At 54.5% G+C, this 70,430-nt stretch overlaps 2 protein-coding genes across 3 annotated transcripts; one reads left to right on the top strand and one right to left on the bottom strand.

The window, feature by feature from the left end:
- Positions 1 to 15,596: 15,596 nt before the first annotated feature.
- Positions 15,597 to 34,288, bottom strand: LOC144488974 (ceramide kinase-like). The gene is made up of 8 exons (XM_078206932.1): positions 34,180 to 34,288; positions 22,408 to 22,530; positions 21,591 to 21,719; positions 20,560 to 20,623; positions 19,828 to 19,973; positions 16,042 to 16,116; positions 15,774 to 15,926; positions 15,597 to 15,628 (listed from the first exon to the last, which is right to left on the bottom strand). Exons 1-8 carry the CDS (start codon positions 34,286 to 34,288, stop codon positions 15,597 to 15,599), a joined length of 831 nt encoding a protein of 276 aa, XP_078063058.1.
- A 6,754-nt stretch (positions 34,289 to 41,042) lies between these two features.
- Positions 41,043 to 68,326, top strand: LOC144488973 (ATP-binding cassette sub-family D member 1-like). 2 transcript variants are annotated; one of them, XM_078206929.1, is made up of 9 exons: positions 41,043 to 43,243; positions 47,724 to 47,904; positions 53,883 to 54,025; positions 55,180 to 55,348; positions 57,090 to 57,184; positions 58,515 to 58,660; positions 60,488 to 60,633; positions 63,054 to 63,138; positions 68,095 to 68,326. In XM_078206929.1, exons 1-9 carry the CDS (start codon positions 42,338 to 42,340, stop codon positions 68,222 to 68,224), a joined length of 2,001 nt encoding a protein of 666 aa, XP_078063055.1. In that variant the 5' UTR covers positions 41,043 to 42,337; the 3' UTR covers positions 68,225 to 68,326. The 2 variants fall into 2 exon arrangements, with proteins under 2 accessions (XP_078063055.1, XP_078063056.1); XM_078206930.1 differs by lacking the exon at positions 58,515 to 58,660 and having other exon boundaries at positions 57,090 to 57,192.
- The last annotated feature ends 2,104 nt before the right edge of the window (positions 68,327 to 70,430 follow it).

The raw sequence follows: 70,430 nt of genomic DNA, 5'->3' as shown, positions 1-70,430 counted from the left end.
CCTGGGTTAGAGAGAGAGAGGGGGGAATCAGCCAGGGTTCCTGCTCCTGATCCCTGTCCAGTGATCCCTGGGTTAGAGAGAGAGGGGAAATCAGCCAGGGTTCCTGCTCCTGATCCCTGTCCAGTGATCCCTGGGTTAGAGAGAGAGAGAGGGGAAATCAGCCAGGGTCCCTGATAGGTCTGTGCTGTGATGCAGATCCAAGTTGAATTCCATGGGGTGGGGTCATTGGGAAGGGGGGGTGATTGGATGCCTGTGGACCCTGTGTTCTGCTGGCCTCGCGGGGGGGTGGTGGGGGGTGGTGAGGGGGGGGGGGTGGGGGGGTGGTGAGGGGGGGAAGGTGCCGTTGGGTTGATGTCTACAGCGCGGAGTGGCGTCAGGGTGGGTAAACGGGGAGGTGGGCGAGCGGGAGGGGTTACTAACTCTGCTCTGAGGTTACTAACGGTCAGTATCTCTGTGTCTCTCTCCCCCCCCCCCCCTCCCGCCCACAGCCGCGGCCCCTCCCAGGCGGACGATCTGCTGAAGAAGGTGGGATTCCGTTACGAGGGGACCTACAAGTGGGTTAATCCCCACAAGCTCTGACGGGGGACTTCGAGGATGCTGGGGGAGGAGAGGGGGGGTTGGCGGAGACATGGAGGGGTAGGTGGGGGGCGGTGCTGGTGGAGCCTCGCACACCGCACCCCCCTCCCTCCCTATCTCCCCCACCAACACTCCGGAATGACAGAAGCCCCCCCCTCTCCCGGGGACGCCTCCAGTGCACTGGAACCTTCTGTTACACCCACGCTGTCTGCTTCGCTCGCTCGCTCAGCTAACTCGGACTGACTGGGAGGAGGAGGAGTGGGGGGGGTGGGGGGAGGCCCTTGGCACGGACCTCTCCCCCAGGCTCGCTGTGTTCCCCACGTTGGCCATCGTGATCCCCCAGCCGGCTTCCTCCGCCCGGGATCACGGTTCTTTCATTAGGATTGCTCAACAAGGAATGGAAAAAAATCCAGATCAAACATTGGCAAAGTTTTATTGACTTTATTGCAGGATATTCCTCCCGGGGGGGGTGGGGGTCAAGCACCGACCTCTGGCCTGTCGCAAAACCCGGACAAAATAAAATCATTTCAATCCCTCACACACCTCACAGAACGGACCCGAATCTGGGCGGCACAGTAGCACAGTGGTTAGCACTGCTGCTTCACAGCTCCAGGGTCCCAGGTTCGATTCCCGGCTCGGGTCACTGTCTGTGTGGAGTTTGCACATTCTCCTCGTGTCTGCGTGGGTTTCCTCCGGGTGCTCCGGTTTCCTCCCACAGTCCAAAGATGTGCGGGTTAGGTTGATTGGCCAGGTTAAAAATTGCCCCTTGGAGTCCTGGGATGCGTAGGTTAGAGGGATTAGCGGGTAAATATGTGGGGGTAGGGCCTGGGTGGGATTGTGGTCGGTGCAGACTCGATGGGCCGAATGGCCTCCTTCTGCACTGTAGGGTTTCTATGATTCTATGTACCTGTCCTGGGAGTGTTTGATGGGAACAGTGTAGAGGGAGCTTTACTCTGTATCTAACCCCGTGCTGTACCTGTCCTGGGAGTGTTTGATGGGGTCAGTGTGGAGGGAGCTTTACTCTGTATCTAACCCCGTGCTGTACCTGTGCTGGGAGTGTTTGATGGGGGACAGTGTAGAGGGAGCTTTACTCTGTATCTAACCCCGTGCTGTACCTGTCCTGGGAGTGTTTGATGGGGACAGTGTAGAGGGAGCTTTACTCTGTATCTAACCCCGTGCTGTCCCTGTCCTGGGAGTGTTTGATGGGGGACAGTGTAGAGGGAGCTTTACTCTGTATCTAACCCCGTGCTGTACCTGTCCTGGGAGTGTTTGATGGGGACAGTTTAGAGGGAGCTTTACTCTGTATCTAACCCCGTGCTGTACCTGTCCTGGGAGTGTTTGATGGGGACAGTGTAGAGGGAGTTTTTGCCTCTGAAACCCTGGGATGTGTCTCACTGTGAAATGTAGCAGCTGCTTTGCACTGTGTGTGTGTTTTGGTTAAAGGGACCTGTCTATCGGCTGATATAGGAGGTGCGCTGCCCATATCCTTCCCCGTGTGCGCTCCTCATGTTATCCCCAATCTCGGTGCCTGCTCTGTGTGGGACTGAGCCTCAGTTCCCGAGAGTTGGCCCCTCTTGCTGCAGCCCCATTACCTGCCCTTCCCCAGGTCTGTTCCCATATCCTGGAAGATGATTAGACAGTGAATTGCCCAGAAACAGATGTCTAATGGTCACTTTTTTTACACTGTTTTCCCCCACTCCTCCCCAGGGAAGCGAGGGGGGGGTGTGGGTGCGGGGGGGGTGTGTGGGTGCGGGGGCGGGGGGTGGGGGGGCGGGGTGCAGCTACACCCTCCCGGAACTCTCAGACACTCCAGCAACCCTCCTGAACAATTTGGACACTCCTGCTGTCACCTTCCCCTCCGCCACCACCCTCCGTTTCTCAACTCTCACTGTCTCGGAGGTCACAGGTCGGATCAGGTTGGGGGGGTGGGGGAGGGTAGGGGGGTGGGGGCGGCGCACTTGCCTCTCAGCCGAAAGTCTTAGTTTTTTTTGTACCTGTACTAGTTTCGCGAGAATGTAATGCAATAAAATCTATCACAATCGTAGACTTGTGTGTGAGAACGATCGCTGCGTGATCCATCGTGATACCTGGGATCCGCCGTCCTGTCACCGTGTGGGGGGGAATCACAGACCCCCGTCCCGTCACCGTGTGGGGGAATCACAGACCCCCGTCACTGTGTGGGGGAATCACAGACTGACACATGGACTGTAATGAATCCATCTCTAAATTCAAACAGGTTGTGCATGTTTATTTGCAGTGATAACAACAGACAGATATCTAACTAACACCTCTCGTCTGGGATGTGGATGCCTGACCGAGTCCCACATTCTCCCCCACTCCCCGTGGGAGCGAGTCCCACATTCTCCCCCACTCCCCGTGGGAGCAAGTCCCACATTCTCCCCCACTCCCCGTGGGAGCGAGTCCCACATTCTCCCCCACTCCCCGTGGGAGCGAGTCCCACATTCTCCCCCACTCCCCGTGTGAGCGGGTCCCACATTCTCCCCCACTCCCCGTGGGAGCGAGTCCCACATTCTCCCCCACTCCCCGTGGGAGCGAGTCCCACATTCTCCCCCACTCCCCGTGGGAGCGAGTCCCACATTCTCCCACACTCTCTGAATAAACATGTTTCTCCTGAATTCCCCCTGATTGGACTGATGAGTGACTGACTTATACTGACGGCCCCCCGAGTTCTGGCCCCTCCATACAAAGAACAAAGAACAGTACAGCACAGGAAACAGGCCCTTCGGCCCTCCAAGCCTGTGCCGCTCCTTGGTCCAACTAGACCAATCGTTTGTATCCCTCCATTCCCAGGCTGCTCATGTGACTATCCAGGTAAGTCTTAAACGATGTCAGCGTGCCTGCCTCCACCACCCTACTTGGCAGCGCATTCCAGGCCCCCACCACCCTCTGTGTAAAAAACGTCCCTCTGATATCTGAGTTATACTTCGCCCCTCTCACCTTGAGCCCGTGACCCCTCATGATCGTCACCTCCGACCTGAGAAAAAGCTTCCCACTGTTCACCCTATCTATACCCTTCATAATCTTGTACACCTCTATTAGATCTCTCCTCATTCTCCGACTTTCCAGTGAGAACAACCCCAGTTTACCCAATCTCTCCTCATAGCTAAGACCCTCCATACCAGGCAACATCTTGGTAAACCTTCTCTGCACTCTCTCTAATGCCTCCACGTCCTTCTGGTAGTGCGGCGACCAGAACTGGACGCAGTGTTCCAAATGGGGCCCTACAAGTGGAAGCAAAGGATATAGGGTCAGAATTAGGCTATTTGGCCCATCCAGTGTACTCCATTCTATCACAGCTAATATGTGTCTCAACCCCATTCTCTCCCCTTTTCCCCGTAACCTTTGATCCCCTTACCGATCAAGAACCTATCTATCTCTGTCTTAAACACACTCAATGGCCCGACCTCCTCTGTGGCAATGAATTCCACAGATTCATCAACCTCTGGCTGAAGAAATTCCTCCTCATCTCGGTTCTAAAGGGTCGTCCCTTTAGCCTGAGGTTGTGCCCTCTGGTTCTAGTTTTTCCTACTAGTGGAAACATCCTCTCCACGTCCACTCTATCCAGGCCTCGCAGTATCCTGTAAGTTTCAATAAGGTCCCCCCCTCATCCTTCTAAACTCCAACAAGTACAGACCCAGAGTCCTCAACCGTTCCTCATACGACAAGCTCTTCATTCCAGGGATCATTCTTGTGAACCTCCTCTGGACCCTTTCCAAGGCCGGCACATCCTTCCTCAGATACGGGGCCCAAAACTGCTCTCAATACTCCAAATGGGGTCTGACCAGAGCCTTATACAGCCTCAGAAGTACATCCCTGCTCTTGTATTCTCGCCCTCTCGACATGAATGCTAACATTGCATTTGCCTTCCTAACTGCCAACTGAACCTGCACGTTAACCTGAAGAGAATCTTGAACAATGACTCCCAAGTCCCTTTGTGTTTCTGATTTCCTCAGCATTTTCCCCATTTGGAAAATAGTCTATGGTGGAAGCAGACACATTAGCAACATTTAAGAGGCATCTGGATGGGGAATTAATTCCTCCTTCCAAAGTGCATAACCTCACACTTTCCCACATTGTATTCCATCTGCCATTTCACTGCCCGCTCTCCGAACCTGTCCTGTCCACCAGCCCCCCTGCTTCCTCAATACTACCCGTCCCTCTACATATCATTGTATCATCTGCAAACTGAGCCACAGTGCCCTCATCTTCTCTACCCAACCGAAACCCGTCCATCATTTTAAAGACCTCGATCAGGTCACCCCTAAGCTTTCTCTTTTGCAAGAGAAAAGACCCCCCCTCCCGCCGCCTTCCTCCTTCCCCCCCCCCCCCCCCCCCGCCCGCCTCCCCCACCCTGTTCAAGATTTCCTGAGAGTTAGAACCTCTCAGTTCTGGGAATGTCTTCGCATCTTCTCCCATGTCTCGATATCCTTCGAGGGATATGGAGACTGGAACTGTGCACAGTGCTCCCAGTGTGAGTCTAACCGAGGGATATGGAGACTGGAACTGTGCACGGTGCTCCCAGTGTGGGTCTAACCGAGGGATATGGAGACTGGAACTGTGCACAGTGCTCCCAGTGTGGGTCTAACCGAGGGATATGGAGACTGGAACTGTGCACAGTGCTCCCAGTGTGGGTCTAACCGAGGGATATGGAGACTGGAACTGTGCACAGTGCTCCCAGTGTGGGTCTAACCGAGGGATATGGAGACTGGAACTGTGCACAGTGCTCCCAGTGTGGGTCTAACCGAGGGATAGGGAGACTGGGACTGTGCACAGTGCTCCCAGTGTGGGTCTAACCGAGGGATAGGGAGACTGGGACTGTGCACAGTGCTCCCAGTGTGGGTCTAACCGAGGGATATGGAGACTGGAACTGTGCACAGTGCTCCAAGTATGGGTCTAACTGAAGGTCAACAGCAGCAGAAAGAAAAGCCAGCATTCTCTATCCGAGTGCGTTCAATTCCACGGGCGAACAGGTGGATGAATTGACAGTGGACCCTGTGGGAGAAAGAAGATTTTGGGTGAGTGCAGGTGTGAAAGCGGGAAGCAGGATTCCTGCAGGATCAGATTCTGCTAGGATGCCCCCCCCCTGACCCGCATCAGCGGAGCTGGGGGAGGGTCCGGAAAGGGGCAGCAGACTGTGGAAGCTCTCCTCCATTCCCAGAGCTCTGTTACAGGGTAGGGTCGGAGAGAGCTAATAGGGAGGGTGGCTGTGTCAATAGATACGGGAACAGGAGGAGGCCATTCAGCCCCTCTCTTTTGAGCCTGTTACACAGGAACAGGAGGAGGCCATTCAGCCCCTCCCGATCCTGTTACACAGGAACAGGAGGAGGCCATTCAGCCCCTCTCTCTCGATCCTGTTACACAGGAACAGGAGGAGGCCATTCAGCCCCTCTCTCTCTCTCGATCCTGTTACACAGGAACAGGAGGAGGCCATTCAGCCCCTCTCGAGCCTATTACACAGGAACAGGAGGAGGCCATTCAGCCCCTCTAGTCTGTTCCAGGATTCAAACTGATCACTTGTGATCAGAGAGCTTTGCAACTGAAAATCCCGACAGTGCAGAAGGCGGCCATTCTGCCCATCGATTCTAGAACAGAGCATTCCACCCAGGACCTATCCCCATAAGCCCACGCATTGGTCAATTGCCCTAACCTGCACACCTTCGGACACGAAGGGAGAATTTAGCATGGCCAATGCATCCTGACCTGCACGTCTTTCGGACTGTGGGAGGAAACCGGAGCACCCGGAGGAAACCCACGCAGACACGGGGAGAACGTGCAGACTCCACACAGACAGTGACCCGAGCCGGGAATCGAACCCAGGACCCTGGCGCTGTGAGGCAGCAGTGCTAACCACTGTGCCACCGTGCCATCTGGTCCCCTCAGTCACTCACTTACCTGATGTAGAGAGGAGTGTTCTCCACCACTTCTCCATCACAGTTCCAGACTCCACGAGGCTGTGCACCCATCAGCTTCTTGCTCTCATTGATGGGATCTTCCTCTGCACCTTCAGGTGTGAATCTCATTGCTGTGATGCGGTGGACATGGACGGATGGCAGAGCGAACTGGTGAGAGAGCGAGGAAAGCAGGAGTGTGTTAAACACACACCAGAACCTTCAAAACATTACCACACACTGACTGCTGTCTCTCAGTCCCCTCTCGCTCTCAGGGAGATATCTGTACACTGACTGCTGTCTCTCAGTCCCCTCTCTCTCTCTCTCTCTCTCTGAGGGAGATATCTGTACACTGACTGCTGTCTCTCAGTCCCCTCTCGCTCTCTCTCAGGGAGATATCTGTACACTGACTGCTGTCTCTCAGTCCCCTCTCTCTCTCTCTCTGAGGGAGATATCTGTACACTGACTGGTGTCTCTCAGTCCCCTCTCTCTCTCTCTCTCTCAGGGTGATATCTGGACACTGACTGGTGTCCCTCAGTCCCCTCTCTCTCTCTCTCTCTCTCTCAGGGAGATATCTGTACACTGACTGGTGTCTCTCAGTCCCCTCTCTCTCTCTCTCTCTCTCAGGGAGATATCTGTACACTGACTGGTGTCTCTCAGTCCCCTCTCTCTCTCTCCGAGGGAGATATCTGTACACTGACTGGTGTCTCTCAGTCCCCTCTCTCTCTCTCTCTCTCTCTCTCTCAGGGAGATATCTGTACACTGACTGGTGTCTCTCAGTCCCCTCTCTCTCTCTCTCTCTCTCTCAGGGGGATATCTGTACATTGACTGGTGTCTCTCAGTCCCCTCTCTCTCTCTCTCAGGGAGATATCTGTACACTGACTGGTGTCTCTCAGTCCCCTCTCTCTCTCTCAGGGTGAAATCTGTACACTGACTGGTCTCTCTCAGTCCCCTCTCTCTCTCTCTCTCTCAGGGTGATATCTGTACACTGACTGGTCTCTCTCAGTCCCCTCTCTCTCTCTCTGAGGGAGATATCTGTACACTGACTGGTGTCTCTCAGTCCCCTCTCTCTCTCTCTCAGGGAGATATCTGTACACTGACTGGTGTCTCTCAGTCCCCTCTCTCTCTCTCAGGGTGATATCTGTACACTGACTGGTCTCTCTCAGTCCCCTCTCTCTCTCTCTGAGGGAGATATCTGTACACTGACTGCTGTCTCTCAGTCCTCTTTCTCTCAGGGAGATATCTGTGCACTGACTGATGTCTCTCAGTCCTCTCGCTCTCTCTCTCTCAGAGAGATATCTGTACACTGACTGGTGTCTCTCAGTCCCCCCTCTCTCTCAGGGAGATATCTGTACACTGACTGGTGTCTCTCAGTCCCCTCTCTCTCTCTCAGGGAGATATCTGTACACTGACTAGTGTCTCTCAGTCCTCTTTCTCTCAGGGAGATATCTGTACACTGACTGGTGTCTCTCAGTCCCCCCCCTCTCTCTCTAACCCAGGAGTCACTGGACAGTGATCAGGAGCAGGAACCCTGGCTGATCCTGGACAGGACTGGCAACTGAATATTCCGGGGTACAAGTGTTTTCGGCGAGACAGAGGAGGGGCAAAAGAGGTGGGGGAGCAGCAGTATTAGTTGGAGAGCATATTACAGCGGTGCAGAGGGAGGACAATTCAGAGGGGTCGTGTAACGAGTCACTGTGGGTGGAGCTCAGAAACAGGAAGGGTGCAGTCACTATGTGGGGGGTATACTACAGGCCACCCAACAGCCCAAGGGAAGTGGAAGAACGGATATGTCAGGAGATACTGGATAGGTGCAGGAAAAATAGGGTTGTGGTAGTGGGAGACTTCAATTTCCCTGGTATAGACTGGAAATCGCTGAGAGCTGGGACTCTGAATGGGGAGGAATTTGTAAAATGCGTACAGGAAGGTTCTTTGGAACAATATGTAGACAGCCTGACTAGAGAGGGGGCTATACTGGACCTCGTACTGGGGAATGAGCCCGGTCAGGTCTTCAAAGTTTCGGTAGGGGAGCATGTGGCAAATAGTGACCACAATTCTGTTAGCTTTAGGATAGTGATGGAAAAGGATGAGTTGTGTCCCAAGGGTAAGGTGTTGGATTGGGGGAAGGCTAACTTTATTGGGATTAGGCAGAAATTGGCAGCTGTTGATTGGGAGAGGCTGTTTGAGGGTAAATCCACATCTGGCATGTGGGAGTCTTTTAAGGAACGGTTGTTAGGGCTGCAGGATAGGCATGTGCCTGTAAAAAAGAAGGATAGGAAGGGTAGGATTTGAGAACCGTGGATAACCAGGGAAATTGAGGGACTGGTCAAAAAGAAAAGAGAGGTGTATGTTAGGTCCAGGCAGCTAAAAACGGAGGGAGCTCTGGAGGAGTACAAAGAAAGTAGGAAAGAACTCAAACGGGGAATTAGAAGGGCAAAAAGGGGTCACGAAATGTCCTTGGCAGACAGGATTAAGGCATTTTATTCATACGTTAGGAACAAAAGGATTGTCAGGGAAAAAATCGGACCTCTCAGGGACAAAAGTGGGGAATTATGCTTGGAGCTCAAAGAAGTAGGGGAGATCCTAAATGAATACTTTGCGTCGGTATTCACAAAGGAGAGGGATGTGTTGACTGGGAGTGTCTCGGAGGGGAGTGTTGACCCGTTAGCAAAAATCTCCATTACAAGGGAGGAAGTGTTAGGTTTTTTAGGGAATATAAAGACTGACAATTCCCCAGGGCCTGATGGAATCTATCCCAGGCTGCTCAGGGAGACGAGAGATGAAATCGCTGGGCCTCTGACGCAAATCTTTATCTCGTCGCTGGACACAGGTGAGGTCCCAGAGGATTGGAGGATAGCTAATGTGGTCCTGTTATTTAAGAAGGGTAGGAAGGATAACCCGGGAAATTATAGGCCGGTGAGCTTGACGTCCGTGGTAGGGAAGTTGTTAGAGAGGATTCTTAGAGATAGAATGTATGCACGTTTAGAAAGGAATAAACTCATTAACGATAGTCAGCATGGTTTTGTGAGAAGGAGGTCATGCCTCACTAACCTGGTGGAGTTTTTTGAAGAAGTGACTAGAATGGTTGACGAGGGAAGGGCCGTGGATGTCGTCTATATGGACTTTAGTAAAGCGTTTGACAAAGTCCCTCATGGTAGGTTGGTGCAAAAGGTTGGATCTCATGGGATAAAGGGGGAGGTGGCTAGATGGGTGGAGAACTGGCTTGGTCACAGAAGACAGAGGGTGGTAGTGGAAGGGTCTTTTTCCGGCTGGAGGCCTGTGACTAGTGGTGTTCCGCAGGGCTCTGTATTGGGATCTCTGCTGTTTGTGATTTATATAAACGATCTGGAAGAAGGTGTAACTGGGGTGATCAGTAAGTTTGCGGACGACGCGAAAATGGCTGGACTTGCAGATAGTGAGGAACATTGTCAGAGGCTACAGAAGGATATAGATAGGCTGGAAATTTGGGCAAAGAAATGGCAGATGGAGTTCAATCCAGATAAATGCGAAGTGATGCATTTTGGTAGAACTAACGTAGGGGGGAGCTATACGATAAATGGCAGAACCATAAAGGGTGTAGATACGCAGAGGGACCTGGGTGTGCAAGTCCACAGATCCTTGAAGGTGACGTCACAGGTGGAGAAGGTAGTGAATATGGCATGCTTGCCTTTATAGGACGGGGCATAGAGTATAAAAGTTGGGGTCTGATGTTGCAGTTGTATAGAACGTTGGTTCGGCCGCATTTGGAATACTGCGCCCAGTTCTGGTCGCCACACTACCAGAAGGACGTGGAGGCTTTAGAGAGAGTGCAGAGGATGTTTACCAGGGATGTTGCCTGGTATGGAAGGACTTAGTTATGAGGAGAGATTGGGTAAACTGGGGTTGTTCTCACTGGAAAGACGGAGGATGAGGGGTGACCTAATAGAGGTGTATAAAATTAGGAAAGGCATAGATAGGGTGAACTGTGGGAAGCTTTTTCCCAGGTCGGTGGTGACGTTCACGAGGGGTCATAGGTTCAAGGTGAAGGGGGGGAGGTTTAACACGGATATCAGAAGGACGTATTTTACACAGAGGGTGGTGGGGGCCTGGAATGCGCTGCCGGGCAAAGTGGTGGAGGCGGACACACTGGGAACGTTTAAGACTTATCTAGACAGCCACATGAACGGAGTGGGAATGGAGGGATACAAAAGAATGGTCTAGTTTGGACCAGGGAGCGGCGCGGACTTGGAGGGGCCGAAGGGCCTGTTCCTGTGCTGTATTGTTCTTTGTTCTTTGATTTCCCCCCCCACTCTCTCTCTCTCTCTCTCTCCCAGGCCCCTCACCTGGTCCTGTTGGTTGGTGTGACGAACCAGGAATCTAAGGAACTCAAACCGTGAGCATTTCTTGACTAGAATCAGATCAGCTGTTCCATCAGCGAGATGTGCGCTGGGGGATAGACCCCGGGGACTGCGAGCGTTCGAGCTGGAGATACAGGTCACGTTGATACTGAGGAACTTTCCAGAAACCTTCCTCCACTGCACAGTCCCTACGACACATCAAATCAAAAAATTTTAAATCATCTCCCTTCACACTGTCCCCCAGGACAGGTACCGCACGGGGTTAGATACAGAGTAAAGCTCCCTCTACACTGTCCCCATCAAACACTCCCAGGACAGGTACAGCACGGGGTTCGATACAGAGTAAAGCTCCCTCTACACTGTCCCCGTCAAACACTCCCAGGACAGGTACAGCACGGGGTTAGATACAGAGTAAAGCTCCCTCTACACTGTCCCCATCAAACACTCCCAGGACAGGTACAGCACGGGGTTAGATACAGAGTAAAGCTCCCTCTACACTGTCCCCCATCAAACACTCCCAGGACAGGTACAGCATGGGGTAAGATACAGAGTAAAGCTCCCTCTACACTGTCCCCATCAAACACTCCCAGGACAGGTACAGCACGGGGTTAGATACAGAGTAAAGCTCCCTCTACACTGTCCCCCATCAAACACTCCCAGGACAGGTACAGCACGGGGTTAGATACAGAGTAAAGCTCCTTCTACACTGTCCCCCATCAAACACTCCCAGGACAGGTACAGCACGGGGTTAGATACAGAGTAAAGCTCCCTCTACACTGTTCCCATCAAACACTCCCAGGACAGGTACAGCACGGGGTTAGGTACAGAGTAAAGCTCCCTCTACACTGTTCCCATCAAACACTCCCAGGACAGGTACAGCACGGGGTTAGATACAGAGTAAAGCTCCTTCTACACTGTCCCCCATCAAACACTCCCAGGACAGGTACAGCACGGGGTTAGATACAGAGTAAAGCTCCCTCTACACTGTTCCCATCAAACACTCCCAGGACAGGTACAGCACGGGGTTAGATACAGAGTAAAGCTCCCTCTACACTGTTCCCATCAAACACTCCCAGGACAGGTACAGCACGGGGTTAGATACAGAGTAAAGCTCCCTCTACACTGTTCCCATCAAACACTCCCAGGACAGGCACAGCACGGGGTTAGATACAGAGTAAAGCTCCCTCTCCATTGTCCCCATCAAACACTCCCAGGACAGGTACAGCACGGGGTTAGATACAGAGTAAAGCTCCCTCTACACTGTCCCCATCAAACACTCCCAGGACAGGTACAGCACGGGGTTAGATACAGAGTAAAGCTCCCTCTACACTGTCCCCATCAAACACTCCCAGGACAGGTACAGCACGGGGTTAGATACAGAGTAAAGCTCCCTCTACACTGTCCCCATCAAACACTCCCAGGACAGGTACAGCACGGGGTTAGATACAGAGTAAAGCTCCCTCTCCATTGTCCCCATCAAACATAGAACATAGAACATAGAACATTACAGCGCAGAACAGGCCCTTCGGCCCACGATGTTGCACCGACCAGTTAAAAAAAAAACTGTGACCCTCCAACCTAAACCAATTTCTTTTCGTCCATGAACCTATCTACGGATCTCTTAAACGCCCCCAAACTAGGCGCATTTACTACTGATGCTGGCAGGGCATTCCAATCCCTCACCACCCTCTGGGTAAAGAACCTACCCCTGACATCGGTTCTATAACTACCCCCCCTCAATTTAAAGCCATGCCCCCTCGTGCTGGATTTCTCCATCAGAGGAAAAAGGCTATCACTATCCACCCTATCTAAACCTCTAATCATCTTATATGTTTCAATAAGATCCCCTCTTAGCCGCCGCCTTTCCAGCGAAAACAATCCCAAATCCCTCAGCCTCTCCTCATAGGATCTCCCCTCCATACCAGGCAACATCCTGGTAAACCTCCTCTGCACCCTCTCCAAAGCCTCCACATCCTTCCTGTAATGTGGGGACCAGAACTGCACACAGTACTCCAAGTGCGGCCGCACCAGAGTTGTGTACAGTTGCAACATAACGCTACGACTCCTAAATTCAATCCCCCTACCAATAAACGCCAAGACACCATATGCCTTCTTAACAACCTTATCTACTTGATTCCCAACTTTCAGGGATCTATGCACACATATACCTAGATCCCTCTGCTCCTCCACACTATTCAAAGTCCTCCCGTTAGCCCTATACTCAACACATCTGTTATTCCTACCAAAGTGAATTACCTCACACTTCTCCGCATTAAACTCCATCCGCCACCTCTCGGCCCAACTTTGCAACCTGTCTAAGTCTTCCTGCAAACTACGACACCCTTCCTCACTGTCTACCACACCACCGACTTTGGTGTCATCAGCAAATTTGCTAATCCACCCAACTATACCCTCATCCAGATCATTAATAAATATTACAAACAGCAGTGGCCCCAAAACAGATCCCTGAGGTACACCACTTGTAACCGCACTCCATGATGAATATTTACTATCAACCACCACCCTCTGTTTCCTATCCGCTAGCCAATTCCTGATCCAATTTCCTAGATCACCCCCAATCCCATACATCTGCATTTTCTGCAGGACAGGTACAGCACGGGGTTAGATACAGAGTAAAGCTCCCTCTACACTGTCCCCATCAAACACTCCCAGGACAGGTACAGCACGGGGTTAGATACAGAGTAAAGCTCCCTCTACACTGTCCCCATCAAACACTCCCAGGACAGGTACAGCACGGGGTTAGATACAGAGTAAAGCTCCCTCTACACTGTCCCCATCAAACACTCCCAGGACAGGGTGCTGTGTATATTGGACTGTGGTGTGCCTCACAGTGGAATCTCAGATGAATGTGTGGTTACCCTCTCTCTGCCCAGAGTCTCTGTGCGTTGCTGGATTGTGTTTGGGATTCTCTTGTCTCACGGTGACCCGTGCTGATTTTGGGAAATGTCTGCGCTTTCTTACCCTCTTTTGGACGCCTGTTTGGCAGCACGGGGGACGTCCCACTCTGTCTCGCCTGTTTCACCTGCTCCGAGACCTTCGAACATACCGAGCACCTGTTGGAGGATCACCCTTAGTGAGTCTCATGGAAGATTCTAGAATTCCAGGTCAAGTTTCTTGGCCGTCTTCCCGGTGTTTGGGCTTGGATCACACTCTGTCTCCTTGTCTCCCTCCCTCTTTCTCTCTCTGTCCGTCTCTGTGTCTCTGTGTGTCTCTCTCTCTCTCTGTCTCTCTCTCCCTCTGTCTCTCTCTCCCTCTGTCTCTCTCTCCCTCTGTCTCTCTCTCCCTCTGTCTCTCTCTCCCTCTGTCTCTCTCTCCCTCTGTCTCTCTCTCCCTCTGTCTCTCTCTCTCTCTCTGTCTCTCTCTCTGTCTGTCTCTCTCTCTGTCTCTCTCTGTGTCTCTCTCTGTCTCTTTCTGTGTCTCTCTCCCTCTGTCTCTGTCTGTCTCTGTCTGTCTCTGTCTGTCTCTGTCTCTCTCTCTCCGTCTCTCTCTCTCCGTCTCTCTCTCTCCGTCTCTCTCTCTCCGTCTCTCTCTCTCCGTCTCTCTCTCTCCGTCTCTCTCTCTCCGTCTCTCTCTCTCCGTCTCTCTCTCTCCGTCTCTCTCTCTCCGTCTCTCTCTCTCCGTCTCTCTCTCTCCGTCTCTCTCTCTCCGTCTCTCTCTCTCCGTCTCTCTCTCTCCGTCTCTCTCTCTCCGTCTCTCTCTCTCCGTCTCTCTCTCTCCGTCTCTCTCTCTCCGTCTCTCTCTCTCTGTCTCTCTCTCTCTGTCTGTCTCTGTCTCTCTCTCTGTCTGTCTCTGTCTCTGTCTCTCTCTCTCTGTCTCTCTCTCTCTGTCTCTCTGTCTCTCTCTCTCTCTCTCTCTCTGTCTCTCTCTCTCTCTGTCTCTCTGTCTCTCTCTCTCTCTGTCTCTCTCTCTCTGTCTCTCTCTCTGTCACTGATAGGGTTTGGGAGGTGGTTTGTGAGTTGTGTTACTGTGGGCTTTGTTCTCTCTCTCACCCTGTGTGGCACCGTTGCTGCCCCCGGGGATTGCCCAGGGGGGGTTCAGCTGGCAGGAACTCCACTCTGGCCCCGTAGCTCCGATTCTTCAGAACCGCCTTGAACCCTGGGCAGGAAGGTGTGTGAGTCAGAGCGAGTTACACCCCTCCCCCATTTCCCCCCTCAACCTCGCCCTTCCCCCGTCACCCTCCACCCTCACCCTGCCCCCTCTCCCCCTGCCCCCACCCTCCCCACCCTCACCTTCACCCTCCCCCTCCCCATTCTCCCCTCCCACCTCCCCATTCCCCCTCATCCCTTCCACTCTCCCTCCTTCACTCTCTCTCCCTCCCTCTCTCTCCCACTCTCCCATTCTCCCCCTCTTTCTCTCCCTCTCTCCCACGCTTTCTCCCTCCCTTCCCTCCTTCTCTTTCTCCCTCTCTCCTTCTGCTTCGGTCTCTCTCCCCTCCCTCCCTCCCTCCCTCCCTCCCTCCCTCTCTCTCTAGTTTTAAGTCACCCCCCTGCACCCACTGCTAAACACGCACACGTGTGTGAACAAACACGCAATGCATATGCCAAACAGGCACTGGTGTGTGAACACGTCCACGCCAAACATACATTCCCAGTGAACATGCTAATGCCAAACACACATGTGCACACGTGAAGGCATGAGTGCCAAACATGTCAAACATGCACATTCTAACACACACACGCCAAACATGCCCACTCATATGAACTCCTTTGAATTCCACATACAAGCCAAACATATGTGCACGAACACATACATGTCAAACATACATGTGGATATGAACACAAATGCCTACCACACAAACATGTATGAACACATGCACAGAACCGAACAAGGCGGCATGTGCATGAAAACACACATGCCGAAGATGCACACGCGTGTCAGCATATGCCCACTGAACTCGCCCACACGTGTGTGAACCGTGTGCCTCGCTCACCTGAGTACTCGTAACGCCGGGGTCCCATCCACCTCCGCCCACTGCTGTCGGCAAGGACGTCGCCATAGAAACCGTGGCCCAGGAGCGAGACGGCGTAGCGGGCGGGGCTGTCTGGCCGGTGAATGGAGCAGACGTCTAGCGGCTGGGAGTCACCTGGAGGTGTGAGGGGGAGGGCAGCAAGAGGGCGATTCGATTGGAGGCGTCTATCTAACCTTTGACCCCGGCCCACCCACCAACAAAGCTTCCGGCGGGGGGGGGGTCTACTCACCAATTATAATGTGCAGAGCCGAGGTCACTGGGTCGCAAACTCCCACAGTCGAATAGCAGACACAGTCCGTCGAACCTGCGGCAGGAAGGTGATGTCTCCCTTCAGGCTTTGAGTTCCTCTCATTCCCCCCCCCGACCCTCCACCTCCCCCTTTACCCCCCCCCCCCCCCCCCCCGACCCCCACCCCATGCAACACCCGGCGGGAATCCTTATCACCTCATCCCGGCATTGCTCCTGGGATGGAGGGCGTGGTGCCATTCGGCTGCCAAGGCGGGGCTCACGGCGCACTGGGGTCCCTCCGGCCTCGAAGGTTCTACATGCGCGGGAGGGGTGGAGGGAGGGGGCTGGCGGCCTATGTGTGGTCCACAAGGTCACCTAGAGTCCAATTGCAAAAGTTGGGTTTCCCTTCGGGGGGACGGATGCTGGAAAATCCGCCCCGGAGCGAGAGGCGGGGGCGCTGCGTCATTTCCCTGAGGTGTGATGCTGAGATAAGTCACACACCACCAGTGGGTGGGGGAGATTGTGGGGTGGGGGAGATTGTGGGGACACAATGAAGGGGGTTGGGGCTGGGTGGGTGATGGGCTGTTCCGTTACGACAGGGCCGTTATAGCAACAACACAATGGACATAGCACATTGAACAGTACAGTACAGGAACCGGCCCTTCGGCCCATCGAGCACAGGAATAGGCCCTTCGGCCCATCGAGCACAGGAACAGGCCCTTCAGCCCATCGAGCACAGGAACAGGCCCTTCGGCCCACTGTGTTGTGCTGAACATGAGGCGAAATTAAACTAATCCCTGTTCCCTGCCCTTGCTCCCTATCCCTCTGTTCCTTGCATATTCCTGTGCTTATCTAAAAGCCCGTTAATCGCCCCGATCGTATCTGCCTCCACCACCACCCCAGGCAGCGCGTTCCTGACACCCACCACCCTCTGTGTAAAAAACTTACCCCTCACATCTCCTCTGAACTTCCCCCCTCTCACCCTGGTGCCCCCGAGTATTAGACATTTCAACTCTGGGAAAAAGATTCTGACTGTCAACCCTATCGATGCCTCTCATCATTTTATATTCTTCTATCAGGTCTCCCCTCAGCCTCCACCGCTCCAGAGAAAACAACCCCAGTTTGTCCAGCCTCTCCTTATAACTCCTACCCTCTAATCCCGGCAGCGTCCTGGTAAACCTCTTCTGCACCCTCTCCAAAGCCTCCACATCCTCCCTGTAATGCGGCGACCAGAATTGAACGCAATACTCTAAGCGCGGCCTCACCAAAGTTTTATAAAGCTGCAACGTGACATCCTGACTCTTGTACTCAATGCCCCGACCAATAAAGGCAAGCGTGTCGTACGCCTTCTTTCCCACCCTATCTACTTGTGTGGCCACTTTCAGGGAGCTATGGACCTGAACCCCAAGATCCCTCTGTACACCAGTGCTGTCCAGGGTCCTGCCATTGACTGTATACGTACCCTTAACACTTGATCCCCCAAAGAGCAGCACCTCACACTTCCCCGGATTAAACTCCATCTGCCATTTCTCCACCCATATCTGCAGCTGATCGATATCCCGCTGTATCCTCCGACAACCTTCCACGCTCTCCACAACTCACCTTGCCAGGGTGGCACAGTGGGTTAGCACTGCTGCCTCACAGCGCCAGGGGCCCGGGTTCAATTCCCGGCTTGGGTCACTGTCTGTGCAGAGTCTGCACATTCTCCCCGTGTCTGCCTGGGTTTCCTCCGGGAACTCCGGTTTCCTCCCACACTCCAAAGATGTGCTGGTTAGGGTGCATTGGCCATGCTAAATTGTCACTTGGTGTCAGGAGGACTAGCTAGGGTAAATGCATGGGGTTACAGGGGATAGGTGGGATTGTGGTCGGTGCAGACTTGATGGATCGAATGGCCTCCATCTTCACTGGAGAGATTCTAAAAAAAAGACTCAAGAACAGCTTCTTCCCTGCTGCCGTCAGACTTTTGACTGAACCTACCTTATATTAAGTTGATCTTTCTCTGCACCCGAGCTGTGACTAGCACTAAAGTTAAAGTTAAAAGTTAAAGCTTATTTATTATTCACAAGCAGGCAGACATTAACACTGCAATGAAGTTACTGTGAAAATCCCCTCGTCTCCACACTCCTGTTGGGGTACACGGAGGGAGAATTTAGCACGGCCAATGCACCCTAACCAGCACGTCTTTCGGACTGTGGGAGGAAACCGGAGCACCCGGAGGAAACCCAGGCAGACACGGGGAGAATGTGCAGACTCCGCACAGACAGTGACCCAAGCCGGGAATCGAACCCGGGTCCCTGGCGCTGTGAGGCAGCAGTGCGAACCCACTGTGCCACCGTGCCCCTACATTCTGCACTCTCTCCTTTCCTTCTCTATGAACGGTATGCTTTGTCTGTATAGCGCGCAAGAAACAATACTTTTCACTGTATACTAATACATGTGACAATAATAAATCAAATCAAATCCCTGCTTTTGTATTCTAGTCCTCTCGAAATGAATGCTAACATTGCATTTGCCTTCCTCGCTACCAACTTGTCCATAGAACATAGAACATTACAGCGCAGTACAGGCCCTTCGGCCCTCGATGTTGCGCCGACCAGTGAAACCAATCTAAAGCCCCTCTAATCTACACTATTCCAATATCATCCATATGTTTATCCAATAACCATTTAAATACTCTTAATGTTGACGAGTTCACTACTGCTGCAGGCAGGGCATTCCACCCCCTTACTACTCTCTGAGTAAAGAACCTACCTCTAACATCTGTCCTATATCTCTCACCCCTCAATTTAAAGCTATGTCCCCTCGTGCTAGCCATCACCATCCGAGGAAAAAGGCTCTCACTATCCACCCTATCTAATCCTCTGATCATCTTGTATGCCTCTATTAAGTCACCTCTTAACCTTCTTCTCTCTAACGAAAACAACCTCAAGCCCCTCAACATTTCCTCATACGATTTTCCCACCATACCAGGCAACATCCTGGTAAATCTCCTCTGCACCCTTTCCAACACTTCCACATCTTTCCTATAATGCGGCGACCAGAACTGTACGCAATACTCCAAGTGCGGCCGCACCAGAGTTTTGTACAGTTGCAACATGACCTCCTGGCTCCGAAACTCAATCCCTCTACCAATAAAAGCTAACACACCGTACGCCTTCTTAACAACCCTATCAACCTGGATGCCAACTTTCAGGGATCTATGCACATGGACATCCAGATCCCTCTGTTCATCCACACTACCAAGTATCTTACCATTAGCCCAGTACTCTGTATTCCTGTTACTCCTTCCAAAGTGAATCACCTCACACTTTTCTGCATTAAACTCCGTTTGCCACCTCTCAGCCCAGCTCTGCAGCTTATCTATGTCCCTCTGTAACCTGCCACTTCCCTCCGCACTGTCTACAACTTAACCTGCAAGTTTAATCTTACCAGAATCCTGAACGAGGACTCCCTTTGCAATATCGATTTCTGAATTCTCTCCCCACTTGGAAAATGATGTCCCTTATATTGTCAAGTCAGGGTTGTCAGTTAACAGCGAGAGGGGGTGGCGGGGGCGTGGAGGGGTGGCGGGGGCGTGGGGGGGTGGCGGTGATAACGTTAACCCTCGCTGGTCCCTGGGGGATGTTACCGGATCCTTCACTCCCGGATTAACAGAAACAGCGGATCGCCCCGACTTTCTGAGACTCCGTACCGACAGACTCCCAGCAATCCGCCCGCTTCCCGCGGGCCAGTGAAGCGAGATTGGGTCGGGAGGTTACCGGGAGAAAAGCGGGGAGTGTTTCCTTACCCGCTGGGATGATCCCTATCCGCAGGGAGGGGGGGACAAGATCCGCCCCTGGGTCGCGCTCCGACATCCCGGCGTCCAGCTGGGCTCGATCAATCAGACCCTGCATCACTTCATTGAAGGTCCCGTCCCCACCAACACACACAACCCTGCAAAGGCAAGAGACAAGATACCCACAGAGAGACAGCACGTCAACAGGGGGCACTGGACAGTGATCAGGAGCAGGAACCCTGGCTGATTTCCCCTCTCTCTCTAACCCAGGGATCACTGGACAGTGATCAGGAGCAGGAACCCTGGCTGATTTCCCCTCTCTCTCTAACCCAGGGATCACTGGACAGGGATCAGGAGCAGGGACCCTGGCTGATTTCCCCTCTCTCTCTAACCCAGGGATCACTGGACAGTGATCAGGAGCAGGGACCCTGGCTGATTTCCCCTCTCTCTCTAACCCAGGGATCACTGGACAGTGATCAGGAGCAGGAACCCTGGTTGATTTCCCCTCTCTCTCTAACCCAGGGATCACTGGACAGGGATCAGGAGCAGGAACCCTGGCTGATTTCCCCTCTCTCTAACTCTCTCTCTAACCCAGGGATCACTGGACAGGGATCAGGAGCAGGAACCCTGGCTGATTTCCCCTCTCTCTCTAACCCAGGGATCACTGGACAGGGATTTCCCCTCTCTCTCTCTCTCCTCCCGCCTGGTCTCTGCAGGAGTTGACGGTGTGTTTTGAGGTCTCACCCATCGCAGTGCCCAAGATCTGCCGTCAGCATCCAATCCCTCAGCTGTCCCGCTCGCTGGGAGACTGAGAACAGGAAGGAGAAATCAGGGAGAGAGGGAAGGAGAGAGAGAGAGGAAGAGGGCAGGAGGGAGAGAGGAAGAGGGCGGGAGGGAGAGAGGGAGGGAGGGGGAGAGAGAGGGAGGGAGAGAGAGAGGGAGGGTTATTTGGAGGGAGCGAGAGGGAGGGATGGAGAAGAGGGAGGGAGGGAGGTCGGGAGAAGAGGGAGGGAGAGAGGGAGGGGGAGAGAGAGAGAGAGGGAGAGGGAGGGAGGGTGAGAGGGAGAGAGAGAGGGAGGGAGAGAGAGGGAGGGTTATTTGGAGTGAGGGAGGGAGGGAGGAGAGGGAGTGAGAGAGGGAGGGAGAGAGGGAGGGAGAAAGAGGGAGGGTTATTTGGAGTGAGTGAGGGAGGGAGGGAGGCAGGTAGGCAGGAGAGGGAGCGAGAGAGGGAGGGAGAGAGGGAGAGAGAGGGAGGGAGAGAGAGAGGGAGATTAGTTTGTAATTGGTAATTCTCTCTATCGCAGCGACAATCGATGTTCAACAGTTAATTTTAATTTATTGAGGGATACAAGGTGAGTTAGTCACAAATCAGCTATGGCCTCCTGTTCCTGTGTAACAGGCTGGAGAGAGAGGGGCTGAATGGCCTCCTCCTGTTCCAGTGTAACAGGCTGGAGAGAGAGGGGCTGAATGGCCTCCTCCTGTTCCTGTGTAACAGGCTCGAGAGAGAAGGGCTGAATGGCCTCCTCCTGTTCCTGTGTAACAGGCTCGAGAGAGAAGGGCTGAATGGCCTCCTCCTGTTCCTGTGTAACAGGCTGGAGAGGGGCTGAATGTCCACATTTTTGGGTTGACCTGGGAGCCCAGCTTGTGGAGCTGGTTTTTGTTCAATTGTGATGCTGCATGTAGTTGAATATCCACCCTGCCGCGGGGTGGGGTTTACACAGTGATAGGGCGACAGTGGATGGGGGTCTTGGGTAAGGGGGAGGTAACTCACTCACCGAGTACCCGGGTAGTGATGCCAGCTTCCCGGAAGAGAGGGGCCACTGAGTCCTCGTAGACCCCCCGGCCTCGCTGCTGCCCCCCGCAGGGGTTTATAATAATCACAAGCTGCACCGGCCGCTTCCCCTCTGGAAGAGACACAGCAACTCCACGTCAGCGCTAATCGCAACCAGCGTCTAGCCAACTGTCTGGGCAGGGTGTCTGGTGTCTGGGTCACTGTCTGGGTCAGAGTCTGGTGTCTGGGTCAGTGTCTGGGTCACTGTCTGGGACACTGTTTGGAATCCAAGTCAATGTCTGGGCCACTGTCGGAGTCAATGTCTGGCATCTGGGTCACTGTCTGGTGTCTGGGTCACTGTTGGGTCAGTGTCTGGTGTCTGGGTCAGTGTCTGGTGTCTGGGACACTGTCTGAAGTCCAGGTCAGTGTCTGGATCACTATCTGTGACAGTGTCTGGTGTCTGGGGCACTGTCTGGAGTCCAGGTCAGTGTCTGGATCACTATCTGGGACAGTGTCTGGTGTCTGGGACACTGTCTGGAGTCCAGGTCAGTGTCTGGATCACTGTCTGGTATCTGGGTCACTGTCTGGAGTCTGGGTCAGTGTCTGAGTCACACTCTGGTGTCTGGGTCAGTGTCTGGGACAGTGTCTGGAGTTTGGTCAGTGTCTGAGACACAATCTGGTGTCTGGGTCAGTGTCTGGGACAGTGTCTGGAGTTTGGTCAGTGTCTGGCAAACTGCTCTGGTCCATGTAGAGTCTGGGAAGGTTGGCTGATGGGTTTGGGGGTCAGAGGTCAGGGGTCAGGTTGTTGAGGTCACACTGACCGTATGGTTGGAGCTGTTTCCCCAGAATGTGGATCCAGTAATCCCTGAACCACAGGCTGGGAGCGGTGAACAAGGATCTCTCTGCAGCCCAAAGGCAGCCGGACTCCCGGACAATGTGGAAAACTGCGAGGGGAGAAACAGAGCGTTCAAATCAGGGCCCAAATTAACCCCCCCCCCCCACACACCCCCACCCGCAACCCCACACACCCCCACACACACCCCCACCCGCAACCCCACACACACTCCCCCACACACACCCCCACCCGCAACCCCACACACACTCCCACACACACCCCCACCCGCAACCCCACACACACTCCCCCACACACCCCCCCACACACACACACCCATCCCCACAGATACCCCCACACACACACACACCCAATACACACACACACACTCCCCACACACACATACACACACACACACACCCCACACACACACCCACAGATACACCCCACACACACACACCCCCGATACACACACCCACACACCCCCACACACACACCCCCCACTACACACACACACACCCACACAGAGCCCCCCCACACACACCCTCACCCGCAACCCCACACACTCTCCCACACACCCCCCCCCCACACACACACACCCCACCCCCACACACACCCCCACCCTCAACCCCACACACACTCCCCCACACACCCCCACCCACAACCCCACATACACTCCCACTCACACCCCCACCCACAACCCCACACACACTACCCCATACATCCCCACCCACAACCCCACATACACTCCCACACACACCCCCACCCGCAACCCCACATACACTTCCACACACACCCCCAAACGTAACCCCACACACACTCCCCCACACACCCCCACCCGCAACCCCACACACTCCCACACACACCCTCACCCGCAACCGAACATACACTCCCACACACACCCTCAACCGCAACCCCACACACACTCCCACACACACCCCTCCCACACACCCACACCCACCCCCACACACACAACCCCCCACACACTCTCCCACACACACCCCCACACACACATACAAACACACCCCCGCCACACACAAACACACACACACACCTCCACCATCCCCCACACACATACCACCTCAGACATACCCACACACACACCTCCACAGACACAACCCCACACATACACTCACACACACACTGAGACTGCACAAAGTGAAATCGTTTCATACACAGAAAATACCTCAGATATTGAACTATTGAATAAAATATATCCCATTGACAAATGGTAGAGCACGGGGTTAGATACAGAGTAAAGCTCCCTCTGCACTGTCCCCATCAAACACTCCCAGGACAGGTACAGCACGGGGTTGGATACAGCGTAAAGCTCCCTCTGCACTGTCCCCCATCAAACACTCCCAGGACAGGTACAGCACGGGGTTAGATACAGAGTAAAGCTCCCTCTACACTGTCCCCCCATCAAACACTCCCAGGACAGGTACAGCACGGGGTTGGATACAGAGTAAAGCTCCCTCTACACTGTCCCCATCAAACACTCCCAGGACAGGTACAGCACGGGGTTGGATACAGAGTAAAGCTCCCTCTACACTGTCCCCCATCAAACACTCCCAGGACAGGTACAGCACGGGGTTAGATACAGAGTAAAGCTCCCTCTACACTGTCCCCCATCAAACACTCCCAGGACAGGTACAGCACGGGGTTAGATACAGAGTAAAGCTCCCTCTACACTGTCCCCATCAAACGCTCCCAGGACAGATACAGCACGGGGTTAGATACAGAGTAAAGCTCCCTCTACACTGTCCCCCATCAAACACTCCCAGGACAGGTACAGCACGGGGTTAGATACAGAGTAAAGCTCCCTCTACACTGTCCCCCATCAAACACTCCCAGGACAGGTACAGCACGGGGTTAGATACAGAGTAAAGCTCCCTCTACACTGTCCCCCATCAAACACTCCCAGGACAGGTACAGCACGGGGTTAGATACAGAGTAAAGCTCCCTCTACACTGTCCCCCATCAAACACTCCCAGGACAGGTACAGCACGGGGTTAGATACAGAGTAAAGCTCCCTCTACACTGTCCCCATCAAACACTCCCAGGACAGGGACAGCACGGGGTTAGATACAGAGTAAAGCTCCCTCTACACTGTCCCCCATCAAACACTCCCAGGACAGGTACAGCACGGGGTTCGATACAGAGTAAAGCTCCCTCTACACTGTCCCCCATCAAACACTCCCAGGACAGGTACAGCACGGGGTTAGATACAGAGTAAAGCTCCCTCTACACTGTCCCCCATCAAACACTCCCAGCACAGGTACAGCACGGGGTTAGATACAGAGTAAAGCTCCCTCTACACTGTCCCCCCATCAAACACTCCCAGGACAGGTACAGCACGGGGTTAGATACAGAGTAAAGCTCCCTCTACACTTTCCCCCATCAAACACTCCCAGGACAGGGACAGCACGGGGTTAGATACAGAGTAAAGCTCCCTCTACACTGTCCCCCATCAAACACTCCCAGGACAGGTACAGCACGGGGTTAGATACAGAGTAAAGCTCCCTCTACACTGTCCCCCATCAAACACTCCCAGGACAGGTACAGCACGGGGTTAGATACAGAGTAAAGCTCCCTCTACACTGTCCCCCATCAAACACTCCCAGGACAGGTACAGCACGGGGTTAGATACAGAGTAAAGCTCCCTCTACACTGTCCCCCATCAAACACTCCCAGGACAGGTACAGCACGGGGTTAGATACAGAGTAAAGCTCCCTCTACACTGTCCCCCCATCAAACACTCCCAGGACAGGTACAGCACGGGGTTAGATACAGAGTAAAGCTCCCTCTACACTGTCCCCCATCAAACACTCCCAGGACAGGGACAGCACGGGGTTAGATACAGAGTAAAGCTCCCTCTACACTGTCCCCATCAAACACTCCCAGGACAGGTACAGCACGGGGTTAGATACAGAGTAAAGCGGCCTCTACACTGCCCCCATCAAACACTCCCAGGACAGGTACAGCATGGGGTTAGATACAGAGTAAAGCTCCCTCTACACTGTCCCCATCAAACACTCCCAGGACAGGTACAGCACGGGGTTAGATACAGAGTAAAGCTCCCTCTACACTGTCCCCTATCAAACACTCCCAGGACAGGTACAGCACGGCGTTAGATACAGAGTAAAGCTCCCTCGACACTGTCCCCCATCAAACACTCCCAGGACAGTTACAGCATGGGGTTAGATACAGAATAAAAGTCCCTCTCTCCCAGCCAATTCCCGTTTAACCTGTGAAATCCCGACTGGGGTCTTGGCTGCAGTTCTTCCCGATGTTCCGGAGGTTTCCTGCTTTGACCCAGATTATCGCGGAAAAGGGGAGTGTGAACTGATGATCTGTGGAGAGAGAGAGAGGGAGGAAGTGTCTATCACTCTGAGTGTTGTTTACATGTGGCTTGGAATGTTAAAGGTTAAAGTTTATTTATTAGTGTCACAAGTAGGCAATGAAATCACTGCGAGAGTCTCCTAGTGGCCACACTCCGGGGCCTGTTTGGGTCACACTGAGGGAGAATTTAGCACGGCCAATGCACCCTAACCAGCACGTCCTTTGGACTGTGGGAGGAAACCGGAGCACCCGGAGGAAACCCACGCAGAGATGGGGAGAACGTGCAAACTCCACACAGACAGTGACTCAAGCTGGGAATCGAACCCGGGTCCCTGGGACTGTGAGGCAGCAGTGCTAACCCACTGTGTCACCGTGCCATTCAGGGGATTGGCTGCAACAGGGCGATACCCACAGTGAGAGGCTTCGCCCTGGCACCCAGAGATGCTGCGGGGGTGAATATGAACACTGAGCTGGAACACAATTGTTCCGACGTAGAGGTTAATCCCCTTTCCCTCGCTGCGTAAGCTGTTCAAAGTGTTTGGGAAGGTGTGATCTGTCCTTCAGTAACGTTTAGAGGTTCAGGAACCGAAATACCTGACACTCACTTCAAGTGAATCATTAACAAGTTATTTTAATTAACCGACCGGGAACTTTAACTGAACAAGTAACATTTTAATGAAAGGATGGTTCTACTTTGAAATGCTGTTCAAATAAAGACAAGCAGCATTCAGTACCAAAACAGTAAAAACAGAATCTTAGTCCCTCTCAAAAAACCTATATACAACCAGGTCTGCTGGCTTGGAAGCTTTGGAGTTGTTTTTTCCTGATGATTTCTCTGTAAGGTCTTTCTATGGATTCTGATTTGATATCCTGTTGTTAGAGAGATGGAGAATTCTCTTCAGAAGACAGTTCTTTAGTTGGCAGGGTGGAGAACCGCTCTAGAGATGGCCTTCTGTTCTGGCTGGCTCTCAGTTTAACTGAACTGAACTGCAGTCAGGCAGTTGGGTTCCTGTTTATACTCCTGATAACCGATCCATTCCCTGCACCCGGATTGGCTGGAGGTTGACAACAACAGCAAATTCAAATTTGATAGGTTCTTGTTAGCTGAATGTCTTCTTTAAACTCATAGGCTGTCAGGGTGCAAATACCTGCAGAGCCTGTAACCAAGGCAACACCGATGTTTTGGTCTCTGCAACAAATGTTGCCCTCTGTGTACTCTGTATGCCTCTGCATTTTCAACATCGCAGCATTGAACCCAAAGCCAGCTTTTAAAGGGACCACGCGCTGTTGTTCCCCACAACAGTTCTCACAATTCTTTAACATTTTTACCAATTCAACGTCAAAAAAGAATGGAATTTCGACTGCCCATTGACTTAGAAATGTTCATCCTTCTGCTCAGTGACCCGTTAGCTAGAACTGCAGGCAAACGGGGAAAAGGTGGGAGCGCCGCACTGTGGGAGGGTCAGTGCCAAGAGAGCCCCGCACTGTGGGAGGGTCAGTGCTGAGGGAGCTCCACACTGTGGGAGGGTCAGTGCTGAGGGAGGGCCGCACTGTGGGAGGGTCAGTGCTGAGGGAGCGCCACACTGTGGGAGGGTCAGTGCTGAGGGAGCGCCGCACTGTGGGAGGGTCAGTGCTGAGGGAGCTCTGGACTGTGTGAGGGTCAGTGCTGAGGGAGCACCGCACTGTGTGAGTGACAGTGCTGAGGGAGCGCCGCACTGTGGGAGGGTCGGTGCTGAGGGAGCGCTGCACTGTGGGAGGGTCAGTGCTGAGGGAGTACTGCACTGTGTGAGGGTCAGTGCTGAGGGAGCGCCGCACTGTGGGAGGGTCAGTGCTGAGGGAGCGCCGCACTGTGGGAGGGTCAGTGCTGAGGGAGCTCTGGACTGTGTGAGGGTCAGTGCTGAGGGAGCACCGCACTGTGTGAGTGACAGTGCTGAGGGAGCGCCGCACTGTGGGAGGGTCAGTGCTGAGGGAGTGCCGTAATGTGGGAGGGTCAGTGCTGAGGGAGCGCCGCACTGTGGGAGGGTCAGTGCTGAGGGAGCGCCGCACTGTGAGAGGGTCAGTGCTGAGGGAGCACCATAATGTGGGAGGGTCAGTGCTGAGGGAGTGCCGCACTGTGGGAGGGTCAGTGCTGAGGGAGTGCCGCACTGTGGGAGGGTCAGTGCTGAGGGAGCGCCGCACTGTGGGAGGGTCAGTGCTGAAGGAGCGCCGCACTGTGGGAGGGTCAGTGCTGAGGGAGCGCCGCACTGTGGGAGGGTCAGTGCTGAGGGAGCGCCGCACTGTGGGAGGGTCAGTGCTGAGGGAGTGCCGTAATGTGGGAGGGTCAGTGCTGAGGGAGCGCCGCACTTTGGGAGGGTCAGTGCTGAGGGAGCGCCGCACTGTGAGAGGGTCAGTGCTGAGGGAGCACCATAATGTGAGAGGGTCAGTGCTGAGGGAGTGCCGCACTGTGGGAGGGTCAGTGCTGAGGGAGCGCCGCACTGTGGGAGGGTCAGTGCTGAGGGAGCGCCGCACTGTGGGTGGGTCAGTGCTGAGGGAGCGCCGCACTGTGGGAGGGTCAGTGCTGATGGAGCACCATAATGTGGGAGGGTCAGTGCTGAGGGAGCGCCGCACTGTGGGAGGGTCAGTGCTGAGGGAGCGCCGCACTGTGAGAGGGTCAGTGCTGAGGGAACACCATAATGTGGGAGGGTCAGTGCTGAGGGAGCCCTGCACTGTGGGAGGGTCAGTGCTGAGGGAGCGCCGCACTGTGGGAGGGTCGGTGCTGAGGGAGCGCCGCACTGTGGGAGGGTCAGTGCTGAGGGAGCGCCGCACTGTGGGAGGGTCAGTGCTGAGGGAGTGCCGTAATGTGGGAGGGTCAGTGCTGAGGGAGCGCCGCACTGTGGGAGGGTCAGTGCTGAGGGAGCGCCGCACTGTGAGAGGGTCAGTGCTGAGGGAGCACCATAATGTGGGAGGGTCAGTGCTGAGGGAGTGCCGCACTGTGGGAGGGTCAGTGCTGAGGGAGCGCCGCACTGTGGGAGGGTCAGTGCTGAGGGAGCGCCGCACTGTGGGAGGGTCAGTGCTGAAGGAGCGCCGCACTGTGGGAGGGTCAGTGCTGAGGGAGCGCCGCACTGTGGGAGGGTCAGTGCTGAGGGAGCGCCGCACTGTGGGAGGGTCAGTGCTGAGGGAGCGCCGCACTGTGGGAGGGTCAGTGCTGAAGGAGCGCCGCACTGTGGGAGGGTCAGTGCTGAGGGAGCGCCGCACTGTGAGAGGGTCAGTGCTGAGGGAGCACCATAATGTGGGAGGGTCAGTGCTGAGGGAGTGCCGCACTGTGGGAGGGTCAGTGCTGAGGGAGCGCCGCACTGTGGGAGGGTCAGTGCTGAGGGAGCGCCGCACTGTGGGTGGGTCAGTGCTGAGGGAGCGCCGCACTGTGGGAGGGTCAGTGCTGAGGGAGCACCATAATGTGGGAGGGTCAGTGCTGAGGGAGCGCCGCACTGTGGGAGGGTCAGTGCTGAGGGAGCGCCGCACTGTGAGAGGGTCAGTGCTGAGGGAGCACCATAATGTGGGAGGGTCAGTGCTGAGGGAGCGCCGCACTGTGGGAGGGTCAGTGCTGAGGGAGCGCCGCACTGTGGGTGGGTCAGTGCTGAGGGAGCGCCGCACTGTGGGAGGGTCAGTGCTGAGGGAGCACCATAATGTGGGAGGGTCAGTGCTGAGGGAGCGCCGCACTGTGGGAGCGTCAGTGCTGAGGGAGCACCATAATGTGGGAGGGTCAGTGCTGAGGGAGCGCCGCACTGTGGGGGGGTCAGTGCTGAGGGAGTGCCGCACTGAGGGAGGGTCAGTGCTGAGGGAGCGCCGCACTGTGGGGGGGTCAGTGCTGAGGGAGCGCCGCACTGTGGGAGGGTCAGTGCTGAGGGAGCGCCGCACTGTGGGAGGGTCAGTGCTGAGGGAGCGCCGCACTGTGGGAGGGTCAGTGCTGAGGGAGCGCCGCACTGTGGGAGTGTCAGTGCTGAGGGAGCGCCGCACTGAGGGAGTGTCAGTGCTGAGGGAGCGCCGCACTGTGGGAGGGTCAGTGCTGAGGGAGCGCCGTAATGTGGGAGAGTCAGTGCTGAGGGAGCGCCGCACTGTGGGAGGGTCAGTGCTGAGGGAGCGCCGCACTGTGGGAGGGTCAGTGCTGAGGGAGCGCCGCACTGTGGGAGGGTCAGTGCTGAGGGGGCGCCGCACTGTGGGAGGGTCAGTGCTGAGGGAGCGCCGCACTGTGGGAGGGTCAGTGCTGAGGGAGCGCCGCACTGTGGGAGGGTCAGTGCTGAGGGAGCGCCGCACTGTGGGAGTGTCAGTGCTGAGGGAGTGCCGTAATGTGGGAGGGTCAGTGCTGAGGGAGTGCCGTAATGTGGGAGGGTCAGTGCTGAGGGAGTGCCGTAATGTGGGAGGGATCGATATTTATCTCTCAACCATCAGCGCTGATATAAACAGTCCATCTGAGTCATCCTGACATCGCTTGTGGGATCTTGCTGTGCGTTACTTGGTTGCTGTGCTTCCTGCATCAGAGCGCACTTGAAAAGGAAGTCTCTCATTGGCTGTGAGGTGTGTGGCCATCCAGACTGTGGGGGCGCTGTGGGCCAGGCCTGTCCAACGTCAGGCCTGAGGGCCGGATACAGCCCTCAAAGACTCCCCCCACCGTACGTGACCCCTCGGGGCCGGTTTTGGGAATGAGTGGAATATTCTGGAATGGAGCCTCTCCTCCGATCACAGGCCCTTCCTCTCCCTCGCTCGCCGCTGATTGGGTCGCTAACACAAGCCTCTGGGCACCCCACCCTCCCCCCCGGACACTCCCCTCCGAGACGCACCTTCATTCACCAGTCTGATTTTTCCATCGGCCGGTTGTCTTCCCTCGTATTTCCGTTTGCTTTCAATTTCTGGATTTGTGACAGAGGGACATAGATAGGATGCAAGACTGGGCGGAGAAGTGGCAGATGGACTTCAACCCAGATAAATGCGTCGTGGTCCATTTTGGCAGGTCAAATGGGATGAAGGAGTACAATATAAAGGGAAAGATTCTTAGTACTGTAGAGGATCAGAAGGACCTTGGGGTCCGGGTCCATAGGACTCTAAAATCGGCCCCGCAGGTGGAGGAGGTGGTTAAGAAGGCGTATGGTGTGCTGGCCTTTATCAACCGAGGGATTGAGTTTAGGAGTCCGGGGATAATGATGCAGCTATATAAGACCCTCGTCAGACCCCACTTGGAGTACTGTGCTCAGTTCTGGTCGCCTCATTACAGGAAGGATGTGGAAAAGATTGAAAGGGTGCAGAGGCGATTTACAAGGATGTTGCCTGGATTGAGTGGCATGCCTTATGAGGATAGGCTGAGGGAGCTCGGTCTTTTCTCCTTGGAGAGACGTAGGATGAGAGGAGACCTAATAGAGGTGTATAAGATGTTGAGAGGCATAGATCGGGTGGACTCTCAGAGGCTTTTTCCCAGGGTGAAAATGGCTGCTACGAGGGGACACAGGTTTAAGGTGCTGGGGGGTAGGTACAGGGGAAATGTTAGGGGGAAGTTTTTCACACAGAGGGTGGTGGGCGAGTGGAATCGGCTGCCGTCAGTGGTGGTGGAGGCAAACTCAATAGGGTCTTTTAAGAGACTCCTGGATGAGTACATGGGACTCAATAGGATGGAGGGTTATAGGTAGGCCTAGAAGGTAGGGATATGTTCGGCACAACTTGTGGGGCCGAAGGGCCTGTTTTGTGCTGTAGTTTTCTATGTTTCTAAAATTTGCCGTAACCAAATTTGATCACCTGCCCTGTGAGTGAGAACGATGTTTAAATGTGGATACTGAGCGAGACCTTGGAATCCTCGTGCATCAGTCGCTGAGAGTAAGCGCGCAGGTACAGCAGGCAGTAAAGAAGGTGAATGGTATGTTGGCCTTCATAGCGAGAGGATTTGAGTATCGGGATAGGGATGTTTTGCTGCAATTGTACAGGGCGTTGGTGAGGCCACACCTGGAGTATTTGCAGTTTTGGTCTCCTTATCTGAGGAAGGATGTCCTTGCTATAGAGGGAGCGCAGCGAAGGTTTACCAGGCTGATTCCTGGGATGGCAGGTCTGTCATACGAGGAGAGACTAAGTCGGTTAGGATTATATTCACTGGAGTTTAGAAGAGTGAGAGGGGATCTGATAGAAACTTATAAAATTCTAACAGGGTCAGACAGGGTAGATTCAGAAAGAATGTTCCCGATGGTGGGGGGAGTCCAGAACTAGGGGTCAGAGTTTGAGGATAAGGGGTAAACCTTTTAGGACTGAGGTGAGGAGAAATTTCTTCACCCAGAGGGTGGTGAATGTGTGGAATTCACTCCCACAGAAAGTAGCTGAGGCCAAAACGTTGTGTAATTTCAGGAAGAAATTAGATATCGCTCTTGGGGCGAAAGGGATTGAGGGATATGGGGGGGAAGGGGGGGGATCAGGATATTGAATTCGATGATCAGCCGTGATCAAAATGAATGGGGGAGCAGCTGGAAGGGCCGAATGGCCTCCTCCGGCTTCTAGTTTCTATGTAACGTGCCTCTCCCACAAACACACAACCGCAATTCGGTGAAGATCCAGGATCCAGAGGAGGTTCACAAGACTGATCCCTGGAATGAAGAGCTTGTCGTACGGGGAACGGTTGAGGACTCTGGGTCTGTACTCGTTGGAGTTTAGAAGGATGAGGGGGGATCTTATTGAAACTTACAGGATACTGCAAGGCCTGGATAGAGTGGACGTGGAGAGGATGTTTCCACTAGTCGGAAAAACTAGAACCAGAGGGAACAACCTCAGGCTAAAGGGACGATCCTTTAAAACAGAGATGAGGAGGAATTTCTTCAGCCAGAGAGTGGTGAATCTGTGGAACTCTTTGCCGCAGAAGGCTGTGGAGGCCGGGTCATTGAGTGTCTTTAAGACAGAGATAGATGGGTTTTTGATGAATAAGGGGATCAGGGGTTATGGGGAAAAGGCAGGAGAATGAGGATGAGAGAAATATCAGCCATGATTGAATGGCGGAGCAGACTCGATGGGCCGAGCGGCCTAATTCTGCTCCTATGTCTTCTGGTCTTATAGGTCCATGCGAGAACAAGGTATCGTTTCTGAATTCCAGGAGTGAGATGGGGTGTCGGAGATGCGAGAGGGGATTGGGGAGGGGGGTCTCAGCTGTTCCGAGCTGTCCTCTATCTTCTTGGAGGCCTCAGGCTCCAGTCTGGGCCTTGCTGGCGCTAGGCCCAGCCCAGCCTGCCGCATGTGGTTCTGGGGCTCCCTAATTATCCCCCTGAGCTCACTGGAACAATACCCCTTCCACCCCCACATCCTCCGCCACAAGCTCCCCCTGAGGGAGACCTGGCCCGCTGGGGGATTGCTGCAACTGCCAATCCATTTCCCGTAGGCCCGGATAGGCCAGGGGAAATATTCCCTGCCTGCTGCCAGTGTTTGGTCACCATAGCGACACCCTCTGTGTAACCCTGGCAACAGTTTACAGATTAGCATGAGACTCAGTCAGGGATAATCTGTCTCACAAACAAAAGCTGCCAGAAAAACAGGCCAGCGAATCTGAGTCAGCATTGAGAGAAACGGGGTTAGATACAGAGTAAAGCTCCCTCTACACTGTCCCCGTCAAACACTCCCAGGACAGGTACAGCACGGGGTTAGATACAGAGTAAAGCTCCCTCTACACTGTCCCCATCAAACACTCCCAGGACAGGTACAGCACGGGGTTAGATACAGAGTAAAACTCCATCTACACTGTCCCCATCAAACACTCCCAGGACAGGTACAGCACGGGGTTAGATACAGAGTAAAGCTCCCTCTACACTGTCCCCATCAAACACTCCCAGGACAGGTACAGCACGGGATTAGATACAGAGTAAAACTCCATCTACACTGTCCCCCATCAAACACTCCCAGGACAGGTGCAGCACGGGGTTAGATACAGAGTAAAGCTCCCTCTACACTGTCCCCATCAAACACTCCCAGGACAGGTACAGCACGGGGTTAGATACCGAGTAAAGCTCCCTCTACACTGTCCCCATCAAACACTCCCAGGACAGGTACAGCACGGGGTTAGATACAGAGTAAAGCTCCCTCTACACTGTCCCCATCAAACACTCCCAGGACAGGTACAGGATGGGACTTGAGGGCGGGTATGGAATGAGGTCGAAGGACCATCCATTCGAATATCCTCCTGGTTTTAGCCATCCTGTTAGAGGCGCCTGTGTGGAGCCAGTCACCTGAGGCCAGCCGCGGCAGGGGAAGGAGGGGAGAATTGTGCTTTCTTCCCGGTTCGTGAAGACCACCCCAGTCGAATAGTTGGAGCTGAAAATTCGATTTATCAATATTCTGAGAGAAGGTGCAGTGGACGCGAAACCCCCTCCTGCCCTCAGTTATGTTCCTGGCTCTGTGTAAATCCGGAACGGGAGGTGGGGTCACTCACCGGGGTCCCCTCTCTGCCCCAGTGGCGTCCATTTCAAAGCCTCGGCGCTCACACTCCCTCGTCCTGGCTCCCCCTCCACCCACAGGAGATGGGCGTCCGGCAGTTCCATCGATCCCAGGAATTCCCGCCGCTCTCCCTTCTCTCGGGGAAGGGTTTGTAGCGAGGGTCTGAGTCCAGCATTTACTGTTCCTCCACCTCTACCCACCCGCCCGGCCTCCCCTTCCTGGAGCAAGGGATTCCCAGCGAAACCAGCTGAGTGTCGGCAGGGACTGCCTGTGCGCCGATCGTCACAGGCATCTCCTTTTCTCAAACCCGTTCAACAGGAAAGCCCTGTTAAACTGGTCAAGCTAACACATGTACTCACATCTACTGCCATTTATCACCATCCCTAATTACCCCTTGAAGAAGTGGTGTGTGAGCCCCCTTCCCGAACCCACTGCAGTCCCCGTGTGGTGTAGGTACACCCACGGTGCTGTTAGGGAGGGAGTTCTGGGATTTTGACCCCAGCCACAGTGAAGGAACGGCCGATATATTTCCCAGTCGGGATGGTGAGTGACTCGGAGGGAAACCTCCAGGTGGGGGTGTTCCCAGGTATCTGCTGCCCTTGTCCTTCTAGATGGTAGAGGTGGTGGGTTTGGAAGGTGCTGCCTAAGGAGCCTTGGGGAGTCGCTGCAGTGGATCTTGTAGACGGTACACACGGCTGTCACTGTGCGTCAGTGGTGGAGGGAGTGAGTGTTTGTGGTTAGCGTGTCGATCGAGCGGGGCTGCTTTGTCCTGGATGGTGTTGAGCTTCTCGAGTGTTGTTGGAGCCGCACTCATCCAGGCAAGTGGAGAGTGTTCCATCACACTCCTGACTTGTGTCCTTGTAGATGGTGGACAGGCTTTGGGGAGGGAGTCAGGAGGTGAGTTATTCTCCGCAGGATTCCCAGCCTCTGACCTGCTCTGGGAGCCACAGTATTTATACGGCTGGGTCCCAGTTCAGTTTCTGGTCAATGGTAACCCCCAGGATGTTGATAGTGGGGGATTCAGTGATGGTAACCCCCAGGATGTTGATAGTGGGGGATTCAGTGACGGTAACACCCAGGATGTTGATAGTGGGGGATTCAGTGATGGTAACACCCAGGATGTTGACAGTGGGGGATTCAGTGATGGTAACCCCCAGGATGTTGATAGTGGGGGATTCAGTGATGGTAACCCCCAGGATGTTGATAGTGGGGGGATTCAGTGATGGTAACCCCCAGGATGTTGACAGTGGGGGATTCAGTGATGGTAACCCCCAGGATGTTGATAGTGGGGGATTCAGTGATGGTAACCCCCAGGATGTTGATAGTGGGGGATTCAGTGATGGTAACCCCCAGGATGTTGATAGTGGGGGATTCAGTGATGGTAATGCCCAGGATGTTGATAGTGGGGGATTCAGTGATGGTAACCCCCAGGATGTTGATAGTGGGGGATTCAGTGATGGTAACCCCCAGGATGTTGATAGTGGGGGATTCAGTGATGGTAACCCCCAGGATGTTGATAGTGGGGGATTCAGTGATGGTAATGCCCAGGATGTTGATAGTGGGGGATTCAGTGATGGTAACCCCCAGGATGTTGATAGTGGGGGATTCAGTGATGGTAACCCCCAGGATGTTGATAGTGGGGGATTCAGTGATGGTAACCCCCAGGATGTTGATAGTGGGGGGGATTCAGTGATGGTAACCCCCAGGATGTTGACAGTGGGGGATTCAGTGATGGTAACTCCCAGGATGTTGATAGTGGGGGGATTCAGTGATGGTAACCCCCAGGATGTTGATAGTGGGGGATTCAGTGATGGTAACCCCCAGGATGTTGATAGTGGGGGGGATTCAGTGATGGTAACCCCCAGGATGTTGATAGTGGAGGATTCAGTGATGGTAACCCCCAGGATGTTGATAGTGGGGGATTCAGTGATGGTAACCCCCAGGATGTTGATAGTGGGGGATTCAGTGATGGTAATGCCCAGGATGTTGATAGTGGGGGATTCAGTGATGGTAACCCCCAGGATGTTGATAGTGGGGGATTCAGTGATGGTAACCCCCAGGATGTTGATAGTGGGGGATTCAGTGATGGTAACCCCCAGGATGTTGATAGTGGGGGGGATTCAGTGATGGTAACCCCCAGGATGTTGATAGTGGGGGGGATTCAGTGATGGTAACCCCCAGGATGTTGATAGTGGGGGGATTCAGTGATGGTAACCCCCAGGATGTTGATAGTGGGGGATTCAGTGATGGTAATGCCCAGGATGTTGATAGTGGGGGATTCAGTGATGGTAACCCCCAGGATGTTGATAGTGGGGGGATTCAGTGATGGTGACCCCCAGGATGTTGATAGTGGGGGATTCAGTGATGGTGACCCCCAGGATGTTGATAGTGGGGGATTCAGTGACGGTAACCCCCAGGATGTTGATAGTGGGGGATTCAGTGATGGTAACCCCCAGGATGTTGATAGTGGGGGATTCAGTGATGGTAACCCCCAGGATGTTGATAGTGGGGGGGATTCAGTGATGGTAACCCCCAGGATGTTGATAGTGGGGGATTCAGTGATGGTAACCCCCAGGATGTTGATAGTGGGGGATTCAGTGATGGTAATGCTATTGAATGTAAAGGGGGAGGTGGTTAGATTCTCTCTAACATCTGGGACCAGTTCAGTTTGTGGTCAATAGATGCTGAGCATTGGCGAAGATATTACATCACCAATCTCCCAGTTTCTCTTTGAATTGCTAAATGATTCTCAGTCTGTGTTGGGTACTTTCTCAGGAGACTAAGGAAATTTGGCATGTCAGCTACAACTCTCACCAACTTTTACAGATGCTCCATAGAAAGCATCCTTTCTGGTTGTATCACAGCTTGGTCTGGCTCCTGCTCTGCCCAAGACCGCAAGAAACTACAAAAGGTCGTGAATGAAGCCCAATCCATCACTCAAACCAGCCTCCCATCCATCGACTCTGTCTACACTTCCCGCTGCCTCGGCAAAGCAGCAGCATAATTAAGGACCCCACGCACCCCGGACATTCTCTCTTCCACCTTCTTCTTTCGGGAAAAAGATACAAAAGTCTGAGGTCACATACCAACCGACTCAAGAACAGCTTCTTCCCTGCTGCTGTCAGACTTTTGAATGAACCGACCTTATATTAAACTGATCGTTAGTGTATCTTTAAGAATTTTTTTTTAAAATCATGATCTCTGCAGCTCTCACGGCCTCAGTTTGTTTCCTCATTGTTGCCGGGCAGACTACGATGAGTCCTTTTATTGCTCCTTCAGTGGTTTAAATGGGGGTTATTTATGTTTCCCCTGGGGCTGGCTCTGCCTTGTGAAAAAAAACTGATTGGCAGGTCAGGTGACAGAAGTTCTATCATTTTCAGTTCTGAGGTACAGTTTCATTTTAGAAGGGGCAGCAAGCTAAAAAGAAATGTTTTCTCTCTCTCTCCCTGTTGTGTTACGATGCAGAGGTTGTCCCCCTTTCGAGATGTGATGCCGAATTCCTCGCCTCGTAATCTGTTCAAAGTGTGTGGGAAGGTGTGAACTGTCCTTCAGTAACGTTTAGTGGGTAACTAACAGAAATACCCCCGCACTCACTGCAAAATAAACACTGAACAATTTACTTATTTAACAAACCAGGAACTTTAACTAAACAAGTAACACACCGAATAAAATAAGATTCTACTGGGATGCTGTTCAAATAAATACAAGTAACTGAAGAAGGGAAAGGGTTAATGTTTTTTTGTACCGAGAATGTATCACAAACATAACCCTTCATTGTGGCGAATCTCCTCAGGTTTACACTGCTTTTGACATGAATAAAAGTTATTCTTGTTTGTACTGCTTCTGACATTAATACCAGTTAACTTTTATTTTTATAACAATAGTCAATGTAAATGTGAATGTGTTTGTGAAGACTTGCCTTTCCTCCAAGTTTGTGTGTGGTTTGCGGAAGACAGGCGATTCCGTGGTGTGGAGCGCGATATCGGCCGTTTGAAGAGGAACTCCCGCTGAGGCAGCTGGAAGAGCGTCGGAACTTCAAAGGGGAACCGCGGGAAGAACAGGAAACAGAAGACCTGCGCTTCGTGAGCTGAGGATGCCAGATACACTGATAACTTCTGACCATAAACCAGTGTATGGTTTTTGTGGCTGGTCTGGAAGCTTGCTTCGTGACCAGCAGTTGTAAATTGTATTTCTGAGTCGTGACTGGTCTGGGGTTGATTCGCGACCAGTATTAGAAGCCATGCTGTATATATATCCCCACTTTTCTGTGTTCAGGGAGAACTTTGGCTTCCGCTTTCAAGGGGTCAGGCTCTCCCGCAAGCTTGTGAGAATAAAGCCTACTCTATTTTGACTCATACCAGCCTCAGAGGTATTTTTTTACCGACTACATAACACACCCAATAAAATAAGATTCTACTGGAATGCTGTTCAGATAAATACAATATCCATTCATTAACCAAAAAAGTAATAACAGAATTTAGTCACTTTCAAAAAATATATACAACCAGGTTTTGTGTCTTTCGGAACCTTCTGGAGTTTCTCGGTTGATTTCTACGTCTGTGAGTTCTTTTTGATTTGGTACCTTTCGCTGGTTCGATGGTGTGTTCGCTGAAGAGATATATAAAGCTGGCAGAGTGGAGAGCTGCTCTCTCCCTCTCGAGGCTTGAGAGGTGGCAGTTGCTACCTCCTGTTTTCCCTCTTACCCTCTCTTTTATACCCGTGGTGACCTATCAATTTTCATACAATAGGATTGGCTTAATTTTGTCAACATCATCAAATTCAAATCTTATAGGTTCTTGGTAGCTGAGTGTCTGCTTTAAATTGATTGGGCAAAATTCAAAAACATTCAAATGCCTGAAGCCTGCTACCAAGGCAACCCTGCTGCCTGGCTTTTGATCTAGATGTTTCAGTCTGGGACTCTGTGTGTACTTTGCATTTTAAACCTCCTGCACTGAGGTGAAACACCCGCTTTTAAAGGGACCACGCCATGTTTTTCCCTCCAGCATTTTTACACTCTTTACGTCTTTACAAACTCAACTTCGCAACAGTTGTTTTGGAAATTCTGCTGGTGATCTGAAAGAAAGGTCTTACCTTTCTGCAGTAAAGATTCTGCGGTCGGTGGCTTGAGCAGAGAGTCTCTCCCTGGGGTTCTGAGAGGCTGGTTTGAACTTCAACTCATTCTGAGTGAATCCAGAGAACCGCAGACTTCAACCAAAGGATTCAATTTCCAGTGTCACATGAGTATTAGTCTTTGCTGTGTTGAACATGTTTAGGGGGTTTTGTCTATGGAAGGTTTTGGTTTGATTGGAACACATTAGATATATTTGTTGAAGGTTAAACATTATAGTGGTTGTCATATTTCTTATTCGTAATTGATAAAAGTTCTTGCTAATTTTTTTACTATACATGTTAACTATATTCTTAAATAAACTTTCTTTGATTAAAGCTCCCTAGTGGGTCACTTGAATCAAACCTGAAGTGAAACATCTCATGCTTCTCCTCGCCAGATTCAAAATGCAAAACTTATAATCCAGGTGAGCTTCATAGAAACATAGAAAAACTACAGCACAATACAGGCCCTTCAGCCCACAAAGTTGTGCCGAACATGTCCCTACCTTAGCGATTACGAGGCTTACCTATAACCCTCTATCTTACTAAGTTCCATGTACTTATCTAAAAGTCTCTTAAAAGACCCTATCGAATCCGCCTCCACCACCGTTGCTGGCAGCCGATTCCACGCACCCACCAGCCTCTGAGTGAAAAACTTACCCCTGACATCTCCTCTGTACCTACTCCCCAGCACCTTAAACCTGTGTCCTCTTGTGGCAACCATTTCAGCCCTGGGAAAAAGCCTCTGACTGTCCACTCGATCAATACCTCTCAACATCTTATACACCTCTATCAGGTCACCCCTCATCCTTCGTCTCTCCAAGGAGAAAAGGCCGAGCTCACTCAACCTATCCCCATAAGGCATGCTCCCCAACCCAGGCAACATCCTTGTAAATCTCCTCTGCACCCTTTCTATGGCTTCCACATCCTTCCTGTAATGAGGCGACCAGAACTGAGCACAGTACTCCAAATGGGGTCTGACCAGGGTCTTATATAGCTACAACATTATCTCATGACTCCTAAACTCAATTCCTCGATTGATGAAGGCCGGTACACCATACGCCTTCTTAACCACAGCCTCAACCTGCACAGCTGCTTTGAGCGTCCTATGAACTCGGACCCCAAGAGCCTTCTGATCTTCCACACTGCCAAGAGTCCTACCATTAATATTATATTCCGCCATCCTATTTGACCTGCCAAAATGAACCACCTCACACTTATCTGGGTTAAACTCCATCTGCCCCTTCTCCGCCCAGGCTTGCATCCTATCAATGTCTCCAGAACACTTTCTCTACACCCGAGCTGTGACTGTAACACTACATTCTGCACCCTCTCCTTTCCTTCTCTATGAACGGTATGCTTTATCTGTATAGGCGTAAGAAACAATACTTTTCACTGTATCCCAATACATGTGACAATAATAAATCAAATCAAAATATAAGGTGTGTTTCTGTGAGATGTTTGGAAATATTCAAAGTTTACCGACAGTCCAGGTTTCACTTATTTGGGGTAATGAGTAACAGAAAAGTCTAATTGGAAACATTTCTGTATCATTGAGAAAGTTTCTTTTCGCAATGAAAAGTCTTCTTCTCCCACATCTTGAATGTTCCTTTATAAAAGTTCTGCCAACTTCCTTTCTGGCCTCCGACAGGCCGCTGCCCCTTTAAGAGGGAGTTTGGGCTGAAGTTTCAATGTGTTTGCTAAAGTTTGCATTGTGGGAAGGAGGAGGACTTCCGCAAGTCACCTAACCTCCGAGAGGCTGGAACTGACTCAGAGAGAGTGAGAGTGAGAATAGAGAGAGAGAATAGAGAGAGAGAATAGAGAGACAGGAAGAGAGACAGAGAGAGAGAGTGAGAGAGAGACAGAGAGTGAGAGACAGACAGGGAGAAAGACAGAGAGAGAGACAGAGTGAGAGAGACAGGGAGAGAGACAGAGAGAGAGAGAGAGACACACACAGAGAGAGACAGAGAGAGAGAGAGAGTCAGACAGACAGGGAGAAAGACAGGGTGAGAGAGACAGGGAGAGAGACAGAGAGAGAGAGAGACAGAGAGAGAGAGAGAGAGAGAGAGACAGAGAGAGAGAGAGAGAGAGACAGAGAGAGAGAGTGAGAGACAGACAGGGAGAAAGACAGAGAGAGAGACAGAGTGAGAGAGACAGGGAGCGAGACAGAGAGAGAGAGAGACAGAGAGAGAGAGACAGACAGGGAGAAAGACAGAGTGAGAGAGAGACAGAGAGAGAGAGACAGAGGGAGAGACACAGAGAGACAGAGAGAGAGAGAGACAAGGAGAGAGACAGAGACAGAGAGAGAGAGAGACACACAGAGAGAGAGACCAAGAGACAGAGAGAGAGAGACAGAGACAGACAGAGAGGCAGAGACAGAGAGACAGAAGCAGAGACAGAGGGAGAGAGACAGACAGAGACAGAAGGAGAGAAGCAGAGAGTTACAGACAGAGAGACAGAGGGAGAGAGACAGAGAGACAGAGGGAGGGAGACAGACAGAGACAGAGAGACAGAGGGAGGGAGACAGACAGAGACAGAGAGAGAGACAGATTCAGAGAGAGAGAGACAGACAGAGACAGAGAGAGAGACAGATTCAGAGAGAGAGAGACAGAGAGAGAATAGATAAGGGGTGTGATACAAACAGATAGGGAGATAAAATAGACACAGAGGGTGAGAGAATAGAGATAGGGAGTGACACAGACAGATGGACAGAATAGAGAAAGAGGGAGTGAGTGAGGCAGAGTGAGTGAGAGGGAGACAGAGAGAAAGAGAGGGACAGACAGAGAGAGAGAGTGAGTGAGGGAGACAGACACAGAAGGAGAGAGAGCGAGACAGAGAGTGTGTGAGGGAAAGAGAGAGACGGACAGAGAGAGACGGACAGAGAGAGAGAGTGTGTGAGACAGAGTGAGAGACAGACGGACAGAGAGATAAAAATGGTGAAGTCTCTTTGGGACAGTTTGCATTGAACTCCCTCCCTGTTGCTGTTTTTGGACAGGGAGTGGGAAGGTCTGGGGGAGGGGGTGGGGGACGGGGAAGGGCTGACCATGTCCCTGCTCCGAGACCCCCGGCTGCCCCCTCCCATGCGGAGGGGTAGTTGCGTGCGCAGAGCTCTGCTCCTGGCCCTGGCTGCGTACGGGGGCAAGAGGCTGATCCCTCTGCTCCTCAGGAGGCTGCAGGGGACCAAGGGGTCCCCGGTGGTGCCAGCGCAGCGGCAGGGGACGCCAGGGGCTCGGGGGGTCTCCCCGGCCCTGAACAAGGAGTTCCTGTCTCAGCTGTGGGGGTTGCTGAAGGTCCTGTTCCCCCGGTTACTGAGCCGGGAACTGGGTTTGCTGGGATTACACTCTGCGGCCCTGGTGTCTCGGACATTCCTGTCCATCTACGTGGCTCATCTGGACGGGAAAATCGTCAAGTGCATTGTCCAGAAAACGCCGCGGCGATTTGCCTGGGAACTGGCCAAGTGGCTTGTCATTGCCATTCCTGCCACCTTCATCAACAGTGCCATTCGCTACCTAGAGGGCAAACTGGCCTTGGCGTTCCGCTCCCGGCTGGTCAGTCGGGCCTACCAGCTGTACTTTGACCGCCAGACTTACTACAAGGTCAGCACCATGGACAGCCGACTGAGCAACGCAGACCAGTCGCTCACTGAGGATATCCTCATGTTCTCCACCTCGGTCGCCCACCTGTACTCCAACCTCACCAAGCCCATCCTGGACGTGCTGGTCAACAGCTACACACTCCTCAAGGCAGCCAGGGCCAAAGGAGCCGCCACCTCGGGCTCCACCGCCATAGCCGGCCTGGTTGTCCTGCTGACCGCAGCCGTCCTGAGAGCTTGCTCGCCCCGCTTCGGGCGCCTGGTGGCAGAGGAGGCGCGGAGGAAGGGCCAACTCCGCCACGCTCACTCCCGGGTCATCGCCAACTCGGAGGAGATCGCCTTCTACGGCGGGCACAAGGTGGGTAGAAAGCCGGGTGCATGCGCGCGAGGGCGCAGGGGTGCATGTGCGCGTGCGCACACTCGCATAATCCTTTCCCTCCACCCCCCCGTCACAACTCGTCAATTCCTCTGACATCCAGTATTGGCAGGGCTATTCGACTGCATCAGCATCACAGCACAGGCCCCCTCTCCCACCAGCACCCTGTGTTACTGACTGTATCTCTACTGATGTTAATCCAGCTCCCTCACACTGTCACTCAGTAACCCCTCTCCCCCCAGCACCCTGTGTTACTGACTGTATCTCTACTGATGTTAATCCAGCTCCCTCACACTGTCACTCAGTAACCCCTCTCCCCCAGCACCCTGTGTTACTGACTGTATCTGTACTGATGTTAATCCAGCTCCCTCACACTGTCACTCAGTAACCCCTCTCCCCCAGCACCCTGTGTTACTGACTGTATCTCTACTGATGTTAATCCATCTCCCTCACACTGTCACTCAGTAACCCCTCTCCCCCAGCACCCTGTGTGACTGACTGTATCTCTACTGATGTTAATCCAGCTCCCTCACACTCTCACTCAGTAACCCCTCTCCCCCCAGCACCCTGTGTTACTGACTGTATCTGTACTGATGTTAATCCAGCTCCCTCACACTGTCACTCAGTAACCCCTCTCCCCCCAGCACCCTGTGTTACTGACTGTATCTCTGCTGATGTTAATCCAGCTCCCTCACACTGTCACTCAGTAACCCCTCTCCCCCCAGCACCCTGTGTTACTGACTGTATCTCTACTGATGTTAATCCAGCTCCCTCACACTGTCACTCAGTAACCCCTCTCCCCCCAGCACCCTGTGTTACTGACTGTATCTGTACTGATGTTAATCCAGCGCCGTCACACTGTCACTCAGTAACCCCTCTCCCCCAGCACCCTGTGTTACTGACTGTATCTCTACTGATGTTAATCCAGCTCCCTCACACTGTCACTCAGTAACCCCTCTCCCCCCAGCACCCTGTGTTACTGACTGTATCTCTACTGATGTTAATCCAGCTCCCTCACACTGTCACTCAGTAACCCCTCTCCCCCCAGCACCCTGTGTTACTGACTGTATCTCTACTGATGTTAATCCAGCTCCCTCACACTGTCACTCAGTAACCCCTCTCCCCCCAGCACCCTGTGTTACTGACTGTATCTGTACTGATGTTAATCCAGCTCCCTCACACTGTCACTCAGTAACCCCTCTCTCCCCCAGCACCCTGTGTTACTGACTGTATCTGTACTGATGTTAATCCAGCTCCCTCACACTTTCACTCAGTAACCCCTCTCCCCCAGCACCCTGTGTTACTGACTGTATCTGTACTGATGTTAATCCAGCTCCCTCACACTGTCACTCAGTAACCCCTCTCCCCCCAGCACCCTGTGTTACTGACTGTATCTCTACTGATGTTAATCCAGCTCCCACACACTGTCACTCAGTAACCCCTCTCCCCCAACACCCTGTGTTACTGACTGTATCTGTACTGATGTTAATCCAGCTCCCTCACACTGTCACTCAGTAACCCCTCTCCCCCCAGCACCCTGTGTTACTGACTGTATCTGCACTGATGTTAATCCAGCTCCCTCACACTGTCACTCAGTAACCCCTCTCCCCCAGCACCCTGTGTTACTGACTGTATCTCTACTGATGTTAATCCAGCTCCCTCACGCTGTCACTCAGTAACCCCTCTCCCCCAGCACCCTGTGTTACTGACTGTATCTCTACTGATGTTAATCCAGCTCCCTCACACTGTCTCTCAGTAACCCCTCTCCCCCAGCACCCTGTGTTACTGACTGTATCTCTACTGATGTTAATCCAGCTCCCTCACACTGTCACTCAGTAACCCCTCTCCCCCAGCACCCTGTGTTACTGACTGTATCTCTACTGATGTCAATCCAGCTCCGTCACACTGTCACTCAGTAACCCCTCTCCCCCAGCACCCTGTGTTACTGACTGTATCTGTACTGATGTCAATCCAGCTCCCTCACACTGTCACTCAGTAACCCCTCTCCCCCAGCACCCTGTGTTACTGACTGTATCTGCACTGATGTTAATCCAGCTCCCTCACACTGTCACTCAGTAACCCCTCTCCCCCAGCACCCTGTGTTACTGACTGTATCTCTACTGATGTTAATCCAGCTCCCTCACACTGTCACTCAGTAACCCCTCTCCCCCAGCACCCTGTGTTACTGACTGTATCTGTACTGATGTTAATCCAGCTCCCTCACACTGTCACTCAGTAACCCCTCTCCCCCAGCACCCTGTGTTACTGACTGTATCTCTACTGATGTCAATCCAGCTCCGTCACACTGTCACTCAGTAACCCCTCTCCCCCAGCACACTGTGTTACTGACTGTATCTCTACTGATGTCAATCCAGCTCCGTCACACTGTCACTCAGTAACCCCTCTCCCCCAGCACCCTGTGTTACTGACTGTATCTGTACTGATGTTAATCCAGCTCCCTCACACTGTCACTCAGTAACCCCTCTCCCCCAGCACCCTGTGTTACTGACTGTATCTGTACTGATGTTAATCCAGCTCCCTCACACTGTCACTCAGTAACCCCTCTCCCCCAGCACCCTGTGTTACTGACTGTATCTGTACTGATGTTAATCCAGCTCCCTCACACTGTCACTCAGTAACCCCTCTCCCCTGCAGCACCCTGTGTTACTGACTGTATCTGTACTGATGTCAATCCAGCTCCCTCACACTGTCACTCAGTAACCCCTCTCCCCCAGCACCCTGTGTTACTGACTGTATCTGCACTGATGTTAATCCAGCTCCCTCACACTGTCACTCAGTAACCCCTCTCCCCCAGCACCCTGTGTTACTGACTGTATCTCTACTGATGTTAATCCAGCTCCCTCACACTGTCACTCAGTAACCCCTCTCCCCCAGCACCCTGTGTTACTGACTGTATCTGTACTGATGTTAATCCAGCTCCGTCACACTGTCACTCAGTAACCCCTCTCCCCCAGCACCCTGTGTTACTGACTGTATCTGTACTGATGTCAATCCAGCTCCCTCACACTGTCACTCAGTAACCCCTCTCCCCCAGCACCCTGTGTTACTGACTGTATCTCTACTGATGTTAATCCAGCTCCCTCACACTGTCACTCAGTAACCCCTCTCCCCCAGCACCCTGTGTTACTGACTGTATCTGTACTGATGTTAATCCAGCTCCCTCACACTGTCACTCAGTAACCCCTCTCCCCCAGCACCCTGTGTTACTGACTGTATCTCTACTGATGTTAATCCAGCTCCCTCACACTGTCACTCAGTAACCCCTCTCCCCCAGCACCCTGTGTTACTGACTGTATCTGTACTGATGTTAATCCAGCTCCCTCACACTGTCACTCAGTAACCCCTCTCCCCCAGCACCCTGTGTTACTGACTGTATCTGTACTGATGTTAATCCAGCTCCCTCACACTGTCACTCAGTAACCCCTCTCCCCCAGCCCCCTGTGTTACTGACTGTATCTGTACTGATGTTAATCCAGCTCCCTCACACTGTCACTCAGTAACCCCTCTCCCCCAGCCCCCTGTGTTACTGACTGTATCTGTACTGATGTTAATCCAGCTCCCTCACACTGTCACTCAGTAACCCCTCTCCCCCAGCCCCCTGTGTTGCTGACTGTATCTGTACTGATGTTAATCCAGCTCCCTCACACTGTCACTCAGTAACCCCTCTCCCCCAGCACCCTGTGTTACTGACTGTATCTGTACTGATGTTAATCCAGCTCCCTCACACTGTCACTCAGTAACCCCTCTCCCCCAGCACCCTGTGTTACTGACTGTATCTGTACTGATGTTAATCCAGCTCCCTCACACTGTCACTCAGTAACCCCTCTCCCCCAGCCCCCTGTGTTACTGACTGTATCTGTACTGATGTTAATCCAGCTCCCTCACACTGTCACTCAGTAACCCCTCTCCCCCAGCCCCCTGTGTTACTGACTGTATCTGTACTGATGTTAATCCAGCTCCCTCACACTGTCACTCAGTAACCCCTCTCCCCCAGCCCCCTGTGTTGCTGACTGTATCTGTACTGATGTTAATCCAGCTCCCTCACACTGTCACTCAGTAACCCCTCTCCCCCAGCACCCTGTGTTACTGACTGTATCTGTACTGATGTTAATCCAGCTCCCTCACACTGTCACTCAGTAACCCCTCTCCCCCAGCACCCTGTGTTACTGACTGTATCTGTACTGATGTTAATCCAGCTCCGTCACACTGTCACTCAGTAACCCCTCTCCCCCCAGCACCCTGTGTTACTGACTGTATCTGCACTGATGTTAATCCAGCTCCCTCACACTGTCACTCAGTAACCCCTCTCCCCCCAGCACCCTGTGTTACTGACTGTATCTCTACTGATGTCAATCCAGCTCCGTCACACTGTCACTCAGTAACCCCTCTCCCCCGGCACCCTCGTTGACTCCTATTCTGTTGCTTCCCCCGGCTCTGTCAGGTGGAATTGTCAATGTTGCGGAGGTGTTACCAGGCACTGGCCTCCCAGATTGACGAGCTACTGATGAAGCGACTCTGGTACGTGATGTTGGAGCAGTTCCTGATGAAGTATGTGTGGAGTGCCTCGGGCCTGGTCATGGTCGCCATGCCTATCATCACCGCCACCGGCTATTCGGAGACTGGTAAGGACAGGGAGGGGGGGATGTGGGATTTCCAGTCACAGTCTATCGCACAGTGTGAACCCAGACTCCGGGGGAGCGGGGAGAGTCTAGACGTTGGGACGCGGAGAGAGAGTGGTCAAGACAAGACATAGAAATAGGCCATTCGGCCCATCGAATCTGCTCCACCATCCATAGAAAAGTTTGAAGTTTGTTTATTAGTGTCTCAAGTAGGCTGACATTAACACTGCAATGAAGTTACTGTGAAAATCCACTAGTCGCCACACTCCAGCGCCTGTTCGGGTGAGGGAGAATTTAGCACGGCCAATGCACCCTAACCAGTGCATCTTTCGGACTGTGGGAGAAAACCGGAGCACCCAGAGGAAACCCACGCAGACACGGGGAGAACGTGCAGACTCTGCACAGACAGTGACCGAAGCCAGGAATCGAACCCGGGGCCGCGGCGCTGTGAGGCAGCAGTGCTAACCCACTGTGCCACCCTAGAAACATAGAAACTAGAAACAGGAGGGTATGTTGACCTTCATAGCGAGAGGATTGGAGTATCGGGATAGGGATGTTTTGCTGCAATTGTACAGGGCGTTGGTGAGGCCACACCTGGAGTATTGTGTGCAGTTTTGGTCTCCTTATCTGAGGAAGGATGAACCTTCCTCAGATAAGTTGAATGTTGTTCCTCTGTTTAAGAAAGGGAATAGAAATGACCCTGGTAATTATAGACCAGTTAGTCTTACTTCGGTGGTTGGTAAATTGATGGAAAAGGTCCTTAGAGATGGGATTTACGACCATTTAGAAAGATGCGGATTAATCCGGGATAGTCAGCACGGATTCGTGAAGGGCAAGTCGTGCCTCACAAATTTGATAGAATTTTTTGAGGAGGTAACTAAGTGTGTTGATGAAGGTAGGGCAGTTGATGTCATATACATGGATTTTAGTAAGGCGTTTGATAAGGTCCCCCATGGTCGGCTTATGCTGAAAGTGAGGAGGTGTGGGATAGAGGGAAAGTTGGCCGATTGGATAGGTAACTGGCTGTCTGATCGAAGACAGAGGGTGGTGGTGGATGGAAAATTTTCGGATTGGAGGCAGGTTGCTAGCGGAGTGCCGCAGGGATCAGTGCTTGGTCCTCTGCTCTTTGTGATTTTTATTAATGACTTAGAGGAGGGGGCTGAAGGGTGGATCAGTAAATTTGCTGATGACACCAAGATTGGTGGAGTAGTGGATGAGGTGGAGGGCTGTTGTAGGCTGCAAAGAGACATAGATAGGATGCAAAGCTGGGCTGAAAAATGGCAAATGGAGTTTAACCCTGATAAATGTGAGGTGATTCATTTTGGTAGGACTAATTTAAATGTGGATTACAGGGTCAAAGGTAGGGTTCTGAAGACTGTGGAGGAACAGAGAGATCTTGGGGTCCATATCCACAGATCTCTAAAGGTTGCCACTCAAGTGGATAGAGCTGTGAAGAAGGCCTATAGTGTGTTAGCTTTTATTAACAGGGGGTTGGAGTTTAAGAGCCGTGGGGTTATGCTGCAACTGTACAGGACCTTGGTGAGACCACATTTGGAATATTGTGTGCAGTTCTGGTCACCTCACTATAAGAAGGATGTGGAAGCGCTGGAAAGAGTGCAGAGGAGATTTACCAGGATGCTGCCTGGTTTGGAGGGTAGGTCTTATGAGGAAAGGTTGAGGGAGCTAGGGCTGTTCTCTCTGGAGCGGAGGAGGCTGAGGGGAGACTTAATAGAGGTTTATAAAATGATGAAGGGGATAGATAGAGTGAACGTTCAAAGACTATTTCCTCGGGTGGATGGAGCTATTACAAGGGGGCATAACTATAGGGTTCATGGTGGGAGATATAGGAAGGATATCCGAGGTAGTTTCTTTACGCAGAGAGTGGTTGGGGTGTGGAATGGACTGCCTGCAGTGATAGTGGAGTCAGACACTTTAGGAACATTTAAGCGGTTATTGGATAGGCACATGGAGCACACCAGGATGATAGGGAGTGGGATAGCTTGATCTTGGTTTCAGATAAAGCTCGGCACAACATCGAGGGCCGAAGGGCCTGTTCTGTGCTGTACTGTTCTATGTTCTATGTTCCGCCATTCATCACGATCATGGCTGATCATCGAATTCAATATCCTGATTCCCCCCTTCACCCCATATCCCTCGATCCCTTTCGCCCCAAGAGCTATAGTGTAGATTAGAGGGGAATTAGATTGGTTCCACTGGTCGGCGCAACATCGAGGGCCGAAGGGCCTGTACTGCGCTGTAATGTTCTATGTTCTATATCTAATTTCTTCTCGAAATCACACAACGTTTTGGCCTCAGCTACTTTCTGTGGGAGTGAATTCCACACATCCACCACCCTCTGGGTGAAGAAATTTCTCCTCACCTCAGTTCTAAAAGGTTTCCCCCTTATTCTCAAACTATGACCCCTAGTTCTGGACTCCCCCCACCATCGGGAACATTCTTTCTGAATCTACCCTGTCGAACCCTGTTAGAATTTTATAAGTTTCTATAAGATCCCCTCTCACTCTTCTAAACTCCAGTGAATATAATCCTAACCCACTTAGTCTCTCCTCATATGACAGACCTGCCATCCCAGGAATCAGCCTGGTAAACCTTCGCTGCGCTCCCTCTATAGCAAGGACATCCTTCCTCAGATAAGGAGACCAAAACTGCCCACAATACTCCAGGTGTGGCCTCACCAACGCCCTGTACAATTGCAGCAAAACATCCCTATCCCGATACTCAAATCCTCTCGCTATGAAGACCAACATACCATTCACCTTCTTTACTGCCTGCTGTACCTGCGCGCTTACTCTCAGCGACTGATGCACGAGGACTCCAAGGTCTCGCTGAGTATCCGCCTCTCCCAATTTACACCCATTCGAGTAATAATCTGTCTTCCTATTATTGTTGCCAGAGTGGATAACCTCACATTTATCCACATTATGCTGCAGCTGCCATGCAGATACCCACACACTCAGCCTGTCCAAATCACACTGAAGCATCTCTGCATCCTCCTCACAGCTCACCCTCCCACCCAACTTTGTATCATCTGCAAATTTGGAGATAATACATTCAGTTCCCTCTTCCAGATCATCGATACGGGACGTGAACAGTTGGGGTCCGAGCACAGATCCCCGCGGCATCCCATGGGGCGAGGCAATGATGGCCTAGTGATATTATCGCTAGACTGTTAATCCAGAAACTCAGCGAATGTTCTGGGGACCCGGGTTCGAATCCCGCCACGGCAGATGGTGGAATTTGAATTCAATAAAAAATATCTGGAATTAAGAATCTACTGATGACCCGTTGTCGGAAAAAACCCATCTGGTTCCTTTAGGGAAGGAAATCTGCCGTCCATACCCGGTCTGGCCTACATGTGACTCCAGAGCCACAGCAACGTGGTTGACTCTCAATTGCCCTCCAAGGAGCAACTAGGGATGGGCAATAAATGCTGGGCCCAGCCAGCGACGCCCGTGTCCCAGGAATTATTAAAAAAAAGTCACCACCTGCCAATCAGAAAAAGACCCATTTGCGCCAACTCTTTGCTTCCTATTTGCTAACCAGCTTTCTGTCTCTCTCAGGGCAATGCGATGAATAGAATGAGTCCGGATTGATCTGATGTGATAATCCTCAGCTCCCACTTTCCCGCCTTATCCCCGTAACCCTCCATTCCCTCACTGATTAAAGATCTGTCTGTCTCAGCCTTGAACTCACTCAGTGACCCGGCTTCTCCAGGCCTCTGCGGGAAAGAATTCCACACACTCACTCCCCTCCGAGAGAAGAAATTCTCCCCATCTCTGTCTCCAATGGGTGACCCCCCTCACTCTGAGATTCTGCCCCCTGGTCCCAGACTCTCCCACAAGGGGAAACACCCTCTCAGCATCGACCCTGTCAATCCCCCTGAGAATCCGATATGTCTCAATAAGGTCACCCCTCATTCTTCTAAACTCCAATGGGTACAGGCCCAACCTACTCAACCTCTCCTCATGAGAAAATCCCTCCCTACCCGGGATCGACCGAGCGAACCTTCTCTGGACTGCCTCCAATGAGTACAGGCTCCAATCCACTCAACCTCCGACCCCTTTGGGATAAGGGGCAATTTGCTTTCCGGATCTCCTGCTGTATCTGCACGCTAACCTTCTCCGTTCCCTCTCTGACTCACTCCAGTTCACCAGTTTCACCTCCATAATCAAAGCGAATGACCCCACACTTCCTCAAACCGCCCCCCCCCTCCCCGTGCCCGCCATCTTGCAGCCCGCTTGCTGCACCTGCCTCTGTGTCTTTGTCGTGTCTCTGTGTCTCTCCCACAGCTTAAATTCCCCCCGTCCCCGCCAATACTGACACCTTACAGCCAACCTCATCACCCAAGGCACTGACATCGATTGTGAATCAGCCCTAGGACCGAGAGAGAGAGAGAGACGGGGGTGGGTGGGGGGGGGAGAGAGAGACGGGTGAGAGAGAGAGAGATGGAGGAGAGAGAAGAGAGAGAGAGATGGGGGGGAGAGAGAGAGAGACAGGGGGAGAGTGAATGAGAGAGAGAGAGAGACAGGGGGAGAGTGAATGAGAGAGAGAGACAGGGGAGAGTGAGTGAGAGAGAGAGAGAGATGGGGGGGAGAGAGAGAGAGAGAGACAGGGGGAGAGTGAATGAGAGAGAGAGAGAGAGAGAGGGGGGAGAGTGAATGAGAGAGAGAGAGAGACAGGGGAGAGTGAGTGAGAGAGAGAGAGAGAGATGGGGGGGAGAGAGAGAGAGAGAGACAGGGGAGAGTGAGTGAGAGAGAGAGAGAGATGGGGGGAGAGTGAGTGAGAGAGGGAGAGATGGGGGGAGAGTGAGTGAAAGAGAGAGAGATGGGGGAGAGTGAGTGAGAGAGAGAGAGATGGGGGGAGAGTGAGTGAGAGAGAGAGAGATGGGGGGAGAGTGAGTGAGAGAGAGAGAGATAAGAACATAAGAAATAGGAGCAGGAGTAGGCCATCTAGCCCCTCGAGCCTGCCCCGCCATTCAATAAGATCATGGCTGATCTGAAGTGGATCAGTTCCACTTACCCGCCTGCTCCCCATAACCCTTAATTCCCCTACCGATCAGGAATCCATCTATCCGTGATTTAAACATATTTAACGAGGAAGCCTCCACCACTTCAGTGGGCAGAGAATTCCAGAGATTCACCACCCTCTGAGAGAAGAAGTTCCTCCTCAACTCTGTCCTAAACCGACCCCCCTTTATTTTGAGGCTGTGCCCTCTCGTTCTGGTACGGGGGGAGAGCGAGTGAGAGGGAGAGAGATGAGGGGAGTGTGACAGAGAGAGAGAGAGAGACGAGGGGAGAGTGAGTGAGAGAGAGAGAGAGAGAGACGAGGGGAGAGTGAGTGAGAGGGAGAGAGAGACGAGGGGAGAGTGAGTGAGAGAGAGAGAGAGACGAGGGGAGAGTGAGTGAGAGAGAGAGAGAGAGAGACGAGGGGAGAGTGAGTGAGAGAGAGAGAGAGAGAGACGAGGGGAGAGTGAGTGAGAGGGAGAGAGACGGGGGAGAGTGTGAGAGAGGGAGAGAGACGGGGGAGAGTGAGTGAGAGGGAGAGACGGGGAGAGTGAGTGAGAGAGAGAGAGACGAGGGGAGAGTGAGTGAGAGAGAGAGAGACGGGGGAGAGTGAGTGAGAGAGACGGGGGAGAGTGAGTGAGAGGGAGAGAGACGGGGGAGAGTGAGTGAGAGAGAGAGAGACGAGGGGAGAGTGAGTGAGAGAGAGAGAGACGGGGAGAGTGAGTGAGAGGGAGAGAGACGGGGGAGAGTGAGTGAGAGGGAGAGAGACGGGGGAGAGTGAGTGAGAGAGAGAGAGACGAGGGGAGAGTGAGTGAGAGAGAGAGAGATGAGGGGAGTGTGACAGAGAGAGATGGGGGAGAGGCAGAGGGAGTGCAGATACTCAAAAGCGGACAGGCACAGTGCGATCCCGGTGCGATGAGGAAGGTTTGAATTCTCTCTGGTGTGTCCCTCCCACAGACTCGGAGGAGTTGAAGCAGGCGGCAATGGAGAGGAAGGAGGATGAGTTGGTGAGCGAGAGGACGGAGGCCTTCACCACGGCGCGCAACCTGCTGGTCGCCAGCGCCGACGCCACTGAACGCATCATGTCCTCTTACAAGGAGGTGAGCCGGGGGTGGAGGGTGCGGTGGAGGGGGAGGGGGTAGGGTGGGGCGTGGAGGGGGGCGGAGCGGAGTGTGTGTATGTGTGTGGGGGGTGGGTGCGGAGAGGGTGGTGGGGGGGAGGTGCGGAGCGGGGGGGTGGGGGGAGGTGCGGAGCGGGTGGTGGGGGGAGGTGTGGAGCGGGGGGTGGGGGGATGTGCGGAGCGGGTGGTGGGGGGAGGTGCGGAGCGGGGGGTGGGGGGAGGTGAGACCTCTCGGGGAGGCGAGCCTCGGATGAATCACTGGTGGGTTTCGATTGGGCGAGACTGGCTGGGGTTAAATCATTGCTGTCAATGGCGGGTCAGTTAGAGCGTAATTGCTTTATGGACTGAAGCTTGGAAATGTGACCGGACTCAACCTGTCCCCTCCTCCCGCCACACGACTCCTCCCGCCCAGTCCACAGGTACAACTGTAACCCACCCCAGCACAGCCGTTGATGCCACATCTGGAAATGGAGTCACCCGTGGCATTGCTCAGAGATGAGGAAATGCTATTTACTCAAGGTAGCGAGAACAGAGGTTTGTTGAGTGCTGTTGATCTAACCTGGATGGATGTGTCACCCTGTTAAACACACATGTTCGCTTCCTGAACAGCACGTGGTTTGTAACTTGCTGCATGCTGGGTAACGTGACCGAGGTCAGTGAGAGATTAATTGCTCCATGACAGATTCTGAGGTGATTGTCCGAGCAGGGAGTGAGTGTGAGGAGTTGGAGGGCTGGGGGTTTGAGGGGTGGGATTCCTGAGGTTTTCCTGATTGCCATCGCACCGGAACTGTGGCTGAGGGGAATTGCTCTGTCGATAAGACAGAGTTTAAGACAGAGTTGAGGAGGAACTTCTTCTCCCAGAGGGTGGTGAATCTCTGGAATTCTCTGCCCACTGAGGTGGTGGAGGCTACCTCGCTGAATATGTTTAAAGCGCGGATGGATGGATTCCTGATCGGTAAGGGAATTAAGGGTTATGGGGATCAGGCGGGTAAGTGGTACTGATCCACGTCAGATCAGCCATGATCTTATTGAATGGCGGGGCAGGCTCGAGGGGCTAGATGGCCTACTCCTGCTCCTATTTCTTATGTTCTTATGATAGACAAACCGGATGTTGTGGCTTTAATTCCCGCACAGGTAACGGAGTTAGCCGGTTACACCGCACGGGTCCACGAGATGTTCCGGGTGTTCCAGGATGTACGATCCGGAATCTACAAACGCTCCACAGAAACCGAGGCCAGAGACCAGGAGAAACAGCCAATGATAGTTCGAGGGGTTCGCATAGAGGGACCTCTGGAGATTAAAGGTAGGGGGAGAATTGATGGGGACAGTGTAGAGGGAGCTTTACTCTGTATCTAACCCCGTGCTGTAGCTGTCCTGGGAGTGTTTGATGGGGACAGTGCAGAGGGAGCTTTACTCTGTATCTAACCCCGTGCTGTACCTGTCCTGGGAGTGTTTGATGGGGACAGTATAGAGGGAGCTTTACTCTGTATCTAACCCCGTGCTGTACCTGTCCTGGGAGCGTTTGATGGGGACAGTGTAGAGGGAGCTTTACTCTGTATCTAACCCAGCGCTGTACCTGTCCTGGGAGTGTTTGATGGGGGACAGTGTAGAGGGAGCTTTACTCTGTATCTAACCCCGTGCTGTACCTGTCCTGGGAGTGTTTGATGGGGACTGTGTAGAGGGAGCTTTACTCTGTATCTAACCCGTGCTGTACCTGTCCTGGGAGTGTTTGATGGGGACAGTATAGAGGGAGCTTTACTCTGTATCTAACCCCGTGCTGTACCTGTCCTGGGAGCATTTGATGGGGACAGTGTAGAGGGAGCTTTACTCTGTATCTAACCCCGTGCTGTCTCTGTCCTGGGAGTGTTTGATGGGGGACAGTGTAGAGGGAGCTTTACTCTGTATCTAACCCCGTGCTGTACCTGTCCTGGGAGTGTTTGATGTGGACAGTGTAGAGGGAGCTTTACTCTGTATCTAACCCCGTGCTGTACCTGTCCTGGGAGTGTTTGATGTGGACAGTGTAGAGGGAGCTTTACTCTGTATCTAACCCCGTGCTGTACCTGTCCTGGGAGTGTTTGATGGGGACAGTGTAGAGGGAGCTTTACTCTGTATCTAACCCCGTGCTGTACCTGTCCTGGGAGTGTTTGATGGGGGACAGTGTAGAGGGAGCTTTACTCTGTATCTAACCCCGTGCTGTACCTGTCCTGGGAGTGTTTGATGGGGGACAGTGTAGAGGGAGCTTTACTCTGTATCGAACCCCGTGCTGTATCTGTCCTGGGAGTGTTTGATGTGGACAGTGTAGAGGGAGCTTTACTCTGTATCTAACCCCGTGCTGTACCTGTCCTGGGAGTGTTTGATGTGGACAGTGTAGAGGGAGCTTTACTCTGTATCTAACCCCGTGCTGTACCTGTCCTGGGAGTGTTTGATGGGGACAGTGTAGAGGGAGCTTTACTCTGTATCTAACCCCGTGCTGTACCTGTCCTGGGAGTGTTTGATGGGGGACAGTGTAGAGGGAGCTTTACTCTGTATCTAACCCCGTGCTGTACCTGTCCTGGGAGTGTTTGATGGGGGACAGTGTCGAGGGAGCTTTACTCTGTATTGAACCCCGTGCTGTATCTGTCCTGGGAGTGTTTGATGGGGACTGTGTAGGGGGAGCTTTACTCTGTATCTAACCCCGTGCTGTACCTGTCCTGGGAGTGTTTGATGGGGGACAGTGTAGAGGGAGCTTTACTCTGTATCGAACCCCGTGCTGTACCTGTCCTGGGAGTGTTTGATGGGGACAGTGTAGAGGGAGCTTTACTCTGTATCTAACCCCGTGCTGTACCTGTCCTGGGAGTGTTTGATGGGGACTGTGTAGGGGGAGCTTTACTTTGTATCTAACCCCGTGCTGTACCTGTCCTGGGAGTGTTTGATGGGGACTGTGTAGGGGGAGCTTTACTCTGTATCTAACCCCGTGCTGTACCTGTCCTGGAAGTGTTTGATGGGGACTGTGTAGGGGGAGCTTTACTCTGTATCTAACCCCTCTGTCTCTGTCTCTCTCTCAGGAAGGGTGATAGATGTGGAACATGGGATCATTTGTGAGAATCTACCCATAATCACCCCGACGGGAGATGTGGTTGTCGCCAGCCTGAATATCCGGGTAAGGATGTGAGTTGGACTGGCAATGGGATCCTCCTATGCGCTACTGGCCAGTCGGGTCAGTCTCTCTGGCTTGTGGGGGTTGTTTGGCCGGTGGCCAGGGGTTCCCCAGGCACTGGCTGCCTCCTGCATGCGGGCAGTCCCCATTCGAAGAGGGACAACTGTCGGTCCGTGATATTCGACTTTGGGGGGCATCACAGCTGAGGCATACAGCATGCTTACCTTCATTGGCCGGGGCATTGAGTACAAGAGTTGGGGAATCATGTTGCAGCTATATAAAACCTGGGTTAGGCCGTGTTTGGAGTATTGCGTGCAGTTCTGGTCACCGCACTACCAGGAGGATGTGGAAGCTTTGGAGAGAGTGTGAAGCAGGTTCACCAGGATGTTGCCGGGTCTCGAGGGTGTCGGCTATGAGGAGAGGTTGGATAAACTGGGATTGTTTTCACTGGAAAGACGGAGGTTGAGGGGAGACCTGGTCTACAGAATGATGAGAGGCACAGACAGGGTGGATAGTCAGAGGCTTTTCCCCCAGGGTGGAAGGGTCAGTTACAACGGGGCACAGGTTCAAGGTGAGAGGGGGGAAAGTTTAAGGGAGATGTGCGGGGGAAGTTTTTCACACAGAGAGCGGTGGGTGTCTGGAACGCGCTGCCAGAGGAGGTGGTGGAAGCAGGAACATTAACAACATTTAAGAGGCATCTGGATAGGGACATGAATCGGGAGGGAATAGAGGGATAGTAACGCGTGTGAGCATAGCCTTCGTGGGCCGAAGGGCCTGTTCCTGTGCTGTACTGTCCCTTGTTCATTGAGATGAGAGGCACCCACAGGCCTCCCACCCCCTGTATTCTTTAAGGCGAGGTGATGGCCCAGTGGGATTATCACTCGACTGTTAATCCAGAAACGCAGCGAATGTTCTGGAGACCCGGGTTCGAATCCCGCCACGGCAGGGAGTGGAATTTGAATTCAATAAAAAATATCTGGAATTAAGAATCTACTGATGACCCGTTGTCGGAAAAACCCATCTGGTTCCTTTAGGGAAGGAAATCTGCCGTCCTTACCTGGTCTGGCCTACATGGGACTCCAGAGCCACAGCAATGTGGTTGACTCTCAACTGCCCTCCAAGGGCAACTAGGGATGGGCAATAAATGATGACCCAGCCAGCGACACCTGTGTTCCATGAGGCATTGAGGTCGACCCCGGCTCTTGAGGAATGGGGAGTGGGATCGAGCTGTGCCATGCGCAGGATGGAGCGCCCCCTGCGTGAGGCCGGAACCCCGACTCCTCCCCTCAGCCTCTTCACTCTGACCCTGTCTCCCCGGTTACTGATTTTCCAGGTGGAAAACGGGATGCATCTTCTGATTACCGGACCAAACGGATGCGGGAAAAGTTCCCTGTTCAGGATTCTGAGCGGACTCTGGCCTGTTTACAGTGGAATTCTTTATAAACCTCCACCACAGCACATGTTCTATATTCCCCAGAGGTAGGTGCTGTGCTCTCACTGAGTCACCCCTCGCTGAGATAACCCTCACACCCCTCGCTGAGGCAGCCCCTCCCTGGGGTAGCTCCTCGCTGTCACGCTCTGATATACCCCGCACCCCTCACTGTAACACTCTGATATACCCCGCACCCCTCACTGTAACACTCTGATATACCCCACACCCCTCACTGTAACACTCTGATATACTCCACACCCCTCACTGTAACACTCTGATATACCCCACACCCCTCACTGTAACACTCTGATATACTCCACACCCCTCACTGTAACACTCTGATATAGCCCACACCCCTCACTGTAACACTCTGATATAGCCCACACCCCTCACTGTAACACTCTGATATACCCCACACCCCTCACTGTAACACTCTGATATATCCCACACCCCTCACTGTAACACTCTGATATACCCCACACCCCTCACTGTAACACTCTGATATATCCCACACCTCTCACTGTAACACTCTGATATACCCCACACCCCTCACTGTAACACTCTGGTATATCCCACACCCCTCACTGTAACACTCTGACATATCCCACACCCCTCACTGTAACACTCTGATATACCCCACACCCCTCACTGTAACACTCTGATATACCCCACACCCCTCACTGTAACACTCTGATATATCGCACACCCCTCACTGTAACACTCTGATATACCCCACACCCCTCACTGTAACACTCTGATATATCCCACACCCCTCACTGTAACACTCTGATATATCCCACACCCCTCACTGTAACACTCTGATATACCCCACACCCCTCACTGTAACACTCTGATATACCCTACACTGTAACTCTGATATACCCCACACCCCTCACTGTAACACTCTGATATACCCCACACCCCTCACTGTAACACTCTGATATACCCCACACCCCTCACTGTAACACTCTGATATACCCCACACCCCTCACTGTAACACTCTGATATATCCCACACCCCTCACTGTAACACTCTGATATATCCCACACCCCTCACTGTAACACTCTGATACATCCCACACCCCTCACTGTAACACTCTGATATACCCCACACCCCTCACTGTAACACTCTGATATACCCCACACCTCTCACTGTAACACTCTGATATACCCCACACCCCTCACTGTAACACTCTGATATACCCCACACCCCTCACTGTAACACTCTGATATACCCCACACCCCTCACTGTAACACTCTGATATACCCCACACCCCTCACTGTAACACTGATATACCCCACACCCCTCACTGTAACACTCTGATATACCCCACACCCCTCACTGTAACACTCTGATATACCCCACACCCCTCACTGTAACACTCTGATATACCCCACACCCCTCACTGTAACACTCTGATATACCCCACACCCCTCACTGTAACACTCCGATATACCCCACACCCCTCACTGTAACACTCTGATATACCCCACACCCCTCACTGTAACACTCTGATATACCCCACACCCCTCACTGTAACACTCTGATACATCCCACACCCCTCACTGTAACACTCTGATATACCCCACACCCCTCACTGTAACACTCTGATATACCCCACACCTCTCACTGTAACACTCTGATATACCCCACACCCCTCACTGTAACACACTGATATACCCCGCACCCCTCACTGTAACACTCTGATATACCCCACACCCCTCACTGTAACACACTGATATACCCCACACCCCTCACTGTAACACTCTGATATACCCCACACCCCTCACTGTAACACTCTGATATACCCCACACCCCTCACTGTAACACTCTGAATGTTCACGTTATTTTTGTCTGGGCGGTTTTCTCACCAGACCATACATGTCTGAGGGATCGCTGCGGGATCAGGTGATCTACCCGGATCTAGTGGAGGACACGTGGAGGAAAGGAATCACGGAGCAGGAGCTGGAGACAATCCTGGAGCTGGTGAACTTGAATTACATAGTTCAGCGAGAAGGAGGTGAGTGAGAGGGAGCCACCTCTACACTGTCCCCCATCAAACACTCCCAGGACAGGTACAGCACGGGGTTAGATACAGAGTAAAGCTCCCTCTACACTGTCCCCCATCAAACACTCCCAGGACGGGTACAGCACGGGGTTAGATACAGAGTAAAGCTCCCTCTACACTGTCCCCCATCAAACACTCCCAGGACAGGTACAGCACGGGGTTAGATACAGAGTAAAGCTCCCTCTACACTGTCCCCCATGAAACACTCCCAGGACAGGTACAGCACGGAGTTAGATACAGAGTAAAGCTCCCTCTACACTGTCCCCCATCAAACACTCCCAGGACAGGTACAGCACGGGGTTAGATACAGAGTAAAGCTCCCTCTACACTGTCCCCCATGAAACACTCCCAGGACAGGTACAGCACGGGGTTAGATACAGAGTAAAGCTCCCTCTACACTGTCCCCCATGAAACACTCCCAGGACAGGTACAGCACGGGGTTAGATACAGAGTAAAGCTCCCTCTACACTGTCCCTCATCAAACACTCCCAGGGCAGGTACAGCACGGGGTTAGATACAGAGTAAAGCTCCCTCTACACTGTCCCCCATCAAACACTCCCAGGACAGGTACAGCACGGGGTTAGATACAGAGTAACGCTCCCTCTACACTGTCCCCATCAAACACTCCCAGGACAGGTACAGCACGGAGTTAGATACAGAGTAAAGCTCCCTCTACACTGTCCCCATCAAACACTCCCAGGACAGGTACAGCACGGGGTTAGATACAGAGTAAAGCTCCCTCTACACTGTCCCCATCAAACACTCCCAGGACAGGTACAGCACGGGGTTAGATACAGAGTAAAGATCCCTCCACACTGTCCCCAATCAAACACTCCCAGGACAGGTACAGCACGGGGTTAGATACAGAGTAATGCTCCCTCTACACTGTCCCCCATCAAACACTCCCAGGACAGGTACAGCACGGGGTTAGATACAGAGGAAAGCTCCCTCTACACTGTCCCCCATCAAACACTCCCAGGACAGGTACAGCACGGGGTTAGATACAGAGTAAAGCTCCCTCTGCACTGTCCCCAATCAAACACTCCCAGGACAGGTACAGCACGGGGTTAGATACAGAGTAAAGCTCCCTCTACACTGTCCCCCATCAAACACTCCCAGGACGGGTACAGCACGGGGTTAGATACAGAGTAAAGCTCCCTCTACACTGTCCCCATCAAACACTCCCAGGACAGGTACAGCACGGGGTTAGATACAGAGTAAAGCTCCCTCTACACTGTCCCCATCAAACACTCCCAGGACAGGTACAGCACGGGGTTAGATACAGAGTAAAGCTCCGTCTACACTGTCCCCATCAAACACTCCCAGGACAGGTACAGCACGGGGTTAGATACAGAGTAAAGCTCCCTCTACACTGTCCCCATCAAACACTCCCAGGACAGGTACAGCACGGGGTTAGATACAGAGTAAAGCTCCCTCTACACTGTCCCCACCAAACACTCCCAGAACAGGTACAGCACGGGGTTAGATACAGAGTAAAGCTCCCTCTACACTGTCCCCATCAAACACTCCCAGGACGGGTACAGCACGGGGTTAGATACAGAGTAAAGCTCCCTCTACACTGTCCCCCATCAAAACACTCCCAGGACGGGTACAGCACGGGGTTAGATACAGAGTAAAGCTCCCTCTACACTGTCCCCATCAAACACTCACAGGACAGGTACAGCACGGGGTTAGATACAGAGTAAAGCTCCCTCTACACTGTCCCCCATCAAACACTCCCAGGACAGGTACAGCACGGGGTTAGATCCAGAGTAAAGCTCCCTCTACACTGTCCCCATCAAACACTCCCAGGACAGGTACAGCACGGGGTTAGATACAGAGTAAAGCTCCCTCTACACTGTCCCCATCAAACACTCCCAGGACAGGTACAGCACGGGGTTAGATACAGAGTAAAGCTCCCTCTACACAGTCCCCATCAAACACTCCCAGGACAGGTACAGCACGGGGTTAGATACAGAGTAAAGCTCCCTCTACACTGTCCCCATCAAACACTCCCAGGACAGGTACAGCACGGGGTTAGATACAGAGTAAAGCTCCCTCTACACTGTCCCCATCAAACACTCCCAGGACAGGTACAGCACGGGGTTAGATACAGAGTAAAGCTCCCTCTACACTGTCCCCCATCAAACACTCCCAGGACAGGTACAGCACGGGGTTAGATACAGAGTAAAGCTCCCTCTACACTGTCCCCATCAAACACTCCCAGGACAGGTACAGCACGGGGTTAGATACAGAGTAAAGCTCCCTCTACACTGTCCCCATCAAACACTCCCAGGACAGGTACAGCACGGGGTTAGATACAGAGCTGATGGGGTCATGATGAGGTGTTGATTTTTTCTGGCTTTTTTCAGGCTGGGACGCTCGTAATGATTGGCAGGATGTTCTTTCAGGAGGCGAGAAGCAGCGAATAGGAATGGCCAGAATGTTTTATCACTGGTAGGCTGGGGGAGCGCCGCACTGTGGGAGGGTCAGTGCTGAGGGAGCGCCGCACTGTGGGAGGGTCAGTGCTGAGGGAGCGCCGCACTGTGGGAGGGTCAGTGCTGAGGGAGCGCCGCACTGTGGGAGGGTCAGTGCTGAGGGAGCGCCGCACTGTGGGAGGGTCAGTGCTGAGGGAGCGCCGCACTGTGGGAGGGTCAGTGCTGAGGGAGCGCCGCACTGTGGGAGGGTCAGTGCTCAGGGAGCGCCGCACTGTGGGAGGGTCAGTGCTGAGGGAGCGCCGCTCTGTGGGAGGGGCAGTGCTGAGGGAGCGCCGCGCTGTGGGAGGGTCAGTGCTGAGGGAGCGCCGCACTGTGGGAGGGTCAGTGCTGAGGGAGCGCCGCAGTGTGGGAGGGTCAGTGCTGAGGGAGCGCCGCACTGTGGGAGGGTCAGTGCTGAGGGAGCGCCGCAGTGTGGGAGGGTCAGTGCTGAGGGAGCGCCGCACTGTGGGAGGGTCAGTGCTGAGGGAGCGCCGCACTGTGGGAGGGTCAGTGCTGAGGGAGCGCCGCACTGTGGGAGGGTCAGTGCTGAGGGAGCGCCGCACTGTGGGAGGGTCAGTGCTGAGGGAGCGCCGCACTGTGGGAGGGTCAGTGCTGAGGGAGCTCCGCACTGTGGGAGGGTCAGTGCTGAGGGAATGCCGCACTGTGGGAGCATCAGTGCTGAGGGAGCGCCGCACTGTGGGAGGGTCAGTGCTGAGGGAGCGCCGCAGTGTGGGAGGGTCAGTGCTGAGGGAGCGCCGCACTGTGGGAGGGTCAGTGCTGAGGGAGCCCCGCACTGTGGGAGGGTCGGTGCTGAGGGAGCGCCGCACTGTGGGAGGGTTGGTGCTGAGGGAGCGCCGCACTGTGGGAGGGTCAGTGTTGTGGGAGCGCCCCACTGTGGGAGTGTCAGTGCTGAGGGAGTGCCGCACTGTGGGAGGGTCAGTGCTGAGGGAGTGCCGCACTGTGGGAGGGTCAGTGCTGAGGGAGCGCCGCACTGTGGGAGGGTCAGTGCTGAGGGAGTGCCGCACTGTGGGAGGGTCAGTGCTGAGGGAGCGCCGCACTGTGGGAGGGTCAGTGCTGAGGGAGCGCCGCACTGTGGGAGGGTCAGTGCTGAGGGAGCGCCGCACTGTGGGAGGGTCAGTGCTGAGGGAGTGCCGCACTGTGGGAGGGTCAGTGCTGAGGGAGCGCCGCACCGTGGGAGGGTCAGTGCTGAGGGAGTGCCGCACTGTGGGAGGGTCAGTGCTGAGGGAGCGCCGCACTGTGGGAGGGTCAGTGCTGAGGGAGTGCCGCACTGTGGGAGGGTCAGTGCTGAGGGAGCGCCGCACTGTGGGAGGGTCGGTGCTGAGGGAGCGCCGCACTGTGAAAGGGTCAGTGCTGAGGGAGCGCCGCACTGTGGGAGGGTCAGTGCTGAGGGAGCATCGCACTGTGGGAGGGTCAGTGCTGAGGGAGCGCCGCACTGTGGGAGGATCAGTGCTGAGGGAGCGCCGCACTGTGGGAGGGTCAGTGCTGAGGGAGCGCCGCACTGTGGGAGGGTCAGTGCTGAGGGAGCGCCGCACTGTGGGAGGGTCAGTGCTGAGGGAGCGCCGCACTGTGGGAGGGTCAGTGCTGAGGGAGCGCCGCACTGTGGGAGGGTCAGTGCTGAGGGAGCGCCGCACTGTGGGAGGGTCAGTGCTGAGGGAGCGCCGCACTGTGGGAGGGTCAGTGCTGAGGGAGCGCCGCACTGTGGGAGGGTCAGTGCTGAGGCAGCGCCGCACTGTGGGAGGGTCAGTGCTGAGGGAGCGCCGCACTGTGGGAGGGTCAGTGCTGAGGGAGCGCCGCACTGTGGGAGGGTCAGTGCTGAGGGAGCGCCGCACTGTGGGAGGGTCAGTGCTGAGGGAGCGCCGCACTGTGGGAGGGTCAGTGCTGAGGGAGCGCCGCACTGTGGGAGGGTCAGTGCTGAGGGAGCGCCGCACTGTGGGAGGGTCAGTGCTGAGGGAGCGCCGCACTGTGGGAGGGTCAGTGCTGAGGCAGCGCCGCACTGTGGGAGGGTCAGTGCTGAGGGAGCGCCGCACTGTGGGAGGGTCAGTGCTGAGGGAGCGCCGCACTGTGGGAGGGTCAGTGCTGAGGGAGCGCCGCACTGTGGGAGGATCAGTGCTGAGGGAGCGCCGCACTGTGGGAGGGTCAGTGCTGAGGGAGCGCCGCACTGTGGGAGGGTCAGTGCTGAGGGAGCGCCGCACTGTGGGAGGGTCAGTGCTGAGGGAGCGCCGCACTGTGGGAGGGTCAGTGCTGAGGGAGCGCCGCACTGTGGGAGGTCAGTGCTGAGGGAGTGCCGCACTGTGGGAGGGTCAGTGCTCAGGGAGCGCCGCACTGTGGGAGGGTCAGTGCTGAGGGAGCGCCGCACTGTGGGAGGGTCAGTGCTGAGGGAGCGCCGCACTGTGGGACGGTCAGTGCTGAGGGAGTGCCGCACTGTGGGAGGGTCAGTGCTGAGGGAGCGCTGCACTGTGGGAGTGTCAGTGCTGAGGGAGCGCCGCACTGTGGGAGGGTCAGTGCTGAGGGAGCGCCGCACTGTGTGAGGGTCAGTGCTGGGGGAGCGCCGCACTGTGGGAGGGTCAGTGCTGAGGGAGCGCCGCACTGTGGGAGTGTCAGTGCTGAGGGAGCGCCGCACTGTGGGAGGGTCAGTGCTGGGGGAGCGCCGCACTGTGGGAGTGTCAGTGCTGAGAGAGCACCGCACTGTGGGAGGGTCAGTGCTGAGGGAGCGCCGCACTGTGGGAGTGTCAGTGCTGAGGGTGTGCCGCACTGTGGGAGGGTCAGTGCTGAGGGAGCGCCGCACTGTGGGAGTGTCAGTGCTGAGGGAGCGCCGCACTGTGGGAGGGTCAGTGCTGAGGGAGGGCCGCGCTGTGGGAGGGTCAGTGCTGAGGGAGCGCCGCACTGTGGGAGGGTCAGTGCTGAGGGAGTGCCGCACTGTGGGAGGGTCAGTGCTGAGGGAGTGCCGCACTGTGGGAGGGTCAGTGCTGAGGGAGCGCCGCACTGTGGGTGGGTCAGTGCTGAGGGAGCGCCGCACTGTGGGAGGGTCAGTGCTGAGGGAGCGCCGCACTGTGGGAGGGTCAGTGCTGAGGGAGCGCCGCACTGTGGGAGGGTCAGTGCTGAGGGAGCGCCGCACTGTGGGAGGGTCAGTGCTGAGGGAGCGCCGCACTGTGGGAGGGTCAGTGCTCAGGGAGCGCCGCACTGTGGGAGGGTCAGTGCTGAGGGAGCGCCGCACTGTGGGAGGGTCAGTGCTGAGGGAGCGCCGCACTGTGGGAGGGTCAGTGCTGAGGGAGGGCCGCACTGTGGGAGGATCAGTGCTGAGGGAGCGCCACACTGTGGGAGGGTCAGTGCTGAGGGAGCGCCGCACTGTGGGAGGGTCAGTGCTGTGGGAGCGCCGCACTGTGGGAGGGTCAGTGCTGTGGGAGCGCCGCACTGTGGGAGGGTCAGTGCTGAGGGAGCGCCGCACTGTGGGAGGGTCAGTGCTCAGGGAGCGCCGCCTGTGGGAGGGTCAGTGCTGAGGGAGCGCCGCAGTGTGGGAGGGTCAGTGCTGAGGGAGCGCCGCACTGTGGGAGGGTCAGTGCTGAGGGAGTGCCGCACTGTGGGAGGGTCAGTGCTGAGGGAGCGCTGCACTGTGGGAGGGTCAGTGCTGAGGGAGCGCCGCACTGTGGGAGGGTCAGTGCTGAGGGAGCGCCGCACTGTGTGAGGGTCAGTGCTGGGGGAGCGCCGCACTGTGGGAGGGTCAGTGCTGAGGGAGCGCCGCACTGTGGGAGTGTCAGTGCTGAGGGAGCGCCGCACTGTGGGAGTGTCAGTGCTGAGGGAGCGCCGCACTGTGGGAGGGTCAGTGCTGGGGGAGCGCCGCACTGTGGGAGTGTCAGTGCTGAGAGAGCACCGCACTGTGGGAGGGGTCGGTGCTGAGGGAGCGCCGCACTGTGGGAGTGTCAGTGCTGAGGGTGTGCCGCACTGTGGAGGGTCAGTGCTGAGGGAGCGCCGCACTGTGGGAGTGTCAGTGCTGAGGGAGCGCCGCACTGTGGGAGGGTCAGTGCTGAGGGAGTGCCGCGCTGTGGGAGGGTCAGTGCTGAGGGAGCGCCGCACTGTGGGAGGGTCAGTGCTGAGGGAGCGCCGCACTGTGGGAGGGTCAGTGCTGAGGGAGCGCCGCACTGTGGGTGGGTCAGTGCTGAGGGAGCGCCGCACTGTGGGAGGGTCAGTGCTGAGGGAGCGCCGCACTGTGGGAGGGTCAGTGCTGAGGGAGCGCCGCACTGTGGGAGGGTCAGTGCTGAGGGAGCGCCGCACTGTGGGAGGGTCAGTGCTGAGGGAGCGCCGCACTGTGGGAGGGTCAGTGCTGAGGGAGCGCCGCACTGTGGGAGGGTCAGTGCTGAGGGAGCGCCGCACTGTGGAGGGTCAGTGCTGAGGGAGCGCCGCACTGTGGGAGGGTCAGTGCTGAGGGAGCGCCGCACTGTGGGAGGGTCAGTGCTGAGGGAGCGCCGCACTGTGGAGGGTCAGTGCTGAGGGAGCGCCGCACTGTGGGAGGGTCAGTGCTGAGGGAGCGCCGCACTGTGGGAGGGTCAGTGCTGAGGGAGCGCCGCACTGTGGGAGGGTCAGTGCTGAGGGAGCGCCGCACTGTGGGAGGGTCGGTGCTGAGGGAGCGCCGCACTGTGGGAGGGTCGGTGCTGAGGGAGCGCCGCACTGTGGGAGGGTCGGTGCTGAGGGAGCGCCGCACTGTGGGAGGGTCGGTGCTGAGGGAGCGCCGCACTGTGGGAGGGTCGGTGCTGAGGGAGCGCCGCACTGTGGGAGGGTCCGTGCTGAGGGAGCGCCGCACTGTGGGAGGGTCAGTGCTGAGGGAACGCCGCACTGTGGGAGGGTCAGTGCTGAGGGAGCGCCGCACTGTGGGAGGGTCAGTGCTGAGGGAGCTGTGTGATATCAGTAGTGTGTTGTCCAGTCCGCAGTACGCGCTGCTGGATGAGTGTACCAGCGCCGTGAGTATTGACATCGAGGGCAAGATCTTCCAAGCCGCCAAGGATCGTGGGATCTCGCTGCTATCAATCACCCACCGCCCGTCGCTATGGTGAGTGCGGGAAGGGGGAGGCGATTCCATTTGAAGGGCACATCTCCGTCGCGATAGTCGGGAGACGGCAGACGTTCGGGTCAGGCTCTGTGACCATGCTGCCCCCTCGCCCACCCCCCACCCCGCCTCAGCCCCCCGTCTCCGCCCCCTTCTCTCCCCCCTCTCCGACCCCCCCCTCCGACCGCCTCTCGGACCCCCCTCTCGGACCCCCCCTCTCGGACCCCCTCCCTCCCCTCTCGACCCCCCCCCCTCCGACCGCCTCTCCGACCTATCCTCTCGGACCCCCCCCTCTCGGACCCCCTCCCTCCCTCTCCGACCCCCCCCTCTCCGACCCCCCTCCGACCTCCCTCTCTCCGACCCCGCCCCCTCCGACCCCCCTCTCTCGCCCCCCTCTCTCCGCCCCCCCTCTCCTGCCCTTGCTGCCCCGCCCCTACTGCCCCCCCCTCTGCCCGCCCCGCCACTCCCGTCCCGCCCTTCTGGCCCCGCCCCTCCCCTCAGACCCCTCTCCCCCACCCTCGCTTCCGCCCCTCCCCCCCACCCTCGCTTCCCCCTCCCCCACCTCTCTCCTCCCCCCTTCCCCCACCTCTCTCCCCCTCCCCCACCTCTCTCCCCCCTCCCCCACCTCTCCCCCCCTCCCCCACCCTCTCCCCCCCTCCCCCACCTCTCCCCCCCTCCCCCACCTCTCCCCCCCCTCCCCCACCTCTCCCCCCCCTCCCTCTCTCCCCCCTCCCTCTCTCCCCCTCCCTCTCTCCCCCTCCCTCCCCCCCATCCCCCACCTCTCTCCCCCCTCCCCTCCTCCCCTCCCCCACCTCCCCTCCCCCCCCTCCCCTCCCCCCCCTCCCCTCGCTCCCCCCCCTCCCCTCGCTCCCCCCCTCCCCTTGCTCCCCCCTCTCTCCCACGCCCCTCCCTCCCCCACCTCTCTCCCCCCCCTCCCCCACCTCTCTCCCCCCTCCCCCCTCCCCTCCCCCACCTCCCCTCCCCCACGTCTCTCCCCCCTCCCCCCCTCATCTCCCCACCTCCCCTCCCCCACGTCTCTCCCCCCCTCCCTCGCTCCCCCCTCCCCTTGCTCCCCCCCTCTCTCCCCCGCCCCTCCCCTCCCCCACCTCTCTCCCCCCCCTCCCCTCCCCCACCTCTCTCCCCCTCCCCCCCTCCCTCCCCCACCTCCCCTCCCCCACGTCTCTCCCCCCCCTCCCCTCGTTCCCCCCCCCTCCCCTCGCTCCCCCCCCTCCCCTCGCTCCCCCCCCTCTCTCCCCCGCCCCTCCCCCTCCCCGAGACCCCCTCATTCCCCCGCCCCCCCGTGCAGTTGAATACACGGTGCTGCCACCCCCTGAGGCAGTGACGGCCGGCAGTTTGACCCTGGTGGCCTCCCTGCCCATCCTGGCCTCCCGCCGAGCAGCACCGAGAGGCCCAGCCAGGAACTGTGACCCCTCCCTCACCCAGAGGGCAACCTGGTCAGTCTCAGTTACCCCCCCTCACATTCTCCCCCCACCCCCCGCCCAACGAGCCTCCCCACTCTCCCACGCTCGTGTGAATGTTTGTACTGAACATGCTCTCTCTCTGTCTCTCTCTGTCTCTCTGTCTCTCTCTCTGTCTCTCTCTGTCTCTCTGTCTCTCTCTCTGTCTCTCTCTGTCTCTCTCTGTCTCTCTCTGTCTCTCTCTCTGTCTCTCTCTCTGTCTCTCTCTCTGTCTCTCTCTCTCTGTCTCTGTGTCGCTCTCTCTCTCTCTCTCTGTCTCTGTGTCGCTCTCTCTCTCTCTGTCTCTCTCTCTCTCTCTCTGTCTCTCTGTCTCTCTCTCTCTCCCTCTCGCTCTCTCCTCTCTCTCACTCTCTGTCTCCCTCTCTGTCTCTCCCTCTCTGTCTCTCTCTCTCTCTGTCTCTCTCTCTCTCTGTCTCTCTCTCTCTCTCTCTGTCTCTCTGTCTCTCTCTCTCTCTGTCTCTCTCTCTCTCTGTCTCTCTCTCTCTGTCTCTCTCTCTCTGTCTCTCTGTCTCTCTCTCCCTGTCTCTCTCTCTCTCTCTCTCTCTCTCTGTCTCTCTCTCCTGTCTGTCTCTCTCTCTCTGTCTGTCTCCTCTCTCTGTCTGTCTGTCTCTCTCTGTCTGTCTCTCTGTCTCTCTCTCTGTCTGTCTCTCTCTCTGTCTCTCTCTCTGTCTGTCTCTCTCTCTCTCTCTCTGTCTCTCTCTCTGTCTCTCTCTCTCTCTCTGTCTCTCCTCTCTG

Source organism: Mustelus asterias, unplaced genomic scaffold, assembly GCF_964213995.1.
Source record: "Mustelus asterias unplaced genomic scaffold, sMusAst1.hap1.1 HAP1_SCAFFOLD_1885, whole genome shotgun sequence".
Lineage (NCBI taxonomy): Eukaryota > Metazoa > Chordata > Chondrichthyes > Carcharhiniformes > Triakidae > Mustelus > Mustelus asterias.
The sequence above is the reverse complement of the archived record's forward strand: the minus strand, read 5'-3'. Positions and strand labels throughout refer to the sequence as shown.

What these genes read in the sequence shown, in the direction of transcription:
- LOC144488974 (XM_078206932.1), bottom strand. Translation starts at nt 34,288, where the DNA reads ATGGAACTGCCGGACGCCCATCTCCTGTGGGTGGAGGGGGAGCCAGGA. An exon ending in GAAACAGCTCCAACCATACG is followed by an intron (nt 21,720 to 22,407) that starts GTCAGTGTGACC and finishes TGTCTCTTCCAG; the next exon opens with AGGGGAAGCGGCCGGTGCAG. An exon ending in GATCTTGGGCACTGCGATGG is followed by an intron (nt 19,974 to 20,559) that starts GTGAGACCTCAA and finishes TTGCCTTTGCAG; the next exon opens with GGTTGTGTGTGTTGGTGGGG.
- LOC144488973 (XM_078206929.1), top strand. Translation starts at nt 42,338, where the DNA reads ATGTCCCTGCTCCGAGACCCCCGGCTGCCCCCTCCCATGCGGAGGGGT. An exon ending in CCTTCTACGGCGGGCACAAG is followed by an intron (nt 43,244 to 47,723) that starts GTGGGTAGAAAG and finishes CGGCTCTGTCAG; the next exon opens with GTGGAATTGTCAATGTTGCG. An exon ending in CACCGGCTATTCGGAGACTG is followed by an intron (nt 47,905 to 53,882) that starts GTAAGGACAGGG and finishes TCCCTCCCACAG; the next exon opens with ACTCGGAGGAGTTGAAGCAG.